This window comes from Urtica dioica, chromosome 12 (assembly GCF_054948205.1).
Source record: "Urtica dioica subsp. dioica isolate 48M chromosome 12, U.dioica_male_clone48M_v1_H2, whole genome shotgun sequence".
Taxonomy (NCBI): domain Eukaryota; kingdom Viridiplantae; phylum Streptophyta; class Magnoliopsida; order Rosales; family Urticaceae; genus Urtica; species Urtica dioica.
Window position 1 is genome coordinate 6,919,179 of NC_142767.1, and position 69,702 is coordinate 6,988,880.

At 37.8% G+C, this 69,702-nt stretch overlaps 4 protein-coding genes across 6 annotated transcripts; 1 reads left to right on the forward strand and 3 right to left on the reverse strand.

Annotated features, from left to right (window-relative positions):
* Positions 1-203: 203 nt before the first annotated feature.
* On the reverse strand, positions 204-3,526 carry LOC149378839 (vacuolar protein sorting-associated protein 60.1). Its single transcript, XM_089604368.1, has 7 exons — positions 3,304-3,526; positions 2,793-2,944; positions 2,595-2,688; positions 1,212-1,283; positions 1,015-1,126; positions 658-800; positions 204-503 (listed from the first exon to the last, which is right to left on the reverse strand). Exons 1-7 carry the CDS (start codon positions 3,370-3,372, stop codon positions 450-452), a joined length of 696 nt encoding a protein of 231 aa, XP_089460494.1. The 5' UTR covers positions 3,373-3,526; the 3' UTR covers positions 204-449.
* A 4,689-nt stretch (positions 3,527-8,215) lies between these two features.
* On the reverse strand, positions 8,216-8,602 carry LOC149378840 (protein FLX-like 3). Its single transcript, XM_089603884.1, has one exon. It carries the CDS (start codon positions 8,600-8,602, stop codon positions 8,216-8,218), a length of 387 nt encoding a protein of 128 aa, XP_089460010.1.
* Positions 8,603-10,419: 1,817 nt separating this feature from the next.
* LOC149378841 (uncharacterized) lies at positions 10,420-12,748 on the reverse strand. The gene is made up of 4 exons (XM_089602228.1): positions 12,402-12,748; positions 11,916-12,172; positions 11,188-11,633; positions 10,420-10,963 (listed from the first exon to the last, which is right to left on the reverse strand). The coding sequence occupies exons 1-4, from the start codon at positions 12,506-12,508 to the stop codon at positions 10,703-10,705; spliced, it is 1,071 nt and encodes a 356-aa protein (XP_089458354.1). The 5' UTR covers positions 12,509-12,748; the 3' UTR covers positions 10,420-10,702.
* A 15,982-nt stretch (positions 12,749-28,730) lies between these two features.
* NUA (nuclear pore anchor) lies at positions 28,731-53,960 on the forward strand. 3 transcript variants are annotated; one of them, XR_016294147.1, is made up of 49 exons: positions 28,731-29,091; positions 29,343-29,489; positions 29,584-29,682; positions 30,284-30,412; positions 30,539-30,631; positions 30,716-30,781; positions 31,225-31,314; positions 31,415-31,492; positions 32,315-32,421; positions 32,797-32,920; positions 33,890-33,982; positions 34,223-34,271; positions 34,701-34,804; positions 34,894-34,962; positions 35,263-35,403; positions 35,718-35,822; positions 35,931-36,044; positions 36,160-36,238; positions 37,241-37,284; positions 37,369-37,442; positions 37,681-37,783; positions 37,883-38,017; positions 38,085-38,183; positions 38,259-38,300; positions 38,392-38,445; positions 38,584-38,763; positions 38,939-38,986; positions 39,396-39,443; positions 43,650-43,727; positions 43,805-43,879; positions 43,967-44,151; positions 44,227-44,329; positions 44,569-44,685; positions 45,149-45,241; positions 45,510-45,668; positions 45,739-45,792; positions 45,991-46,104; positions 46,350-46,427; positions 46,515-46,664; positions 49,382-49,453; positions 49,601-49,756; positions 49,847-49,900; positions 50,044-50,131; positions 50,460-50,524; positions 50,608-50,715; positions 50,899-51,003; positions 51,184-51,349; positions 51,441-52,889; positions 53,663-53,960. XR_016294147.1 is itself a non-coding variant. In XM_089602831.1 (48 exons), the coding sequence occupies exons 1-48, from the start codon at positions 28,786-28,788 to the stop codon at positions 52,622-52,624; spliced, it is 6,024 nt and encodes a 2,007-aa protein (XP_089458957.1). In that variant the 5' UTR covers positions 28,731-28,785; the 3' UTR covers positions 52,625-52,978. The 3 variants fall into 3 exon arrangements, 2 of the variants coding, with proteins under 2 accessions (XP_089458957.1, XP_089458958.1); XM_089602831.1 differs by lacking the exon at positions 53,663-53,960 and having other exon boundaries at positions 51,441-52,978; XM_089602832.1 differs by lacking the exon at positions 53,663-53,960 and having other exon boundaries at positions 37,244-37,284; positions 51,441-52,978.
* The last annotated feature ends 15,742 nt before the right edge of the window (positions 53,961-69,702 follow it).

The window sequence follows — 69,702 nt, forward strand, 5'->3', positions numbered from 1 at the left end:
TATTTTTCAAACCTTAATTACATTGGTAACTTTACATTCGAAAGGCACAACTTATTAAACTCTTTCTTGACGAACCTATTCTCTATAAGAAATTATACATTAATCATGTCATAGTAGTTATAAGTATTTGATTAGATAATGAATTGATCAATAATTCTAGTGTAAACTGGACTTACGTTTATTCATACATGACAAATGAGAAATAAAACGTCGCAAAGGGAACTTTATCAGATTCGTGCATGAATATAGGCGGAAAGAGTCGTAACAATAAGAATGTAAAGCTACAAATCAACTGGTACGGTTTTATTCATAAAAATCACAAGCAACTATGATAACAATCACCTAAAGATCAATTCAAAATTAAAATAAGTGTTGCTGCACAACATGTTTACAAGGCCTAACCAACAATCACCGTATCTCTGCAGCGAAAGAGAATTGATGTTTATGCTTTAATCACGAAGCGACGCACGAGGGACGGCCGGTAAACCAAAATCCTCCTCGGCCTGTCATAAACATCGATGTTTGAAGAGATTATTTATACAAGAATATCAGACTTCCAAGAATAATAATAATAAACAAGTAGTCATCAAACCAAATAGCTAGAGTTTCACTTCTTTAGCTATTGAACAAAACAAAGAAAAATGAAAGAAAACATACATGGGCATTTGATCGGCCTGCATGCCCAATCGGAGCTGTAGGCAAGTTAAGTTCTGAATCGTAATCCGATTCCTTGTCAGGTTGAAGATACGAAGGAACTCCATCGGGTTCAGACTCCATGTCTGCTTCTAAAGCGTCAAGCTCTACAGAAAGGAAAATAAATAGGTTGGGATGGTAGGCATTGCCTTAAGTGGCCTCGAAATAAAAGTGGGGCTATTCGAGCAGTCAGTATTTTACATGTCCTATATCACTCTATACATAATGTTCTTCATATTTTACCTAAGGAAACAAAAAAGGGCTCGAGAGCAATATAACGGATTGACTTTTTACTGATTTTTTATTTTTATTTTAACTTACCACCCATAAGGTCATCCTCATCAATATCATCAGGCACGTTATAGCTCCGACCAAGTGTTTCTTGAATTTCTGAGCTCACATCCATCAGGTCCATCATCTCGTCTTGTAAGTTCTATAATTGTCATATTTGTAATGTCACATTCCAGACACTATGACGCTGTTCGGTAATAAAATATAAATAGAAGGGAAGTACTTACATCTATGTCTTGAATCTTTACAGTTTTCATCATCCCCTTCAACTCTTTATTGGCAGATTTTAGGGCCGTCATCTGAACATATGTAAGAAAGCAAATCTTAACAAGTTCCAGCACTTAAAAATCTTTCAAATGGCTCCAATGAACATCCACCACATTGGACCTAAATTATCACAAAATGAGCACAAGACAGCTGATAGAATCCTGCACCGATTTGTAAAAAACTCGGACGATAGTGTTTTAGATGAAAGACAAATGGAGTCTGGTATTGATCATTTCAGAGTAATACAATGGGAAACCCCTGGCCTTTCAAGAGGACCAGTGCTCTCCTATGAGTACAAAGCACTGACTAATTTTCCAGAATGCCCCACCTCTATTTTATTCTAATAACTACTACCTAATAACCTGGGTCTTATCAACAGCTCAGCAGGACCTATATATATATATATATATGTATATATATATATATATATGTATATATATATATATATGTATATATATATATATATGTATTATCAGATTCTTATGGTTAAGAATCTCTCCTAATAACAAATGGTTCATCTCCTAAGTCTCATGAGACACGCAGCCGATTCCAATCATGTTAGAGAAAAAGCTCCACTTGGCCGGCCCTGAATTCTGCCCCTTGAGGCGCTACGAAGAAAACAAATATTCCAACATGAATAAACCACTTGCCCCAATACACACAAAGTTGATAGGCTAGAATCGCCCCAACTATCGCAGTTTTCACATTCTTTTTCGATGAAGTCTCCATAAAGACTTCCCATTTAACACAATAATAAAAAATAATAAAAAAAAAAAATAAAAAAAAAACTAGTAAGATTCTGTATTCGACTGCGAAAAACAGAAAAAATTCTTTGCAAAAAAGGAAAAGCATTACTTGCTAGTTGCAATATTAAGGAGAAACTTCATTGATTACATACCAATTACCTTTTTTCTTTTCTGTCCAAAACCTAGCATATTGCTGAACTAAAAACACTAGCAATTCCTATGCGGGTGCCTTTAGAGAGACAAGAACCCAGGACCTCTTGGAAATAAACCAAAGACTGACCATTAGACCAAAAAAGAATGTGATGTTCTAAACTCTCCAATATACTTTTTCTTTGTTAAATATTTCAGTGGCACCCCCAAATTGTGATTAAATAACTAAATTCACAGCTACCTAAATCAATACACTATCACCAGGATTACTACCGGAAACGAATTTCAGAAGGTGGAAAATCAAAAGTAAAAAATCATCAATACCACAAGTCAGACAATCATCTGCGAGTCCTTCCCATGTTCTAAGCTCTATAAATTCCAAACGATCCTCAAAAGTTAATACTCCAAACGCATAACTATATGTTTCAAAACAGTTCAGAAGCTTACAGTTTGCTGAGCATCTTTAATGCCCTCGGAAGCGAACGCCACTTGATCGAGGTTAAACGTCTGATTGTACAACATGTCACGTTGACCTTCATACCTGTCAAACAGGTTTTCCACTTAATCAGATCAACAAACCAAGAATGAAAAAAATAATAATTAAATAGCACTTCAACTTTGTTCAATGACCAACGAGGGACTTACATTCTCTTCTGCTTGAGAACCCTCATAGCTCGAGCTTTGACGGCTTCTTGTGCGGGCCCAGGTCTTGTCCTCTTAATTTGCTCTTTGTATTTACTGAGTTCTGCATCAAGCTTTTTTATTTTTTCCTCCACGGAATCGCCTCTTTTGCCAATCTGAATGAAATATAACACACATTTGATCTCTTGTATATTTCCCTTTTCGTGGAAAAAAAAAAGCCAATTGTTGCATTGGTGAAATTCATAGAAGAAATATTGTGATACAATGTTATACATAGATTTTGAGGTTGAAGCAAAATCTTCATTTCATAATCATCTTAATCCAGGACTTATTTATTCAGGCCAGTGAACAACATATAACTAGGATAACTCCAACCGATTAAATGGATCATTGGTCCAATTAAATGTTAAGGCAACATCGATTACAAAACCCTAGCAATTAATCGACTCCGATCACAGAAAAAACAAATAAAAAAAATTGAAAAAAGAAAGAAGAAGAAGAGTGATCGACGAACCCGATCGGAGGCGTCTTGAATGGAAGGAGGTGGTTCTTTGTCTTTCTTAACGCCGAAGACTCTCTTCATCTTTGTTTAGAGAGAGAATTTGGGATTCGAGAGGTTTTTCAGTTGTTGTGGACTTTTGGTTGGTCTGAATGTTAGATTTTACTCGAAACTCTCAGCTTCTTCTATTTCTAGTTTTCCTGACATCGCAGGGAACGTATATTTTCCAAGTATTTACGGATTATAAAATAAATGGGTAATTTCAGTTTCGTGCGAAAAAAAGGCACAAACTTAATAAAGAAAAGGTTAGCGCAGCAAATAGCAAATAGCAAAAATGAGACTATGAAATTTGTTTTTAACCCACGTTTCATAACTTTTAGAGAAATAGTCAACAGACTTATGTGGCAATAACTAAGATCTGATTTGCCCGCATTTATTAACACATTCGTCATTTTCTCTCTCCGACTTTTTTCATACATTTTTTTTATATAAAAACTTCAAAAAATTATATCTATCTCATATGAACTCGAAATTGAGTGATTACAAATCCTACGGATTCGTGACGTCGAGATCTTCAAAAATAGATCCATTGTGTTTGATGAAAAATCATGTTTAATACCATAGATGTAGAAAAATCACGTTACTACCTTAAATATGGAAATAACTAAAATATTTTGAAATTATAAAAAAAAAATTGGAAACGTAAATATGATACATTAAATAATGAGACAATTTCATGTAAAATTATTAAAACACAATTTTTTAATATTTTTAAGGGTAATCTAGCATGTTAAATATTAATTTTTTCATCATTTGAACGTACTACTTATAAGAGTATGAGATTCTTTATCTTCAATTGTGTTGTTCACAGCAATTGCCTCATTGTGTGTCTCATTAATTTTACAATCACTCATTGCATATTTTCTAATATAATTAGGTTTTTCGGTGATAAAAGAACCTCTATTTCTAAAATTAATGAGACACACAATGAGGCAATTGCTGTGAACAACACAATTGAAGATAAAGAATCTCATACTCTTATAAGTAGTACGTTCAAATGATGAAAAAATTAATATATGATTTTGCCACTCGCAATTTAGTAGGAATGATAAATTAAGACTATGTATTTCATAAATTTTATTAGTTGACATTTTTCTATAATTTCATTTTTTTGTTTAGAATATACATGTGATTTCTTTAATAGAGAAAATTATATAAAATATAATAATATATACATGCGAAAAAGAACAACTAATTTGCCCTTTTTAAATGCCGTTTTTTCATGGAAAATCGACATACCGACGAAAAATCGAACAAAAATAATGTTGCAAATTATGTAATATAATATATATATATATATATATCTTTTATTTTTAAATGAATAAAATATATGGTCTTTTAGCTATAATAATAGATATAAAATAACAAAATTATTGAATAATCAATATTTTTATTTTCAATTTAATAAAATAAATATTTATCGAAACCAAATGGTTTATGCATTTTGTCAACACTTATTTTCTAATAAATATTTTTGAACATTACTTTTATCGATATATATATATATATATATATATATGTGTATGTATATATATATATGTATATATATACTTTCAATTAGATAATAGGTAATGTACCCTGTTGTCTAGTATAATATAATAGCTTAACATTATTAATTGAAAAATATTATAACAAGAGCTTTTATATTAGCTAAACATTATTTATAAATGCGTAATGATAAAAGACTTTATTTGTAAAAATGGGCTTCAGCAGGAAAAAGGGCCCAACACAACCAGACTACAACAACATAAGTCTTTCTTCTTCTCCTCTTCTCTTCCTCTACAACCACTGAAAACCCTCGAAACTCGATGAAAGAATAAAGATTGTATGCTTTATGGAAAAGAGAATAACGGCGGTCGTTTATGGAGGAAATGACACGCCGTTTCTCCGATTTTCGAACGAAAAATAACGACAAAAAAAAAATATACGTGTTCGTTGAACGCTAGGCCACCGAAAATGGCGGCGTTCGACTTTCGCCGGCATTTAAAACAATATTTTGTTGGGTGCTGAGTTGGGCCAAGCCTGAAGAGTAATACCTCAGGCCCAACCAGTGATCAGCCCATGACCCTCCGAGCTTGGGATTGGGCATGGTTAGGACCCTAGCCTATAGGGTATTTCAACTTTTTTTTTTCTATGACAAAATCAATAAAAGATTAATTACATTATTCTTTTTCAACTTTGACGCTTATAATGGTTTGCCCCTTAAAATTCAAAATATAGTATTTGCGCCCTTAAAATCTTGCATTGATGAAATTATGCTCCTTCTGTTAACTTTTGTTGACAGTCATCCAATGTTTAGGCACGTGTTTGGTCATGTGACCCGCTTAATTTTTTTATTTTACCTAAATAACCTTATAAAAATAAATAAAAAATAATTAAACAACTAAAAGAAATAAAATTAAAACCCATTAGCAAAACCTTTAGTTCATCTACTTCAGCTAGTCTAATGGTCATGGTTTAATGACATTTCCTCATTTATTATTCATTTTAAAGTTGGTCTTGAAATTACTGAATTTGCGCAACTGTGGCAAAAAGTGTTGTAACAAAAAGTACGAAAGTTGCTGAAATTTAGAGAACCAAAATATAAACGATATGAGTGCGGAAATAATAAATAGATACAAGAGTTGGTAACTCAGTTCGGCAAGTCGTACCTACGTCTAGAGGGTCTTTACCCGGTGGAAAGCAATTTACTATAATAACATGGTACAATAAGGATATACACTCAACGACTCCCTCGCTAGCTACCCAACCTATGTCTATCCTCTTCAACAGCAACTTAGGCTCCCCCTAAGCTCGAGATCCCATCGATTCCTACAGAATATCTCCCAAGATTTCTAAACATGTTTCCCGAAAATATGAGTGGAAAAACCCAACCTTGTGCTTCTAATACAATCACCCGAATATAGGCAACAAATAAGAGGTAAAAGACACCTTAAAAGCATGAACACAAGTCATTCTAAGTTCAGCTAATCACTCGAATAAATCTCTCAAAAGGCGTGAGTGAAGACGATGTTGTTATGACCTATTTATAGAGAAAATTAGGTCAAAACGATTCTTGAAATCGAATTAGGAGAGCCAGCCCATTATATCATCAATCCAAACTGGAATCCTACTTCAAATCGGAATTGAAAAGCCCAAAAGTGAATGAGCCGTAACTGTTGCGCAAACTGTTACAACAGAAGTTGTGACGCTTACAGAATATAATTGTAACGTGGCCCAATTCTATCCGAAATTGTATTCAATGATTCTTTAATTATTTTTTCAACATTAAATCGTCAATTAATGTAACAACAATCTCCCCCTTTGGCGTTTAAAGACAAAACAGAATCATACCTGTGACGAGGTGACGATGACGACGAAGCATCGCAAATCTCAACTCCAGAATAGCCCAATAAGGTAGAGAGTCGTCATTATAGCAAGAGTCACCAAGAGTCACACAATCTCCCCCCCCCCCCCCCCCCCCCCCCCCCCCCCCCCCCTAAACACTCCTCCAAAAAGTTACCACACAACAATCTCCCCCTTTGGCGTTTAAAGGAAAAATAGAATCATACATGTGAAAACAACAGTTTGCTCCCCCTGAAACCGATGCGTCATCGTAGAACTCGTTTCTTGTCGAAATAGGGCTGTACAAAACCGAACCGAAAATCGGATAAAACCGATATCCAAACCGAACCGAAACCGAAATTCGGAGCCACGTCAGCTAACCGAAATTCGGATTCGGATAACCGATCCGGTTTACAAAACTGGACCGGATATCGGATTTGATTTTGGGAAAATCTGGATATCGGATATTTAACCGATTTTTTTAATTAAAAATAAATACATATTAAAACAAATTTATGTCACTATTATTAACACATGATGATCAAGTTGTCATAGAAGAACAAACTTCTCATATATCAACTCATACTGCTACTATAACTTGATTATGTGATCTATAAAGGTAACACACAAATTCAATTGTTGTATGGTTTATTATGATCATTAGGGTAGTAATTTTAATTTTATATTATGATATTTATATGTGCAGGTAGTTGGAGACGAGTGTCCTTTTGAATTTTATTTTTTTACTCAGTTTTAGATTATGTATTGTCATTTTGGAGCTTTATAAGAGTAGTTTGTACTCGTTTTTTGAATTTTTACAAACCGGATTTGGATTTTAGAAACTGGATATCCATTTTATAAAACTGGATATTAAACTGGATCTGAAATTTTACAAACTGGATAACCGAATTTTAAAAATTGGATACTGGATTGGATACTGGATTTAAGAAACCGGATAACCGAATTTCGGTTTTAGACTAAATTGGACCGGATACTGGACCGAGTTTTTAAAAACCGAAAATTCGGATTCGGATACTAAAATTGTCAAAAACCGAACCGAACCGATCCAGTTTCACCCCTATGTCGAAAAGAAAATATTACGGTGTCGGAGAAACCACGACCCAAGCCCAATACAAAGGCTTATAGGTTAATGAGTGTAGGAAAGAGGCGTTCTTGGTGGTGCAAATCTGCCCGGAACTTGACTCGCGGAGGTGGAGAAGAACGTTGGTACATCGGAGAAGAAAACAAAAAATTTGAAATAAATCGCAGTAACTCCAACTAGCCTTGGCAAACATGAGTTTCTGATTTTATCAACCGTTGGATCGTCACGAAAGTTGAACAGCGTATTTGTGACACATAAAGGTACATTCTGAACAGTGGAGATTGAATGTTAAGCTTTTGAAGTCTGTTTGTCGAGTGAAAAACCAGAACTATAGTTTCTGAAAATCTAAATAGCTGCCCTTTTGATTTTTTTTTTTTTTTTTCCGAATTCCTACTTCCTACTTAAATCCGAAATCCGATTGTTTTATTTTTGAATTCCTACTTAAATCCGAAGATTGGACTTGCTCTTGGTGCACTCGGCGGCACGAGGATTGGACTCGATCTTCAAGCACTTCTTGTAGAGCTCCCTAGACGGCAGCTCCTCCTCACCGCGGATCTCTCTGACAGTGACATTCATCATGCGGTGGAGCTCCTCCTTGGCGGTGGCCAGGTCGCGCTGGAGTCCCATGCGGTCGTCGATGACCCTTCGATTGTCTCCGACCAGCCTCCAAATCTCGGCATGTTGGATCTCCAGCTCTTCCTCGAGCAGAACCAAGTGGGGAATCGGCCTGGGATGAGGTGGCGGTAGGCCTCGGGCGTAAGGCTTGTCGAGCGAGTACCCTCGCCGATGATTCATCGGTTCGCGGTGGTTACGGCTTCCCGCTGCCATTTTTTTTCTTCTCTAATTATCCTGAAAATCCATAAAGACGCACATCAACAAAGATGATTTGCTTAGACTCATAAGAAATTTGATAGGGCTCGTCGTCAAATTCCAACTTTTGCTCGAATGATTCCTGATGAGATCAAATTTAATTGATGAACTTAGAGCATCTTTAATGGTAAGCTACTACCATATTAGCTTCAATTGCCACATAAGCAATTTAAGCTACAACAATATTCTTCTCCATTGCTAAGCCAATTACTCTCCTAGCTAAGCCATCCGAATGGGTAACTTCTTTTAAAAATAAATAAATAAATAAAATAAATGCTAAAAATAACAAATCATGGTTGTTGCTCAAACTCACTTCCAAAACCAGAGAGTGACATACACTCACATGAAGAAATTGGAGTGTGAGACACACTTGCTACATTTCACATTTGTTTAAAAAAGAGTGGGACCCATTTGTTTTGCTAAAGCTATTGGCTCCATAGAGCAACTTTGCTTTACTAAGCAAATGAAAAAAAAATGCAATAATGGTAAGCAACTAGCTTTAATTTTTCTAAAATTGCTAGCAAGTCCTTTATTTGCACCGCTAAAGTTGCTCTAAGACCAGTTATATTCCCTAATCCATGATTCTGTATGACCAATTGGAATAAGATTTTTCACTATTTTTTAGGGCGAAAGTCACCGAAAATTAATTGCAAGGATTAATTACTGTTGAATTTTCACATTTAATTTTTAATTTATACTTTTAAACAATAATAAAAAAATAAAACAAAAGAATGAATAGGAAGAGTACCATTTTATCCTTTCTTGTTTAATACCATCATGTAGATTTGACGGAAGGAGTACAGTTTCATTAATGCATGATTATAAGGGTGCGGATGCTATTTTTCAAAACTTGAAGGACAAGCCGTTACAAGTTTCAAAGTTGGGGGAACATAATGTAATTTATCCTTAAATAAACTTTACATATTAAAATTTATTTTTTACATGTAAAATCAATATTTTATTTATTTATTTTTATAGAGGATCATGTTGGGCATGAATTAGTCCGCACCTTCTAAAAAAATATGTCATGCGTTGCATGGGCAATCCGATTATTTTCTTTTATTTTCACGAGAAACTTATTTCTCGTAGTTTTGTTATAAATTTAAGGGACAATTAAATCAGTAGCCCATTAGCTCATTCTCCTATTAAAAAATAGCTCAAGTTTCATATTATTAAGAAAATAACCAACTATGCCAAAGTAAGTTAATTATATTAGCTATTCAGTGAATTTAATTAATTTAATTAACTTCGGCGTGATTGAGTATTTATGTGATAAAATGAAACTTGAGTTAGATCTTTAAAATGAGGTAGATGATTGACTAGTTACAACAAATACTTGTAAATTTAATCTCTCGATACTTACTTAAATATTTGTATTCCATAGATACTTATTTTTACAGTTTTTAGTTGTTTAGAGTTTTATTTATTTATTTATTTATTTTTTTAAATGTTAATCGTTTCATTTAGCTTTGTTTTTCTGTCTATGATTTCATTGATAGGAAAAATTATCTATTTTTTTTAAGAAATGTATTTATGGAAATTTAAAAAATATTAAACAGTCTTAAACTTCCACTTTGAAACGAGATAATTGTCGTAACTCTCTCTTTATCCATTCATTTTTGTTTCCTAGATCCCAATTACTAACCTCAATAAATAAACCTAAAAAATATAAAGGGATTTCATGTCTAAATGTGAATTTGAGCCTCAAATATACGAGAAAACAAAAATGATAAATAATCGGTTCAACTTTTAACTAATGATGTCAGAATTAAAAATTATGAACTCCGAAATGAATACATTCTTATAAACACAAACCAATATTGTAAATCCCAAAGTTACATACATCCTTGCTTTCTACAACAAGCTTTACATCATTTTTAACAGATACAAAATGAAAATTGAAAAAACAAAAAACAAATGTACATAACAATGCATAAACCTGCTTAAAAAATAATGCATGAATGCCAAACACAGAACGTAGAGACTCTCATTGCAACTGAAAGTGATAAAAAACAAAAACCAAATTTGTAAAATCAGAAGAATCGACCTTTTAGAACACTAATGAGGATTTAGGCCGAGATCTTTCCTGGTCTTTCCCACGAACAAGTCCCCGGACTTGATCTTCCCGGGAACGCAACCACTGATCGTCAGATACGGAAACTGTGCCACGCCCTCTTTCCTCCCAAGAGAAACAATCGCGATCTCGAAACTGGTCTTGTATTTAGTCAACTTGTTCTCCTCTCCTCCGCTCACTAAGAGCTTCAAGTTCTTCCCCACCACTTGCGCGTGCTTCTGTGCCAAATACCCTTGTTTCATCTCCTAATGAATTCATCGCAATTGGTCAGACAAAAAACCAGTGTCTCAAATAAACATAGTAAGAAGAGATTATCTAGTAAGAAGAAACGGACTATTTGGTATATTACTCGACAGAAACAAAAAATATAAATCAGCAAACTTTGAAGTGGAAAACTAATTAGCCGAATGTTTTAAAGCACAAAACGACTTTAGTGTGATAATAAAAAAAGGATATAGAACGGACTAACCTTAACATCAGTAATATCTCCAACGGCAAAGACATTTTTCCAGCCCTTGACCCTCAGATAATCGTCGACCATTAACCTTTGACGCTCATCCAAGCCATCCTTCAGAAAAGTCTCCTGAAGCCAAGACGACCCCAACGGCTTGCCAATGCACAAGAAGTGGCAATCTGCTTTTACGGTTTCGCCTTTGGAAGTCTTGTAAACCCCGTCGGACACCCCGTCCAAATCGACTGACTGCTCCAAAACCACTTCGACCCTTTTCGACACCAACCAATCCAACGCCTTCTTCGAAGCCTTGGGCCCCACAAAGTCCAGGAGCCTCGAGCCGCGGTGCACCAGTGTCACCTTCTTCTCGGGAAAGTCGACCGCTATCTCCCCGGCTAGCTCGACCCCCGTGGGACCTCCTCCCACGATCAGAATTGAACCAGCGGACTTGATCTTCTCACACTCTGTCCAACGAAAAAAAAAACTGTCGAAATGTTACTTTTGCTCAAACCCGACTCAACAAAAGTGGATACAATACTATTTTGTGTCTCGGGTTCCATCTCAAAACCAATTGAAAATGAGGGAGTTACACACGACCTTGTAAAACTTTAAAAGTCCCTTATTTTTGGGCTCCCTCATTTAAGCTAGGTGGGCTCACGAGGTTCCGCTCAAAACCAGTTGACAATAACACGTACGACTCGTGACTTTTATAAACTTTGGCAAGTAATATCGAGTGAGTAACTGACCAGCCTGGTATTGGGCGAGCCTCTCGGCTCTGGTCTCGGGAAACAAGTCCTTGTGGCCGGTGGCGATGACGAGGTAATCGTACACGAAGGAACGGCCGTCGGCGGTGAAGACTTCTCCGGCTGTGAGATTTGTGGCGGTGGAAGCGACGATCTCCACGTTGGTGAGGTAGTCCGAGTGCTTGATCACCATTCTCTCCGCAAATGCCGGCTCAACCATCGCCCTCAGGCTCCCCCACGTTATCTCGAAATACTCCTTCCTGATAATATCCATTTTTGTTCATTTCCGAGGTCAAAATTTGATGATGATTGGGATTGCACAAAAGCATTATGAATATTGTTACTCCTATGTGCACTATGCAATTATTTCATATACAGCATGAAGAAGGCTCACTATTTAATGGCGGATAACCCTAAATTGTTCCTAAAAACAAAAAGGCATCGAAAAAAAACCAAAACATCGAAAAGCGATTAAAGAATAGAACTCACTGATCAATGAGTACGACATGGGCGGAGAACTGAATGGAACGAGCAAGGAACGAACCAGCCACGCCTCCTCCGACAATCACAACTCTCTTCTTATCTTCGCTTGTCATGTTCACCTAAAATCCCCAAATTAAAGCGAACCGTTTCTGTATTGGAATCAAATAATGCAAAGTGCTATGGATCGAGGACACAATAAATAAACACGATGGAAGAAGGTTCTGGATGATAAGGATTTTCAGTTTTCCTTGGAGGGAAAGTAAATTAGTATTCTTTGATACTGAAAGTTTCGATTTTTGACTTTGATAAGGATTTTGGTATCGCGATATTGGCGCTTTGTATATGTAACTTTGTCTTCTTCTTGTTAGCGTCAAATTAACATTTGAGTTGTTATTTACTTATTTTGACCGTTTTTTTAACTTTTTAGTCATATAGTAAAGATTTTTTTTTTCTTTCATTTTTTTTCTTTGTCGTTAAGTGATGTAGTTGTTTTTGTTCTTTTTACTTATTTATTTAATTATTTTTTAACTTGGCTGATCGTGTTTCGCACTCTTTCGCTTTCGTTTGTTTGTTTGAATGACGACAGCGATTACGATTTGCTTATGTTCCTGACAGTTTCCTCTCTTTTTGAACCATAACAGTAGCAAACTTCATTAATAAGACTTGGTGGAGGTGGAACCAACCCCGCTCATGACACCGGAGAGTCAAAGTTGAGCGCCATCTTTGCCAAACCATGGGCCGGAATATTATAATCACAAGTGCGCGTAATGAAAGAGAAGAAATACATGTAACACAAATAAAATCTCTGAAATAAGTGTTAGCAATCTTAATAAAATATTGATAGGAAAATTACAAGACACATGCAAGGAAATTAAAAAGAAAATAAACCGGAATAGCAACAGAAAACAAGGAAAGGTCGAGGCCCGTTTGACGGTTTCCTTGAAGCTTTTATCGCCCTCCCACGGGTGCTGGATTTCGTGAGCGAAAGCCTCCCAGGATACAACGACTTCAAGACGAGCAATGCACCACAAAACTCGGCTTCGGCGAACTAGAACCAGAGTGTCAGAAGCTAACACCAGACTACAAAACAAAACAATTTCAAAGAGAGGGAGAGAGCAGTGTTCTCGGATCTGTTCGAATGAGAACCCAAGCCTTGCTTTTATAGCCATAATCCTGAGCGAATTTGAACAAGAAAACGCCCAGAGTAATAGCACTTGAAGGCAGGCACTTAATGCTCCAGAATTAAACCACACATGAATGCACGTCAGTTAAGAACGTGAGCAGCCTTGGAAGCTCGCTCAAAAACGTCTCCATTAAGTCTCCTTTATTCTCCAGAATAAATCCACGTAATGCATTTATCCCATGCAGAATAAATTAATTCCCAACATAACACAAAAGTTATGTTATGGAATTAAAAGAAATCATAAGTGAACTTTGCAATAAAAAGTTAAGGGTAAGCCCAAAGAGCCCAAGGCCCAAGCCCGAGACCGAGACCGAGACATTCCCGAAACCCGGGCCCGGGTCCGGGCCGGGCCGGGCCCGGCCCGGCCTGGCCCGGCTCGGCTCGGCGGCGGCGCGCGTGTGTGTGTGTGTGCGCGTGAGGGGTTAAGAGATAACCCACACACACTCTCCTCTCTTGCACTTGCTTGACCACTAAAGAGAGAGGATGGTATATAAACACTACCACAACACACTTACCCAACCCATGTGGGACTTTTGCAATTCACTTTATTTCCACATGACTAATGTGTTCTTTAAGCATACTTTGAGCATCAATTTCTCATTCATTATAGTAATGATTTTGGCAAATAAATAATCAATCTTATACCCAACGTAACGAGGAATAAGAATACGCAAGAATTAACAAATTCCGATGAGTGGACCCCACTCAAATATTAGCCACAAATCATCCATTTACTTGTAAATAAAGCTTATTATTTACAATTCTTCCAACAATCCCCCACATGAATGAAATTGTGAGACGACAATTATAAAGACACGACACGACTCAAAGTGGTGATAGATTCTACGGTTAATACCAGTATAGGATAGGTAGGTAGAGCCTTTGAACCTTCCCTCGGAAAGATATGTCATCTTTACTAACTACTCAGTAGACACGATGTCCTTGAACTGTTAGTCGTTTTGTATAAACGATAAACGTATCCCCCACTGATATTTTCCTGACACAGGTTCAGTTCTCATGGTTATGTTCATTTTGGCCCTGAACATTCGCCTGGTTCTGCAAGAGTTTCTAAAGAACTAAGCCCAATTAATTCTCCTTTGAAGCGGCCCCACTTCTCTCTCACATAGGTGATTCAGTTATTAAGAGTAATCCCGCATTACTCATTCGGAATCTCAACAATCCAATTTCACAGAATCATTAAAAGCTCCAAGCTTAGCCTCGTACGGGAGTCACTATTTTAATAGGAATAGGATCAGGGGTTACCCCCACAGTGACCTCACTTAGCCTTTGACAATTAGGTTGTCCCTTTGAACCAAGATCTTGGGATCTCCAGTCATCATGGTTGGGTTTCCTTTGCCTTGGCTTTATTTGCCATGGGCTTCAGTCCCATTCCTTTAGATGTCTTCTCTACTTGGTCCCTATTTAACCCTTTGGTTAGCGGATCCGCAATGTTCTCTTTGGACCTAACATAGTCAATACTTATGACTCCAGATGAGAGAAGTTGTCTAACGGTATTATGTCGTCGACGGATATGTCTAGACTTACCATTATACATCACACTATGTGCTCTACCAATAGCAGATTGGTTATCACAATATACACATATTGCAGGCACGGGTCTAGTCCAATCAGGAATGTCTTCTACGAAATTCCTAAGCCATTCAGCTTCTTCGCCACATTTATCCAACGCAACAAACTCAGATTCCATTGTGGATCTAGTGATCACAGTTTGTTTGGAGGATTTCCAAGATATAGCCGCACCTCCCAGAGTGAATACATATCCACTAGTGGCTTTAGAATCTTGAATATCAGATATCCAACTCGCATCAGTGTAACCTTCAATGACCTCAGGATATCTTGTATAGTGTAGACCGTAATCACGAGTGAATCGTAAATACCTCAGCACTCTCACGATTGCTTTCCAGTGTTCAGCACTTGGATTACTCGTATATCGAGCTAGTCTACTAACAGTGTAGGCCAAATCAGGTCTCGTACAACTCATCAAGTACATGAGACTGCCTATCACTCTCGCATATTCAATTTGGGAGATGCATTCACCTTTATTCTTAGACAAGTGTTGACTAATGTCTATAGGAGTTCTAGAGACTCCAGAATCGCTCTTTCCAAACTTGTCTAGAATTTTATCAACATAGTGTGATTGATCTAGGACAATTCCATTGGTCGTACGCGTAATCTTGATACCTAAAATTACATCAGCATGTCCTAAATCTTTCATATCGAATCTTGAGTTCAAGATATCTTTCGTGGACTGAACCATGCGATTATTGCTACCCACAATTAGCATGTCATCAACATATAAACATAAAATCACATAACCATTATCAGTGACTTTAATATACACACATTTATCACACTCGTTGATTTTGAATCCATTTGACATCATCACAGTGTCAAATTTCTCATGCCATTGCTTTGGGGCTTGTTTAAGGCCATAAAGCGACTTGACCAATTTACACACTTTCCTTTCTTGGTTGAGTCATATAAATCTCTTCTTCGAGATCTCCATTAAGGAAAGCAGTTTTTACATCCATTTGATGAATTTCTAAATTTCGTAATGCAGCAAATGCAATTATCAATCTTATGGATGTTATTCTCGTCACGGGAGAATATGTATCAAAGTAGTCCAACCCTTCTTGTTGTCTATACCCTTTGATTACAAGTCTTGCTTTGTACTTATCAATAGTACCATCGACTTTCATCTTCCTCGTGAAGATCCACTTAGAACCAAGTGTTTTACTTCCAGGAGGAAGGTCAACCAACTCCCAAGTATGGTTTTGCAAGATAGAGTCTATCTCACTTCTTATGGCATCTTTCCATAAATGACCCTCAACAGAGTTTACAGCCTCCTTGTAGGTTTGAGGTGGAGCCTCTAGCATATACGTCAGAAAATCAGAACCAAATGATTTTTCCACCCTTGCTCGTTTGCTTCGTCTAGGTCCTTCGGACTCTATCTCGTCCCCAGACTCGTCATTATTTTCTTGAGTTATTTCCTCAATATCGTCAAGAAATTGGTTTGATGAACTGGGTACATCTTCCTTAGACTTATAAGGAAACACGTGTTCAAAGAACGAAGCAGTTTTAGATTCCATAATTGAATCTTTGTGTATATCGGGGTTTTTCGAGTCATACACAATGAATCTATATGCGTTACTATGTTGTGCATATCCAATGAAGACACAATCTACAGTTTTTGGTCCTATCTTCATTTTCTTTGGAGGAGGCGCCATCACTTTGGCTAAGCACCCCCACATTCGCAAATATTTATAGGAAGGTCTTTTTCCTTTAAATAACTCAGACGGAGACTTATCCTCCTTCTTTCGGGGTATCCTGTTCAAAAGGAAATTTGCAGACAAAATTGCTTCCCCCCACATTTCTTGGGGTAACCCAGAACTCAACAACATCGCGTTCATCATCTCTTTGAGTGTGCGATTCTTTCGTTCGGCAACTCCGTTTGATTGAGGAGAATAAGGCGGAGTGACTTCGTGAATAATACCATGTTGTGCACAAAACGCCCCAAAAGGCTCAATATATTCTCCTCCTCGGTCACTTCGGACCTTTTTAATTTTCTTATTAAGTTGATTCTCAACTTCTAATTTGAACATGGTAAATTTCTCAATTGCCTCATCTTTGCTCTTAAGCAAGTAAACGTAACAATATTTTGTACAATCGTCAATAAAAGTCACAAAATATTTATTACCCCCTCTTGTTGGCATGAACTTTAAATCACACAAATCGGTATGGATTAAGTCAAGAGGTTCGCTATTTCTTTCAACATTATGGAAAGATGTTCTCGTTAATTTTGCTTCAACACAAATTTCACATTTATGTTTTGAGTCAATATTAAACTTTGGAATGCAATCCAAGTTAATTAATTTTCTTAACGTGTCATAATTCACATGACCTAGTCTACCATGCCATAAATTAAATGACTCAATCATATAAGCGGAAGAATTCTTCTTATTATTCTCATTGGCCTTGATGGCAATTACATTCATCTTGAACATCCCATTCTTAATATAGCCTTTGCCCACATACATCCCATTCTTAGATAGTACAACTTTTTGAGACTCTAAAACCATTCTAAACCCATGGTTACACAGCACAGTTCCAGAGATGAGATTCTTCCTTATATCGGGCACATAGAGCACGTTCGTGAGCTTTAACTCCTTCCCAGATGTCATCTTCAGAAGGACGTCGCCTTTTCCCTTGACGTCAGAGGTGGCAGAGTTGCCCATGAACAACTTCTCTCCATCTTCCATCGGCTCGAAGGTGGAGAAGGAGTTTCTATCAGAGCATATGTGGCGGGTTGCTCCAGAATCCAGCCACCATTCCTTGGGGTTCGAGTCCACCATGTTCACCTCGGAGACCACAGCGACGAGGAGTTCATCATCGCCCTCCACGACATTGGCCTCCTTCTTCTTCTTTGGCTTCCTACAATCGGTAGCACGGTGACCTTCTTTGTTACAGTTGAAGCATTTCCCAACGAATTTTTGTTGATGCTTCTTCTTCTTGAACGTCCCTCCTTTTGGCCCAAGCTTGTGGGCGGGTTTCTTTCCCCTCGAGCTCTCGCCATGTTCAATGACGTTGGCCTTCTTGGAGTGGATCTTGAACCTCTTGTCGGAGCCACGGTTGTCTTCTTCAATTCGGAGTCGGACAACCAAGTCTTCAAAACTCATCTCCTTTCGCTTGTGCTTGAGATAGTTTTTGAAGTCCTTCCACCCCGCGGGTAGTTTCTCGATGGCAGAGGCAACTTGGAATGACTCGCTAATGGTCATTCCCTCAGCATGAATCTCGTGGATGATAAGTTGCAGCTCTTGGACTTGACTCACCACGGTCTTTGAATCCACCATTTGAAAATCGAGGAAGCGGCCCACGATATACTTCTTAGAGCCCGCGTCTTCGGTTTTGTATTTCCGATCCAGTGATTCCCAAAGCTCTTTGGACGAGCGTTTGGAGCTATACACATTGTACAGCGAGTCGTTGAGACTATTCATCACGGAATTCCGACACAAGTAGTCGGAATCCTTCCATGCGCTAAACGCCATTAGCACATCACGATCGGTTTCGTCCTCGCGAGGAGTCGGTGGATCTTCGGTCAGGAACCGTGCAAGACCGAGCGTTGTCAAGTAGAACAACATCTTTTGTTGCCAAAGTTTGAAGTTCAACCCCGAGAACTTCTCGGGCTTCTCGGCCGGAATGACGGCGGGCACGCGTGCCACAGAACCGCTTGGACCGTTCATGGCCATCGAAGCCATTGGTTGGACAAGACCCGCAGGTCCGTTCCCGGCCGTAGCCGCCATCGAGTCTTGACCCAAGGTCACAGGAATTTGACCAAACATCATGGTCGTCGGGGTGTTCACCACGGAGGGATTCTCGGCGAGGCTCCCGTCACCAGTCACATTCGTCGTGTCGTTAACGTTAGTCATCTTTTCTACAAGAGAAACCAACGGAAATTAGTAACAAATAAACCAAAACCGGGAAAAACAAATATTCTGGAAAACTTTTCTTCCTCGCAGGCTGTCTTAAAAAAAAATAAAAGCTTCAAGATTGTTAGCAATCTTAATAAAATATTGATAGGAAAATTACAAGACACATGCAAGGAAATTAAAAAGAAAATAAACCGGAATAGCAACAGAAAACAAGGAAAGGTCGAGGCCCGTTTGACGGTTTCCTTGAAGCTTTTATCGCCCTCCCACGGGTGCTGGATTTCGTGAGCGAAAGCCTCCCAGGATACAACGACTTCAAGACGAGCAATGCACCACAAAACTCGGCTTCGGCGAACTAGAACCAGAGTGTCAGAAGCTAACACCAGACTACAAAACAAAACAATTTCAAAGAGAGGGAGAGAGCAGTGTTCTCGGATCTGTTCGAATGAGAACCCAAGCCTTGCTTTTATAGCCATAATCCTGAGCGAATTTGAACAAGAAAACGCCCAGAGTAATAGCACTTGAAGGCAGGCACTTAATGCTCCAGAATTAAACCACACATGAATGCACGTCAGTTAAGAACGTGAGCAGCCTTGGAAGCTCGCTCAAAAACGTCTCCATTAAGTCTCCTTTATTCTCCAGAATAAATCCACGTAATGCATTTATCCCATGCAGAATAAATTAATTCCCAACATAACACAAAAGTTATGTTATGGAATTAAAAGAAATCATAAGTGAACTTTGCAATAAAAAGTTAAGGGTAAGCCCAAAGAGCCCAAGGCCCAAGCCCGAGACCGAGACCGAGACATTCCCGAAACCCGGGCCCGGGTCCGGGCCGGGCCGGGCCCGGCCCGGCCTGGCCCGGCTCGGCTCGGCGGCGGCGCGCGTGTGTGTGTGTGTGCGCGTGAGGGGTTAAGAGATAACCCACACACACTCTCCTCTCTTGCACTTGCTTGACCACTAAAGAGAGAGGATGGTATATAAACACTACCACAACACACTTACCCAACCCATGTGGGACTTTTGCAATTCACTTTATTTCCACATGACTAATGTGTTCTTTAAGCATACTTTGAGCATCAATTTCTCATTCATTATAGTAATGATTTTGGCAAATAAATAATCAATCTTATACCCAACGTAACGAGGAATAAGAATACGCAAGAATTAACAAATTCCGATGAGTGGACCCCACTCAAATATTAGCCACAAATCATCCATTTACTTGTAAATAAAGCTTATTATTTACAATTCTTCCAACAATAAGTGTATCAATGTCTGCCAACGGGACTTTCCGATTGTTGAGAAGAGAGATTACCTAGAGACAATCAGATTGAATGTCCCGCCTCCATCGCGTGTCCCAGTCCCACCAATATGGCTCTGGCCTCGGCAATGAACGCGCTGAACTTCCTCTTTGACGGGTCGATCATAGATAAGAGTACCCGTCGCAGTTGCGAACTAGAGCCTCCGCACCGATCTGTTAAAAGTGTGGAGCCTAATCGGCGCCAAGGTCACGAAACTGACGACTAAAGACCTTACGACGATGATTTGCGGATCGATCTGTCTGTTAGTTGGGGGTATTTTGGGAATTTTAGGCATGTTTGTTAGCTCTAGTATCTTCCATATAAATACTCTATGCGCCGATGTTCTGTGTGTGTGCTTTATTTTGTTTTTCGCGAATTTCGTTTTTTTATTTTAGGTGTTTTGAATCCTACCACGGTCTTCCCACGTCGAACCCTAAAAGTATGAATGAATGCGTCAATACTACTTAGGGCAGAGTCTTTGACTTTTATAGTAGTCAGCACCTCTGAAAGTCAAATTAGGGTTTCTTACCCATTTAGTGGATAAAATATATGTAAAAGGTCTTCTGCGAATCATTCTGGCGAAACATGAAACTTGCCAGAAATGCATTTTTGCACATAGTGGACAAGATGTCTCCACATATCCTAGATAATGTTGCAAGACATCTTGCCAAACAAACATGCACTAAAAAATAAGTCAATAATACACGTAACAACAAACTCTCCATTTGGCTATTTTTAGGCAAGCTCCTCCAAAGTAGTACTCATTAGATAAAGTCTCACTAAAAAAAATAAATTGACATTACAAACAAGAGACTAGTAATTAAAAAGTCAAAATAAATGTAAAATTAACTCATCTCCCCCTGATTGCCTTAAAAACATACCAAATGCAAAGATAGATCAAAACAGAGGGAGGCAAAAACTGATAAACACATAAGAGTACTGAAGCAAGCAGTGTTGTCAATGGTGTCCACAAGAAGAGTAGTAGTGTCTATTTATGTACATTTGATGTAATATAGTCTCACGAAGACTCTTGCTTGTAAATGCTAAATCATTAATAAAAGTTGAAACGTCCATTCATTATTCCTTGTCTGTTTGAAGCTTTATGATAATCTACAGTCTATAGTCCTTAAACAAACCTAACAACACATGAAGAGACAAATGTAGATTTACATGAACAAACTCTTCATGGTTTGCTTAAAACAATATATTCGCAATCTAAGGATCAAATGACTATTGATCTCAGTACGATTGTTAGGAGAATCTATGATGTCTAGTTATGGGACATTGAGAGTTAGAGACTCTATAGTTCTACTAGGTATCTTCCGAATGTACTGAATTGACCAGTGCACTTCTAGAGACAAGATAAAAACAAATCATTTAACATCTTATGTCTCGAAGTCACTACGTATGAATTGCACCATGCTTACCTCAATCCTAAAATGAGACATGTCATTTCATAGCTTACGTATTCTCATTTGAGAAAGTCAGAGTTCGGATTCACTATGTGATTCTGAACAGGACCTATTGGTGAAGTACTAATTTATGAAGATGTCATGAGTAACTTTGTGAAGATCTCATAGATATGGAATTCATGTACAAGATTGCTGAAATGCAATGTATATCACCTCATGCTTTGTTCCTTGGAATGTGAATAAATGAACTGGCCAGTGTCCAAATTGAGTCATGACTCTTTTGGATGAATCAATGTGACTTGTTAGCTCCTCGTCAATACATTGTTTCTAACTTATTCACAAGCGACAAATGAGTTAAGGAAATAACATCTAGAATGGTAAAATGGTAATTTTGTAAATCCCGACTAGTTGATGATATTCATGATGGGTAAACATAGATAATATTCAGTGGATCCACTCATCACAATTTAGTTGAATTCTTGAGTAGAAAATAAATTCATTTGAACCGAGAGATTCTCAGTGTCAACTCTTTAGTGGAGTCAGTTGGCATTAAGCTAAACTTGGAAAAGGTTTGTGAACTTTTGAGTCCAAGTATGTTAGCTCAAGCTTTGTTCATTTGGATCCATGAGGCCACTATCACAAATCATATCGAGTAGGAATAGTTAAACTATAAGCTAGACAAGTTTTACGAAAATTGTCTAAAAGGTAATTTTGTCTTTTTGGACAACGGATGAAATGAATGTCAATAAATTTTTTGACATTGTCATATGATGACAAATATCACTCGGCCAAACTTAAAGAATTTGGGCGTTGAGGATTAATTTCATTTTTATAGAATTTTAATTGAAAATTCTTAATGGGTCTTTCTTATGTTGTCATGAACAAATGAAGAAACATCTAGAAGCTCCTTCTAGATGCATTTGGCCGTCCAACCCAAAGGAGAAAAAGAGAGATGATTTTGTGCATTAATGTATCAAGATACTTGCCAAAAGAAAAAAGATGAAACAAATTTCCTCTGAGAGGAAATGAATATGGGCGGCATACATAAGTCAAGGAGAAACAAAAATAAAAGAGGAAACAAATCCAATGAGTCATGAAGACTCTCTTGGCCGTGTGACTCTAAGGGAAAATGGCAATATTTGCTCATGAATACGTGATATTCTATAGAAGAGGAAACTACCTTGTTGAAGGTAATTACTCTCCTATAAATAGAGCCCTCATTCCTATCATTGTATTCATTCCAAAGTTTTAGAGATTGAGAGCCTCTCTCTCTGAACTTGGCCGCCCCCTTCCCTAACTCTCTCTAATTTTCTTTCGTTTTGTTTTGGCACCTAGGTCCACATTTGACCTAAAGTTTTAGCTCTTCGACTCTTAGACTTGTTCTTGAGTCGTCGTGTTTAAAAGTGCCCACACACTAATTCCTTTCTTTCTCGAGTGATTCTTGTGATAGAAACTTTTGTGGTTGCTCGAGTTCCCGAGGAAAGAAGAAAGACGAGCTGCGTGGGGAGACGAACGTTTCAACCTTTCTAAGGCTTCTCAACGTTCAAGCTTCACAAATGTTAGTAAACAAATAATGCTCTTAATAGTTTTAATTCAAATGTACGTGCTCTTTGTCTAGGTTAGTAAAAACGTTTTACTTGTTTAAAATAAAATTTTTAAATTCCGCCGCTTGCTCGAAGCGTTAAATCTTTTCTTAACCCTAGATCAATTCCAACAAGCAGCAAAAGCACAATAAATCCGTAATAAATGAGTCTGAACACACATACCATAAACAGAAGATACATCCTTATAACAGTCTCAAACAAAGCATACCTATAGCAAATATCCGAAAGAAAAAACCCACACGACATCAAACATACTATCAAAATAGATTATAGACTAGGAGCAAATCAAATCTTCAAATAGAGAGATCCTAAAGTGCCAACATCATCATCATCTTCTTCATCTTCATTATCTTCTTCTTCTTGAGCTTCCTCTATGTGAGCATGAGGGGCATGTTGAGAAGTTGAGGCACCATCATTACGCCTAGAAGGAGTCATGACGTTGATCAACCTTTCGTAAACAGCTTTTGGACGAGTAGAGGTGTCGATAATCTCTTGAAGTGTAGAGACCTCATGGATTAGAGCTCTCAAAATGTCGCTTTGCACAGACTCAGACAGAGGAGCCACAACATAAGTATCAGTACCTAAGCCGAAAGATGTCGCAGTAGATGGCCTGACAATGTCATGTACACATTTCCCTTCAAGCAGCTTGTGACTGAATGTCAGCTTTCAAGGAACTACTCCCACAACGTCATAATCATGCAAAATATCCTTCTTTTGAGAAAGAAGAATCCCTATAGTCAATGAGGGAGACCCATCAGGAAGCTCAACAACATATGACTCAGCATGCTTCACCATATGATCAAAGATAAATTCTCCAAAGTCAAAAGAGGAGCGAGTACCTATCGGATACAAAAGATCGGCGAGAGCGGGAGTGACACCAGAGCCATGGGAAGAAAAGGCCCAATTAGCAATCCTATTCCTGTAGTGGGCTGAGTACTTGGCACTCAAAAAAGCAGAGAGAAGTAATGTCCTATGTATTGCATATGGCATAAGAAGAAATGTACATTTCTTGCTTTAGTCTGCTCTGAAGTTACTTTGGCTTCAGTACATAGAAACACTTAGTGGTTAGATTTTGGTGCTACTTTTAACATAAGTGTTTCGATGCATGGTTTTCTGAACTACCGAAGGCCAAGTGATGCTGAGAGGCGCATCTATGTTGGTGATGGCAAGTCGGAGATGTGAAAGCAATTGAACATTTTAGATTGTTATTAAGTACTTGTTATTATTTGGATTTAATAGATACTTTTGTTGTACCGTCATTTAGACGGAATTTGGTTTGTGTTTCATGTTTGGACAAATTAGGATATTGTTGTTCGTTCCAAGACAGTGTATTCAATTTATCTATTAATTCCAAAGTTATTGGAACCGGTTCACTTGTTATATATGACAATCGTTATATGATTGACACTGTTGCTTCTTACAATGAAACCTTGAATGTGGAATCACGTGGTACTAAACGCAAATTAAGCAATGAAAGTCCAAGTTCCTTATGGCACAAACGATTATGTCACATTTCTAGAAATAGAACTGAAAGGCTTGTTTATGAAGGAATCTTGGATCAAATTGATTTTTCTGACTTTGATGTATGTGTTGCATGTATAACAAAGGAAAAAAACAATAAAAGAAAATGAGTGTAATAAGGGCAACAGACGTCTTAGAGTTGATACATACAGACATTTGTATACCATTTCATACACTTTCAAAAGGTAACCAAGGCGAAGAAGCGAAAAAGCGTTCCTGAGGTTAAGCCGATTGAAGATATTCAAGAAGAAGAAGAGCATGAAGAAGATGTGGCAGACCATGTCACTAACACCTTTGAAGAAGAAGTTGAAGAAGAGAGAGTCCCTATTAAGAAGACGAAGAAGAAGATCCCCCGGTAAGAAGTTCCGGATGTTCCCATCACAGGTATCTCCTTCCACACCTTGAAGAACGCAGGGAGATGGAAGTACGTCATCCTCCGTAGCATTGCCCCGGAGCATGTGCTGTCGGATGAGGCCCTAGGGTGGACTGACATTCTCAATCTTCTCAAGGATGTTGGTCTTCTATCTTCTATCACTGCTGTGGCTCCCTATCATGCTCAGTTGGTGCGAGAGTTCATAGTGAACCTGCCAGACCAGGTCGATGATGCGACCTCCCCAAACTTTTAGAAGGTTGTGGTGAGGAACAAGTGCATGAGTTCTCTCCCAAGGTGATCCACGAGTACCTGGGGTCGGTTGCTCCTGCGTCTGAAGATCATATGCCTTCCATTGTAAAGGAACTGTCGGGTGGAAAAGATGAGAAAGGTTGGCCTGAGATTGGTTTATACCGAGCCTCTTTGCTTAGCTCCAAGTACTCGGTCTTGCACAAGATCGGAGAAAAAAACTGGCTTCCCTCTGCTCACTCCACAGGTGTCTCTCTTGCCCTTTCTCAATTCTTGTACATGATAGGAACTGGGAGGGTGCTGGATTTTGGGAAGTTCTTCTACTCCCAAGTCATCAAGCATGCAGGATTGGACGCCATCAAGCTTCCTATAGCCTATCCGGCTATGATTACTGGGATCATTCTTCGCCAACACCCCAACATTCTTTCTCCTGAAGAACTGAAGGCATGCAGCTTGAATCTGGGCAAAATTATATTCAGCTACAAGTTGTTCCAGAAGCACCATGTAGCTGACATTCAGAAGCCGCCTCAGTCCAGTCTTCCTCATGCGAAGTTCTTCTCTCCTGATGCACCAGTTGTGCCGTCCATGTCAGCAGACATCGGGAAGCTTGTTTCCCTCTCCATTCAGCATGAGATTCAACACTTAGAGTCCTTCATTGCCACGTCCTCGGAGCGCAAAAGGACCCTTGAGGAAGCTTTGGCAAAAATGTTCTCTACCGATCCTGCCTCGTCCTCTCACTGATCACCCTGGTTGCTAAAATGTGTTTCTTTTGCTTCCTTCTTCTCTCTTTTAAAACTATCTGGCATGTAATATCTATTCTCTCACTCTTAGTCTCCTTCCTCTTTGTCTTTGCTTGGCAAAAAATGGGAGTCATTTGCTACTCTGGTTTTCTGCTGTCTAACTGATACAATGCTCTATATATCTTAGCATGTTTGCGTTCTTTTGCCTTCATCTGTCAGTCACTGTGGCATGAGTGAATCTTGTAGCTCCGTTGTTGCATAATAGAGTTTTGCCTTCTCAAAGCCGAATGGGGAGATTGTAGTTACACTGAGTTGGCCGTTTTGGTTCAGGCAACTTTATTGTCCTTGATGTTGTTTCTAGCATTGCTCATAACATTTTTGTTGCTGTACGGCCAGGTTTTGACGTGGCCTTCCTGACAGCTTTTGTGTCTCTCCTCGACCTGCTTTGTGCCATCTGTCCTGGTGTCCGATTACAGGACATTCTCTTTTGTTGTCTCTTATAAAAGAGAATGTTTTACCCTAGGTAGGGAATCACACTTTACAGTCGAAAACCAATATTTGAGGTGTGTGTCTTTTTGGTTTATAGGGTTTTTGACTCTCGTCCGGCAAAGTCTTACCTAGTGTATTTTACAGTTGTTACTGATGTATTTGTCATGATAATGAAGTGAAACACTGGGAGAGTGTATGAGTGAAAAATGATGGGAGCTCAAACCTAGGGGGAGCTTAGGTTAACAACACCATAGAAATAGCTTGGAGTTAGGAGTAGTGGAATGTGACCATCCATTGTATTCCGACGTGTACTCAGCATATTGTCTAGTGAAGTTGTTCTTTTCACCGGGACTTATATCCCCCCAGAGTAGGCATTTGAAGCCGAACTAGGTTACCATTTCTTGGCGTTCTTTACTTGCTTTCATTATTTGTTGTTTGTTGTTTGTCTTGTTGTTCTTAACATCATCTAACAAGCAGGCTACACAGCAGATCTGGACTTTCAATTTATTATCTAATTTTTGCGTACTTTTTATTTTAAAAAAATGTAATGTTTTGTGATTTATTTTATCTCGGTTAGTGTTTAGGGTTTCATTTACAAAAAAAATAACTGTAGAATATAAAAAAATTATACTTCTTATAAAATTAAAACATATAATATTTTAAAACACTTTGCTTTTTTTTTTTTTTTTTTTTTTTTTTTTTTTTTTGCATTTTGAATGGTGGGAATTACGTTCAGCAACGCATTGCTCTCACTTTTCGCATAAAAAATATTCGAAACCAAAATATATCAAAATCAATGGGTTTGAATTGCATATTGGCGATTTTGCCCTTATTTTAATTAGCTGATATCCCAAGTCATTTTCCTACCGGCGTAGTCGAGGAATTTGTTGCAACGTCGGCGATACAATCCACGAAAAAATGACCTCTACAGCGGAGCTCCAGACCAAGAACGACCTTTGCGACAACGACGATGGGGACGAGCGAGGCGAGAGCATGCTCGGATTCGTGAGCGGGCTTTGGATCGATCGTCAGAGATGGTTACAGTGAAGAAAAAACTCACCGTCAATCTCAGATTTGTTAGAAGGCTTTGGATCGGTCGTTGGAGACGGTTTCACATCGGCTAACAAACTAGCAGCCAATCTCATATTAGTGTGTGGATTTTGGATTGGTCGTCGGCGACGGTCACAACGGCAAACAAACTCATAGTTGATCTCAGATTTTGAGTGGACATTGGATTGATCGTCGTGATGGTCACGACGACGAGCAAAGTCACCATCGCTCTCGAATTTGTGACCAAGCTTTGGATCGGTCATCGACGACAGTCACATCAATGAACAAACTAGTCGTCGATCCAGTCAAAACAACGCAGAAGACGTTGAGGAGCGATAGGAGGACCATGAGAGCCACGAAGCTTGAGACCGATAATGGCCTTTGCGATGTCGATGATGAGGATGAGCGAGATGAGAGCGAGCTCAGATTCATGAGTGGGCTTTGGATCGGTCTCTTTGTAAGAGTGATGACATTATTGTGGACACTAAGGATATAATATACAATATACAATATATATCAATACATAATATACGGATATAATATACAATATACAATATACATCAATACATAATATGAAAATATAGGAGATTGTCTATCAATATACATATATAATATACAAATATAACAATATACTATGCAAATTGTTTATCAATATACATATATAATATACATATATCAATGTATACACATATACAAATATAGGTTATTGTCTATACTGTTTATAAAGGTATTTTTGTCCTAAATATAGCGAATTCGCTAGTTTCGTGGTTTAAAAAAATCCGCTATTTTCGTAAGTTTCCATCTAAAAACCGTTAATCCTGTAATTTCCCCTTTTCAGGCAACATTGTGTGGTAAGAAAATGCAAAGCCCAACGTAATATTTGACGGTAAGCCCAATTTTCAAAGAGAAAAGCCCGTACTATCTCTAGAGTTCTCTTCAAATTCCCTCTCGTTTCGCACTCTTACTTTCCGTTTCGTTTCCCATTCCCTCACGCACTGATCGCGACACTCGCCGAAATCCGATGCCACTCTTCGTCTCCGACGAGGAGTTCTCGTTCCTCCGCAACGACGCGGCGGCTCTGGCGGAGCGGGCCGACGCCTTCGTTCTCAACCTCCAACGAGAGCTCGACGCCGTCGCGGCGCGCGCAGACGCCGCTTCCATCACCGCCGAGCAAACCTGCTGTCTTCTCGAGCAGAAGTATATCTCTCTCTCCTCTGAGTTCTCTCTTCTCCAGTCCCGTGACGATGAGCTTCGGGCCTCGCTCGACCAGAGCTCCTCCGAGCTCGCTCAAGTCCAGACCCAGAAGCAGCAGCTCAATGTCAAAATTGTACGGAATTAGGGTTTTATGTTTGTGTTTTGTTTTTCAATGTTATTGACGTTTGATTAGTATTTTCGGCTCGCATTTACTATATTTTACTATTAAGTTTTATGCTTTCTTTAAATTCGCTGTTGTAGCATTGTCGATTGCGGCGATTATGTCTTCGTTTTTTTATTGGGTTTTATGGTTCACAGGCTTTTAGCCTTAGTTTTTATTGTTTTATTTTACTGGGATTTATGTATTCCTTTGGGTATGTGTAGATTGAAAAAGACGGGGAGATTGGGAGGTTGGCAACCGAGGTTTCAGAGCTTCATAAGTCCAAAAGGCAGCTAATAGAATTGGTGGAGCGGAAGGATTCAGAGATCAATGAGAAGAATGTTACCATTAAAAGTTATCTGAATAAAATTGTATGGCATTTTGTTGCATTGTGTTGCTTTCCTTCGTGTTGCAGTGGTTTTTGCTTGAATTGTGTTTGCTTTTCCTGGTTTGCTGATGGTGAAGGTCAACTTGACCGATAATGCTGCGGAACGGGAGGCTCGGCTGAATGAAGGCCGAGCAGAATTGGCACGGTCCAAGGCGGCATGTGCTCGCCTTTCTCAGGTTAGTTTTGTTTTAAAAGTTCTGTTCTTATCTTATAGAATAGGCTTTGGGGTAGCGTACCTAGCTCATGAGACTCTGGAATGGTACTTGTCATTACTTTCGGTAGGAAGTCTCATTTTTGAACTTTGAGGTGGTATTTTTATTTGGTGTTTTGGGTTTTGGCCTTGCTCATTTGGGTTTGCGGTACTGTTTTGTGTTGGATCCGTAGACGAGCATTACTCCGTGTCATCCTTTTTTTTTTGTATACCTGGCTCTTTCCTTTGTTTATAAAGTTGTTAATGTTTCAAAAAAAAAAAAAAAAGAAGAAGAAGAAACTATTGTAGTATACTATCTAGTTGAGTGTGGAGCATACCTATAGGGCACGCTTCTAAATTTTGAGTGTTTAGAGCCGAATGCGCTGATAACCCCTATAGAACATGCCTTGATCGAATCATGAGGCTATGAAGTAGTGAATTTTGATTGTAGTTTTGCCTTAAGGGTCTTACTGCTAAGGACTTACCCTGAGTTTGCTAGTTGTTCTCTTCATCTGTTTGTAGTTTTTAGCCTTTTAAATTATATTTGGAGCACTGAAGATCACCGTGTCGTGTTTGTTTGTAAGCAGGAGAAAGAGCTTATTGAGAGGCACAATACATTTCTTAATGATGAATTAAAAGCAAAAGTGGATAGTTATAATGAATTGCGAAGAAAGTATTCTGATACTGAGGCAGAAATGTCATCAAAAGTTACAGATGTAAGTTTTGATTTGAGTTTTAGTTTGTGAAGCTCTGCTTTTTTAATATTGGTAACATTAATATATACATTCATGTTTTGGAAAAACTAATGCCGTTTACATTCTTACTCATTATAACATACTTAGGTTGAGAGACAATTCAATGAATGCTCGAGCTCTTTAAAATGGAACAAGGATAGAGTGCGTGAACTTGAAACAAAGCTAACGTTACTGCAAGAGGTGGTGATATTTATAGTTTATTGACAGTTCTGTAATGTTTAGTGTGATTTATCTGGCTGATTTACCTCTCTTTCACATGATCAGGAATTATTTTCAGCAAAAGATTCGGCTTCACAAAGTGAGGAGCGACTTTCTGCCGAACTCTCAACAGTAAGTTATATAAGAGTTCTGTATTATGATTTGTCATGCTCAGTGCTTGTAAAAATCTTTTGTGGGAATCATGCATTTGACTGACAGTTATAAAAATTAATTTGAGAAAATTAACAATGGTAGAGAAGAAGAGGAGATAAGTAACAGGAGAAAAAGAGTAAACCCAGCAATGGTTACATCAGTATAGCTGCCTGATAAGCTTCAATAACACTGAACAATGTGATTTTCTTTCTTTTGCTTTTAAGTTATATACTCGTGCGTCATGTCTAAAAGGTAAAGCTAGACATCTGAAGAATGTGTTACATTTTTTTGGTGTTTCATGCAGCTACTACCTTTTTTATTCTATTTTTTATTTTTTTATTTTTAGGATGCCATATCCTCTCTGTTACTTTTTATAGTCTAATAAAATGAGTGGTATTTTTTAATCGATTGCAACTTTGCAGGTTAACAGGCTCATGGAACTATATAAGTTGAATTCCGAGGAATGGTCCAAAAAGGCGGGAGACCTTGAGGGTGTGATCAAAGCTTTAGAGGTGCATTTTATGCCCTTATTGTTTTCTCTTTAAATATTTAAACATTTGACTCTTCACTGTAAGTCGTTTTGTTGTGTTTTTAACTTGTTACTCTGAGCAGACGCACCTTACTCAAGTTCAAAATGAAAACAAAGAAAAACTTGAACGGGAAGTATCTGCGAGACAGCAGTTTGAAAAGGTTAGCTAGCATTATCTATTCGTTCACTAAGAAGGTCAACACTTACAGTATAAACGGCATTGGCTATCTTGTAGCATCTCATTTAATTTCTCTTCGTCAGATTAAACCCTTGGTTTGATGGGAGATTATTTTGCTTAGTGATGAAATCAGTAACACACTAAAAATTGGTTGTCAACCTATATATAAAGTTATCTCGTCTTCCCTGTTATTTTCTTATCTCATTGATTGGTTAATAAAACTTCAATGATATGAATGTGTAGAATGATTTCAGAATATGCCTATAGGTTTGCAATTGATTTTTTGGTTTTGGAGCCTATAAAAACTTGCATTTTTAAGCATTATGCTATATTCTCCTTTTGATCCTACTTATTTAATGTTGCTTTATTTATTTAGTTACATACTATATAGTTACTATTTAGTATTCTCTCTTTTCAAATAATTTTTTTTCCTGTTAATCTTTTTCTCTCTCTGTTTTTTTTTTTTGGATTTCTCATTCTTGTTGTGTTTTCAGTTTCTCTTTCGCGCATTAGGACCTTTTTTATTTTGATTTTAAATCTAATATATGATATCCCTTAAAAAGGTTTACAATGCATAAACATCTGTGTAGTTCATCGTATATTTAGAGAGTATTCTCACTTCAACCTTTTTTTTTAAGAATATTTAGAGAGGAAAGACATTATTATTATTATTATTTAAAATTTGCCTCGTTTGTGTTAAAAAAGAAGGACATGATGGTGCTTTTATATTTGACATATATTGAGAGTTATGAGCACAGTTACCTCAACCTCGTATATCTGTGTTGTGTGGATTTGTTGTTTGCAGGAAGCTGCAGATCTGAAAAGTAAGCTCGAAAAGTGTGAAGCTGAGATTGAAGCGAGCCGAAGAGCAAATGAGTCGAATCTATTTCCTCCTAATTTTTCTTCTCAAACGTAAGTGTCCCTTGTTTGAAAGAGAAAATTTTATGATTTCTGTTTATTTTATTTCTTTCTTGTGATTCCTCTTTCCAAAACACGGGGTCTGCACCCTCTCAGGTTTGTTCAAAGTTATATGTTTCCCAACAAGTTTGATTTTTCATTTATAGCCAGAGATTGCTAGGGGCGCTGTTGCTTTCAACTTAAGTTTCAGTGTCTCATGCACATTTGTATGCAATGGGGGAAAATGTAACACACTTTTACTGTTGATTGTATCTTATCACTTCCTTTCTCTTCTATCCCCATCAATAGGGTGGTCGGGGCTAGAGTTCACTAACACATTGTGAATTTCCACAGTACCAGTAAGCCTCTATCTTTTTTTTTATGCTGCAGATGGATGATAACATCTGCCGCCGACGACAATGCAGTTGAGAATGATGGCATGCTTGTTCCGAGGGTCGCGGCTAGTGTTTCTGAAACTGCATTAGCTGCTTCACTCCTGCGCAACGGATGGAGTGTGAGTCGCTATATATAAATTTTTTTTTGAAACGAGAACAACTTGCATCGATCACGGCAAAAGCCACTTTACAAGAGAAAAATCTGCGGAGTTACTGAGATCAGCCCGCAAATAAACAACAAAAACCTTCTTAAAAAACAGAATTCCAAAAAGAAAAAGAAAAAAAGAAAAGAAAAAGAAACATTCCCCAAGAGTTATACTGCACGGGCCCAATGTCTTTGAAGGTCCACAAGGGGAAAAGAAACTATATCGAAACTGCATAGGTGTCCCAAGTGTTTTCTGTTTTTCACATATATCTTCCGGGTTTCTATGAGAGGCCGCGGTCATCATATGTCCTTGTTTTCATATTAAATTGATTTTGTTGATTTTTCTATGTTAAAATTTATTTAAAGACTAAAATACCTTCGTAAAATGTACTATAAACATAGCTGAGAGAGACAAAGGGGAGATAGAGTTCCTTTTAATGAAGATGTATGTTTATGTATTCATTATTTTTTACCAATCGTATTTTAGTTTCTAAAAATATATTAGAAAGAACCCCAAGGGGTTGTGGTAAGGGCGATTATGGGGACCTTGTACGTCCCCGGTTCGATTTCCCCTGGACCCAACAATTTGGGCCATTGGGGTAGTCTCCCGGATGATAACGTCAGGGCCTCGTGGATATTAATCGGGTCTACCTGGACACCATGGTTACACAAAAAAAAAAAAAAAAAATTAGAAGTCGAATAAATGACAGGCCAAGGAGTTAATTAAAAAACAAATTATCAACAAAACTCTAAAATTATTGCTAACAAATGGATGATTGTGATATTTTGTTAGAACTCAGAAGATGTTTGTGAGGTGGGACATTTTGGTAAAACATATTCAGGATATTTTCTTTATTATCCATTATCTCTAGTGTGAGAAAATGTTATTTTTCAGATTTGTTTACGTTGCTTATGTAGTTTACCCTCAATTTCTTGTACAAAGCTTGCTAAGATGTATTCCAAGTACCAAGAGGCTGTTGATGCCTTGCGACATGAGCAGCTGGGTAGGCAGGAATCAGAGGCCGTACTTCAACGGGTATGTCTGCATCTTCATTCTTTTCATCTGTGTTCTACGAGTAAATTTGATAGTAATGATTATATGAAGTTTTTATTTTTCCTTTCTTTTAATAATTATATGAAGGTTTGGTCTTTTCCTACGGTTTCACTGGGATTGTATAAAGCATTTGTAACACGGCATATTGCCTTTTTTTTATCATATATATATATACGAAGTTTCTGTTAAAAAAAAAAAGGTTTGGTGTTCTCATTTTTACAGGTCCTTTTGGAGCTAGAGCAGAAAGCTGAATTTGTTCAGGATGAAAGAGGTAAATTTTTATCTTCAGTTACTGATAGCCAAGCCTCCAGTAAATTATTCAGAACAACCAGAAGCGATATCCATGCCCAATTGCACATAATTTTGTAAAGAGGACACAACATAAGAGGGAGGATAATATTATTTAATATACAAAAGCAGGACAAAGGTACATGAGGTCTCTAGAAAAGTGTGGATATCAGCCTTTAAATTTCAATGAAACATTTGTTGTGTTCGTGGATTAAATTCCTACTCCCTCCCTATTTTTTCATTGGCATCTGATTTCAGCCATTTTATTTCTTTTTTACTTGGGACTTTCCATCTTGTTAGCCAGAGTGATATATTCATCCTACTATCAAGGTGCTAGGATTTGGTATATAGTCCAACCTGAGTTGTGCAAGCATATTTTTGTGTGTACTAAAGCTGTTCGTTACTAATGTAGTGGAACATGAGAGAATGGCCGAGGCATACGCTTCAATCAACGATAAACTGCAAATCTCAGCTTCCATTCAGCAATCACTCGAAAAAACGATACAGGAGTTGAAGGTTAAGATGTGTTTTTTTTATTCCTTTTAATTTTTTTTTTCTGTTATCATTATTTTCTTTTCTTTTGCTTTAACCGGTTTTTCTTGTAGGCGGACCTAAGGAAACATGAACGCGATTACAACCTTGCTCAGAAGGATATTGTTGACCTTCAGAAAGAGGTAGAAGAAGAAGCTATATAGGATGTTATGATATTCTTGGTCTATTTGGACATTTCATGACATTTTGGATCTACTAAATATGCTTTACGTCTATTGTCAATAAGCGTATTGTGTTTGTCATAATTGTTGATAGTTAATAAAATAAAATAGCCTAGATGAACGTGTATAATGTGTTGGGTAATTTCCTATCACAGCGGTGCTGAAGCTATTTCCTGCTTGAAGCACACATGCTATGATGTATGTCTCTAGCACTGTTACCAGTTCGATATTTCTTAGTTTTGTTGGTTTTTCATGGTGAAGGTGACAGTTCTGCTAAAGGAATGCCGGGATGTGCAGATTCGATGCGGCTCTTCTGGGCCAGATGATATCAACAACACCGCTATTGTTCCTTTCGGGATGTCTCCAGATTCTGATACTGAAAAAATCATATCTGAACGCTTCGTAAGCTTGTTTATATTTTATCACAATTTTCCTGAGCTAAGTTTCTATTAAATAACCTAACAGCCTGTACAATCAGAAAGTAAAAAATGGTATTAATTGCCCCTACTTTTAGAATAATATGACCCTTTCATGTTTTCTCGTAATAATGCCTCACATTTACATAATATTTTACACTAAAATGGGGCACTAATTTGGAAACAAACTTGAAATGGGGCATAGATGCCTATCGCCCAAAAAAATGGGGCATTCGTGTCCAAATGCCTATATGTCATATGACTTGACTTTATATTCGATTTGTTAATGTATAATCGTAGTTAACATTCAAAGACATCAACGGACTGGTAGAGCAAAATGTGAAGCTCAGGAATCTTGTTCGCAATCTAGCTGATCAGATTGAAAATGAGGAACACAAATTTGAGGTGGGTCATGATGTTTATGTTTGTTGACTAAAGTTTACTTGTATAAATGTATCTCATGGATGTATATGGAAGACTTTCGTGTTCTCATTTTCATGCCTTGAGCTTCAGGAAAAGCTTGAAATCGAGCTCAAGAAACACATGGATGAAGCCGCATCAAGAGTTGCGGCGGTTTTAAAGAGAGCCGAAGAACAAGGACAAATGATAGAGTCTCTTCACACATCAGTGAGAACTCAACCTTGATGTTTATGTTTTCTTAGATCTTAGCGTGTGTTACTTTTTCTTTGACTGGTGTGGTCAATCAAGGTGTTCTGTTTTGCAATGTTCCCATAAAATGCAGGTTGCAATGTACAGAAGGTTATATGAAGAGGAACACAGTCTCCGTACAACTCCTACCCTCTCTATTGAAGCTGCTCCAGGTTTCCGACCATGTCTTTTTCACTCCTTTTTATTATTATGTTGGACTTCGGCTGAGAATTTCTGTTCTAATAAAATCCAATTGGTCATCAAGAGGCCAAGGAAAACTGAACAATGCACTTTAAGCATAAATCTTTTGCCGTTGACATCTTGTAATTACCACAGAACAAGAAATCCTGTAAGTGAAAGAGAGAACAAAGGAAAATAAAAATATAAAACATAACAGTCTAAAATGGATGGGATGGGAGATTTGGATTATACAACAAATTGAACGCGTAGAGTAAAAGTATAAACTTTGAAATTGAACTGTTGGATTGTTAAACTGCAATTGGTAATGGAAGCAGTTTAACTTGTCCTTAGATTTTATAAGTAATGCTACAGCACTGACTTTTAATTATTCAAACTTAACTGCGATAGAAAAAGATTCAGGTTAATGTTATTCTGTATTGATTTATAGAATAATAATATATTAGGATCATTTAAGTTACATATTGTTTCCCAATTTAATGTGATTATTATATACTCTATGCAAATTTAAATTCATGCAAAACCAGTTATATATATCTATACACATATAAATAGTCTAATGATTTAGTTACAAATATAATATTGTTCATACATTTGTATCTTTTAAAAAGAGAACACTTATGAATTTAAGAAAAAATAATCGAAGACTACAACTGGTCAGTCTTGGATCGTTACAGAAAAAGAACGAAAAATACTTCTATCTACAGGTTTAACTGTGGTTACCAGTTTCTACTTTAGAAATGAATTTAAATAATGTGTGCTCTATTCACCATACCAATCTGTAGAAATCTATTTAGAACGGTTCAAAGCTTACAAATTTTCGGCAGCTGAAATTTTGAATGAGTGAATACAGTACAAAATCTACACAATCTACTTTTAGTAAACAACACCTTTGTTTCCCTTACAAAACATAGGTGCTCATATTTCTAGTTCTTACTGACATCATTCATAAGTCTAATTTCTTTTTGTTATTCAAGAAGAGGGAAGAGCCAACCTCAAGTTGCTTTTAGAAAGTTCTCAGGTATTAGATCTGTTTAAAAATGATTAAAATTGTTCTTGTTCATTGTGACAATTTTTTTACAACTTTCTCCTTATATCAAATCAGGAGACTGCAAAAATGGCCCAGCAACAGGCTTCGGAACGACTGAGAAATATTGAAGAAAAGTTGGAAACGTCGAGGTTATTATTGCATTCTATCATATTATTGTTTTGACTGAATGGTTCTAAATTATCATATTGGCATATACAATGGAAATTGTGTAATTTTTGGGATCCAATTTGAATTGTCATTAGTGTTATTGTATAGCTTATTTATGTAATATATTTTTGTGTTCATAAAGTTTTCTTCTTCATTTCTACTTGTATGATTTTCAACTTCCTCTTAATGGCTAATTAAACTTTTACCATTTGTTGTTAGGATTGAGATTGCATCATTACGGTCAGAGCGCGACAAGTTGGCCTTGGAAGCAAATTTCTCCAGAGAGAGACTTGACAGTTTCATGAAAGAATTTGAACAACAGGTGTGGAGGGCTCTCTTTCTCTGAATACAAACATTCTTCAGTCAATGAGCATGAGGCTGATCTGTGTCTAAACTGTTCACCATGTTTGTAAAATTACAGAAAAAAGAAACCAATGGTGTTTTGGCTAGGAATATCGAATTCTCTCAGATAATAGTTGACTACCAACGTAAACTTCGGGAAAATTCTGAATCCGTACGTGCCTGTGAGGAGCTCTCTAGGAAGTTCGAGATGGAGGTGAGCTAATTAACTACTTTAAGTTAACTAATTGAAGATTACTCACGTTCTGTTTTTCTTCCAACAGGCATCTATTCTAAAGCATGAAAAAGACATGCTGGTAAATGCGGAGAAGAGGGCATTAGATGAAGTCCGAAGTTTGTCAGAGAGGGTGTATCGTTTGCAGGTGTTATTTCCCCCAATGTCCGTGATACACTTTCTGAGGTTTACGCTTGTTCTCACATCTAGTTATTCCATGCAGGCGAGCCTGGACACTATTCAAAGTACAGATGAAGTTCGTGAGGTAGTTTGAGTGTGACGAATCTCTATTTATTTTTGTGTTTTGAAGCTTGCAAATGTATCTGACACATGAAGAACTTCTTTTTCAACCACAGGAGGCGAGATCTGCAGAGAGGAGAAAACAAGAAGAGTACACAAAACAAATTCAGGTATGTATACATATGTTCAGGTTTCTTCAATAATTTTTATGACCCTTTGGCGGTTATAGTGTGATGTTGTGTTTGCGGCTACTAGTCCAGGTCAATGGTTTAATTTATACCCTTTATGATGCTGATTGTTTTCTGTAGAGGGAGTGGGCTGAGGCTAGGCAGGAGCTCGAAGAAGAGCGAAATACTGTCCGAGCACTAACACTTGGTCGTGAGCAAGCTGTTAAAGATTTGATGAGACAAGTTGAAGAACTAAGGAAGGATCTAGACAATAAGTCACTCGCTCTTTTGGCTGCGGAGGCAAGAGCTACTTCAGCAGAGGTTTTTCTCTTTCCTTTCTTATATGTTATTATTTACCTCCACTTATCAAGAAGGGATGATTAAGTAATGTGTGCTTTTATGCACGTACGTAATTGTCTGTTTATTTACCATGACGATACATATATCGAATTGAGCATAAAAGAACTATTTTCTAAATTATTAACCACTTGCGCAGGCCAAGTTATCTGATATGGAGAATAAAATCAGGTCTTCCAATGACAAGGTATTTTCTTGCTTTTCTTTTAACGCGAATTCAGCGCATGTCTACTGTTACTGAGGGATTTTTTAGTATTCTTTTACCATCCATTCCTGTTGTCTAGTTAATTATTTTTTTATTTTTATTTTTATTCTATGTAGGTAATGGAGAAAGTAATAGGTTTCTTTGGTTAGGATTGATATTTTGATGTTCCCTGGTTCTTAAAATGAAATCCTAATATATTCCCAAGAAAAAGCAAATAAGGCATGAATATAATTTAAAAATTGATAGTAGATTGAGCTTGTGCAATCAGTAATTGACAATTAGAACTGTGACTTCTGTGATGTTGATAATGTTAAATATTTCTTAACTCGTTTGGACTTCCATGGCTCAATCTCTCTAACATTTCCACACTCCTTCTGTCCTGTTACTGCAGGAAATTGAGATGATTTGTGCAAATGGTTCGCCATTTACAGTCAGCGAGGTCAGTCTGGTTATAGTTTTTCATTCTTTTATCATTGCGAAAAAAATAGCTGCTTTCTAGAAACCTAAAGAAATTGTCATGAACGTTGACCAAATTAAATGGTAGCCAGAGTTATTGTTGTGCTGCAAGACTGAATGGTTGAAGGATAATTTCCTTCTGAAATTGAAATCAAATCCCAAGGGGTTGGTCTAGTGGTACGGGCGATTTTGGGACCTTATCATTCCTCTGTACGATTCCCCCCCGGACGCAATTGGGGCCACTAGGGTAGTCTCCCTGTTGATAATGCCATGGCCTCGTGGATTATAGTCGGGCTTAACCTGAACACCCCGGTTATAAAATAAAGAATTGAAACCTGAAATACTTTACATTCAAAGGTTATAATAAACTAAGACTCGGATGATGAAAAGGTATCAACAGCAGTAAACTGATGTGAATCGATAGTGTCCGGGTAATTATATAGACCCGGTGTTCTCCAATTTCCTTTCCCAGGAAAACTCAATACAATTCATTCGATACCCCCCTTTTCCCCCGATGCCCTTCTATATATACTATTACAAAATGTCATTAATACCCATACTAACCCTGACTGTTCATTATTACCCAAGTACAATATTGATATCATAACACTACAGGCCCCTAAAAAACCACCTTGTCCTCAAGGTGGTGGTCACTTGTCGTTGATGTAGACACTGTCAGCCACACCAATCTCAGAAAAAATTTTAGGCTACTAATAAAAAAAATCGACTCTGCCTAGCCCATAGGTAATAATAAAACACACTAATAATATCCTTTTTGGGCCCAATAAGCCCAGATTTGAAATGAATTTCGATTTTAGGGCATTTTTTTTATTCAGCGTCCACACCCTCTCCTTGTGCACCTACACCGCCACATTCTTGAAGTGATCACCGCCGTCGTCTTGGTCCCGCCGTCCACTGTTGGGAGTCTGCGATGTTGCCGGAGTTCCGCCGCCGTCGACTTGTTCTCCCCTCGCACTTTGCCGAACTGATTTCGGATTTCGGCACGGGGCTCGATTCCTCGCCGATCTATTCTTGGTTAGAGAGTCGTCAAACAGAATTCTACCTCGAACTCGTGACGTCGAAGATCCTCTCTCCATCTCACAGATCCTGGCTTCGAGCTCTTGACCTCGATTCGGTTCCTGAGGTGGTGTCGTACCCTCCTGGCTTGGTGATACTCCCTTCTCGATATGAGGACGTTTCCAGGACGTTTCCGATCTGAACAGTTTGTATTGATTTTTGTGCTGTGTGGCGTGAATTCTTTCCTCATTCCTCGATGATTTCTTCTTCTTCTTCTTCTTCTTCTTCTTCTTCTTCTTCTTCTTCTTCTTCTTCTCGGTGTCTATCGGAAGAGATGGCGGAACCGTTCGTCTTTTGGAGGATAAAAGAAATCTCTCTTTCAGCGTGCTTCTGAGTAGGGTTGTTGCTCGTTGGTTGGTCGGGATTGTGAAAGAATGTTTGGCACTCGTTTCGGAGGTCAGATTTTGGAGGAGGTACGTCGGAAACAGATTCTCTATAATTGTGGATGTTATGGTCAACAAGGAGGTTCTTGTTTGAGGCTCTTGAAGGTGGCCCAAGGAGAAGGCAGGATGGTTCTAATCCCAAAGGGCTCTCAGAGAAACGGATGGAGAGGTTTTGCGAGGATTCTGAGTTTGACTCATAGAAGATGGTCAGCAAATCTGTCTTACAAAAACATGGTTCAACGTTGTGAGGTCAACAAGGAAGTCAAAAGGAAGTTAGTTTTGTATAGGCAGTGCATGGCCAAAAAGGAAGTCAATAAGGAAGTTAGTTTTGTAGAGGCAGTACATGGCCAGAAAAGAATCGGGAAGGAAGTTCAGCCTGAGCAGTCTTTTGTTCCCCACTCTTCTTCGAAGGGAGTGTTTGCTGGAGGTGTTCTCAAAAGATCTGGGGTTTGAAAGGAAAGAAGCTTCTAGGAGAAGAAGGAAGTATTCGCAGTTCTCCAGTTGTTCCTGTCACTCCGCTCGGCTCGATGATCTCTGATGACTCCAGAGCTGGCAAAGCAGAGGAGGTTTTGGGCATTAATGAGCCTGACCACTCTTTTATCCTAAAGGGCTACGATTTGGGTTTGAAGAGAGGCTTTTTTTTCAAGGACGGGTGACCATATCGCTCTTATTCACTTCAGCGAATGTGCTCAGTTCTCAGCTCCGCCAGATCTTGGGCAAGGCTGATTTTGGAGACGGCTTCAGCTCGTGTTGATACGCTCGAGGCTTTGGATGGCATGGCGGCTCTCTTCGATTATGATGCGTTCTCCTGCAGCGAGGAAGACGGTATCCCGGATTCCAGAATCCTTCTTCTTCCTTCCGCTCTTTCTCGGGATGCTGAGTCTCCAAAGTCTAATGTTATAGAGCAAAGTGGCATAGAACATGTGTTGTCTACTTCCGATCGGCGAAAAGGAAAGGCTGAGAAGATCGAAATGGATAAAAGAGATCTTTGGAAAATGGCCTATCTACTTAGCTTACGGAAACCGAAGTTCATGAGGATTCGTTCCGGATTTTTATGAAGACTTTCGCTTGGATTGAGAGGAGGTTCGGAGGATGCTTTTGGGTTTCGAGGATTTTAGTATGGTGTTTTGTTTTTCCTTCGGAACAGCGAGCAGGAAGCAGCGGGCGGGTTTTTTGTTTTGCAAACTCTAGGAAGTTTTTTTTTTTTTTTTTTTTTTTTTTTTGCTTCTCCCAAATAGGCTCGTAGGATGTTTGCTGTTGGGGTGTCCCTTTTTTACTTTATTTCCTTTTTTGGGGCTTGTTTCGGGTTTTTCCTGAAGCATCACTCATGTAATCGGATTTTGCATGTTTTCAATATAATGGTGTTCTTGTTAAAAAAAAAAAAAAGGTTCGGCTGTCGGCAACATCGGCTCCGACGCGATTGCTCACCACATCGTCTTCTTCCCTGCGTTGTTCATTTTCTTCTTCTCCTTCTTCCGCGCCTTCGAGAAACGTCTCCGTCACCTTGTGCTTCGAAGATGTTCTCCGGTTCCACCATTAGGATCGTGAACGCTCGCTGAGTTCTTGCTCGAACGATGGTTCCTTGATCTGCGGACTCTGCCAATTCTTCGACTCAGCGTTGGTACGAACCTCGAAACATCTGGTAATCGCACACGGCCTTCCTGCTTGCACAGATCTGATTGCGGCCGAGGATGGTTGATATTCGATTCAACCTGGATCAGCACTGAATTTCATCGTTCGCGTTCTCTGATGAGGAGGTTGAACAATTGTTTGATCCCATCCTCAATTATTTTTTTCAAATCACCTTGAAGTCTGTCGAACGACTCGTCAATTCTGTTCATCGTCTCGTCAAGTCTGATCTTCGACTCGTCTAACTCTCCATGGTCATGATCGCTCGCTCTGATACCATTTGATGTGAATCGATAGTGTTTCCGTGTAATTACAGAGACCCGGTGCTCTCCAATTTCCTTTCTAATGAAAACTCGATACAATTTATTCGATACCCCTCTTTTTTCCCATTCCCATCTATGTATACTATTACAAAATATCATTAATACCTATACTAGCCCTTAATGCTTATTATTACCTAAGTACTCAATATATTGATGTCATTAATACCTATACTAACCCTTACTGCTTATTATTACCTAAGTACTCATATATTGATATCATAACATAAACAAAAAAAAAACATTACAGAACCAAAGTTTTATTTTTATTTATTTTTAAAAAAAAAAGAAACAACGGGGCTTTATTTATTAAACACGGCTCAGCTGAACGTCAAAACAAAAGAGTTTACAAAAAACCAAAACGAAAAACATGTCCCCGAAAACAGACAATTACAAAGCACTAGGCCAAAGTACATCACTATGTTACTTCTAAATCAATCCTAACCAGTAGAATATGTTACAGTACCAATATACTAGTTGCTGAGCACAATTGATGCCAGCGCAATCAGTGTATTTTTGATAACAAATTCTTTTTCAATCTAGGATCTCTTGGGCTCTATTAATAGCTCGATTGCTCTCTGTTTTCCTCTTTAAATCACGGAGTTGTTTTTCCTTTTTCTCGAACAGGTCTCGTTTGAGACTAGGCTTGTGAACTGTAGTTTGTAATCTTCTTTGGGCTCTCCAAGGCTTTCCTCTTTTTGCCTTTATTTTTTTGTGTTTCTCATAGTAAAATTTTTTAGGACACAAAGCGTTATTGAAATTTGGTTGAACTTGGTCTAGGTTGTGGGTCTGCAAGAATCGAAGGAGATTGAAAATTTGAGAAATGAAGCACAGGCTTACAAGAATCACATGCTAGAGGTTCTTATTCTGACTATTACAATTGCGTGTTTTCTTAAAGAGGACTAACACCGATAATTCCTCATCCGAATCGACAGTATAAGAAAATAGCTCAAGCTAGTGAAGAAGCGCTAAAGCAGATTGAGTGTGCCCATGAGAACTACAAAGTTGAGGTAACTGTTTCGTTTCTTGTCTCTTGATTCTTCATTTTTTATGGTGGCAGTGCTTCACACAAGTTTTCATATATTGTATTTCACCAGGCTGAGAAACTAAAGAGATCATTAGAAACTGAAGTTATTTCTCTTAGAGAAAGAGTTTCTGAACTTGAGAAGGAATCTGGTTTAAAGTCTGAAGAGGTGGCTTCTGCAGTAGCGGGTAGGGAAGAAGCGCTCTCGTCTTATGTAGCGGGGATCACTAATCTAAAAGAAGAAATTTCGGTTAAAGCGTGAGTTTCTGCTACTTTATATTGTTTTTTAAATATGCAAACCTATCTTGTGTCATGTTTAATCTTCAACTTCAGGTCTCAAATTGTGACAATGGAGATCCAAATTTCTTGTCTGAGGGAAGACTTGGAGAAGGAACATCAGAAATGGCGTGCTTCTCAGTCTAATTACGAAAGACATGTAAGTTTCATTCTATTCAATATTCATCATCAAAAGCTGATTCTTGCATGCACCGGAATCCTCCGAGCCTGTTGTATTTTCAGTCAGGCATGGAAAATGCCAATTTTACTTTCAAATTAGAGAAAATGACGCTGTTGAGCTTTAGTTTAGAACGTAACTAGTATATACTGCACGTTTAGGTTTATTTCTACTCTTGCTTAATATCTTTCATTAGATAACTAATTTTCTATATTTTTCAGGTAATGCTCCTGTCAGAGGCAATACAAGATTTGAACAAAACCTCAGAGGAATTAGGTTCACTCCGGGAGGAGGCTTCTGGTTTACGTAAATTGGTCGATGAACAGAAAAATGAAATCGTATGTACCTTCTCTTTTAATTTTTTGTTACCTTGGTCCGCGAGTTGCAAAACGGTTTCTCGTTTTATTAATTTTTTCTAATCATTGCAGTCTAAGACTTGTGGTTTGCCTCCTTCATAATATATGTGTGGTTAACATATATATATATATATATATATATATATTTTTAAAAGAAACAAGAGGTCTTTATATAAAAAACGGCGAAACCGTAACATGATTACAAAGCATGTCAACGAGAAAGGCTACAGAAAAACTGTAGTTAACATATATGTAGATATACTCATATATGGGCATATGAGTATAGCGATGCATGTACTCGGACTTGGACAATAACTCCTATACATCTTTTACTTTTTCTGCTCATCATTAAACTAGTTCTTTTTTTTTTTTTTTTTTTTTTTTTCCTGAAAGTAACTCGTAATTAAAGTTATTTTGTGTTATCCCTCCTGTACTTCAACTTCAGAATGAAATTAAGATGAAATGGGAAACTGAGAAGGCAGGATTGGAGGAATCAAAGAACGACGCTGAGAAGAAATACAATGATCTCAATGAACAGGTATATTGTTTTTTCGTTTCTATTTTGGTGATACTTTATTTGGTATTATCTACTTTGAGATGCTACAGAACTAATGTCATAATGTGCACACCACATTTTACTTTTTCTTTTTCTATTTTAGCCAACAAAAAATGTGCTCCTCATTTCAATGCTTTGAACTCATAATCCAATTCCTTTTCGATTGTATGTGTTCATGTGATCTGGTTGTATATCCTAATCTTGTTTGTGGAATCTTGGTCTGGTTCTCTCTCTCTCTATCTTTTCTCAGAATAAAATACTTCACAGAAGACTTGAGGCTTTGCACATTCAATTGGCAGAGAAAGATCGTCTTTCGTCTGGACTCTCCAGCGGGACTGCTGGTTCAGATTCTTCCGGAGATGCTGGTTTACAAAAGGTCATAAATTATCAGCGACGATCAAGAGAGATTGTGAGTTTCCTTGGCATTTCCCTCAGCATTCTTTGGTTTCTGGCATCTAACTTCATTGATGTGTTTACAGGCAGAGACAGAAGTTGCTCTGTTGAAACAAGAAAAATTACGATTACAATCACAGGTAACATAAAAATCTCCCAGCTTCAACCTTTGAAATTCAGATTTTCTCTTCGACTGTCCAACTGTTATTGTTTAAGTAAGATATATGTTTCGTACTATCATGGAATACTTTCATCTGCTAAAATATGGCCCTTCAGATTCTCATTATCTGCGGTATCTCAGATTACCAAAAACTTTCATTTCATTGATTGCTTTACAGCTAGAGAGTGCACTGAAGTCTGCTGAAACAGCCGAGTCTTCACTACGTGCTGAGCGATCAAGTGCAAGATCAATATTGTACTCTCAGGATGAAATGAATTCATTACTGCTACAGGTTATTCTCATTTCTTCATTAAGCATTAAACTGTGGCACTATCTGTTGGTTTAGAAATTTCTTCATTTGGTCCAGCCTTAGGAGCTTCTACTTGCGCGCCGTACACTTTTACCTTCTAACTTCAATTATGTTTAGTTGCTTTCTACATCTTTGGTCACGCAAACTTGCATTTAGCAAATGAGTTTTCTATATTTTATTTTCCATGCGGATTGTTATCCCTTATTTCCATGAAAAAAAATGCACAGGTTAACGAAATCAACTTGCTTCGTGAAAGCAACGCTCAACTCAGAGAAGAAAACAAGCATAATTTTGAGGAGTGCCAGGTAGAAAGGATATTAATTGTATGTTTATCTTGTACCCATATGGTTCAGTTTACTCACAAATTTGTCTTTGTTGGAAACCAATCTTAGAAACTGCGTGAAGTGACTCAAAAAGCTAATGCCGACGCTGAAAACTTGGATAAACTATTAAAGGAGAGTCAGATTCAGGTGGTAGGCTGTAAGAAAGAGATTGAGGTCCAGAAAATTGAAAGGGAAAACTTGGAAAAGAGGGCGTCCGAGGTATTGTAATTGTTCTATCTTTTTCTGCATGGGTGGTGCTCTTACGTACCTGTTTTTTTTTTGAAACAAGAATGGTTATATTAACAGGCTGAAAGCCACTTTACAAAAAGGGAGTGCAAAACGCACTCCAGACCAAATCTTAACCTCCCACAACAAACCGGGAGGTCGGTCAGTAAAGGAACCAAAATTACAAAGGAAATCCTAAATATTTATATCCAAAAGAGATTTATATAACCGGGAGGTCTATAAAGCACTACTCCAGTCTCTCTGGAGGTCCGCCGAGGAGAAATTTTTAAACTCCTTGCCAGCATTGTGAAGCCAAAGAGCAATGTTCCGATTGAGAGACTCCAGAACGCCTTCTTGACACCACTCCTCGTTCTCGAAAACGCATTTGTTCATGCTTAGCCACAGAGCCCAAAAGCCTGCCAGTACCCCCGTTTTAATGCCGCCTTCCAACGGTGGTTCTTCCCCGGAGTCGCGTGAAGCACTCTTACGTACCTGTTGTATTCTATTTGCTTTTCTTTGTTTTTTTTTTAAACAATAACTTTTCTATTAATAATGGCAAGAGCTGGATTTACATATGGACAAAGTTAGGGAACAAATGGGGTTAAAAAAATAGGACCGAAATATCCTCCCACAAGTCGGGAGGATGGTCAAGAGAACAGAAAACAAAACACAAAAAGGGGGGCACCCCAGGCCCTCTACACACATATCTAAATGGCACTAGCCCAGTCTCGTTGTAGATCTGCAAAGGAATATAGATTGAACTCTTTACAAGAGCTGTATAGCCAAAGTGCGATGTTGCGATTGAGTGCATCTTGTATAGCCTCCAAGCACCAAACTTCTTCTAAAATACTTTTGTTCCTTCGGATCTAGAAAACTGCTAAAATTCCGGTCTTGACCGCCGATTGCCATCTACTATTTGTCCCTGACGTCAAGGACGCATTGATACCAAATTTATCGAAAAACCATCACAGCTCAGTTGCAACCAGAAATCCACGAAAAGATGCTGAATATCTTCTTCAGTTCTTCGACAGAGAGTGCAGCAGCTCGGGGATAGAGCCCAGTGTGGGTTCTGCCTTTGAAGAAACGCTGCGGTGTTGACTCTTTTGAGGGCCACTCCATCCGAAAATATGAACCTTTTTAGGGGCTGCTGATTTCCAGACGGTTTCGAAAAACAAAACCGTCGGTGACGAGGCTGTAGTAGCAAGAGAGGCATTCATGGCTTTAACTGAGAATTCGTCTGTGTCATCCATCTACGCCCTTCGGTCGGGCAATCCTTCCCAAAGAGCGACCTGATCTAATAAGAGCATCATCTGCGCCAACTCCGTCGACGCGTTCTGATAGGTTCCTTGGAAAATTGAAATTCTATTCCGTCACTTCAGTGCTTGATGTGGGTAATAACAAATGGGCAATGGGGACCTGTTTTAAGAGGACATAAACGGCATAGAACAGGCAACCGCGCTTCCAAACAATCTTCCCCACACCAAACATCCTCCCAAAACCGTATCTTTGAGCCGTCTCGAACCACCCATTTGCACCGCTTATAGAGAATTCTTGTACCGAGTAGATAGATTTCCATGTACTTCGGAGAGTCCGGCCTGGGGCTGCCCCGGGATCCCAACCATTAGCTTGAAAGCCGTAGATGGCGACGATGATCTTTTGCCAAAGCTCGTCGCCTCAAGTGGGAACCGCCAAAGCCATTTAGCTAGTAGGGCCTTATTTTTCTCGTCTAGGCCCCCTATGCCCAAACCACCCTTCTCTTTTGGTCTGACACACATCCCACGCGACCGTTACTCGACCTTTCTTCTTTTCAATACCTTCTCAGAAGAAATTCCTCATGATCTTCTCCAAGTTCCCAGCCATGCCTATTGACATTTTGAAAACCGACATATAATATGTAGGTAGGGTAGATAGCATAGATTGAATCAACGTCAACTTTCCGCCTTTTGAAGGAAAGCGCCTCGCTTCCACCCGGCTAATCTCTACACCACTTTTGAGAGGATTGGATCCCAAAACGATTTAGATCTCGGGTTGTCTCTGAGAGACATACCGAGATAGTAAATCGGCCACTCCACTTTCTTGCATCCAAGAGACGCGGCTAGTCTCTCATAGTCTGCCGGCTCGCAATTGATTCCAGCCAAACTATTCTCAATGTTAATTTTTATTCCCGACGCCTCACAAAAATGCTTGATAATCTTGAGTATATTTACTCAATTTTGATCCTCAAAATCTCCAAAGATGAGAGTGTCATCCGTAAATTGGAGATGAGACGTGGGCAACCGTGAAAGTCCCACCAATAGCGGGCGGAAAGACTCTTCCTCCAAACCCCGCTGGATTCGCCGGGACGTTGCGTCCGCCACCAATATAAACGGGAAAGGTGTGAGGGGATCGCCTTGACGAATGCCTCTCGAGCTCGTAAAATGTCGCCGGTCTTTTCCATTGACGGAAAAAGAGACCGAGGAGAGGCAGCCCAATACCCATTTCCTCCACCTAGCGTCGAAACCTTTCCTTTCCATCACGAAATCTAGGAAGTTCCAATTTGCTTTTTTGTGTTTGTCGACATGTTATTTATTGCTTTGACCTCCACAGAAATTCACAAGAAATGATTGTGTGATAAATTAATGTTTCGTGATGAATTGTTCACGTACTGCCAAATATGAGGGTGGTATTCACAGTTATGGTTCGGTATTTCTTACAAATATTTCTTTTGGAAGTTGCTTGATAGGTGTAAAAATATTGACGTGGACGAATATAATCGCTTGAAAGACAAAGTTCAGAAGATGCAGGTTAGTGCATACAGTCTTGTTTATTGCCTAAGCAATTGAATAAGCTTTTTGAATCTATTGTCATCTACTAAGCAGCATGCTATAAAAACCTGTTAAATTTCATTTGGATGCATGTGTTACACATAACAGTTAATTTTTCGACTACAGGAATACATAAAAGATAAAGATTCTCAATTGGAGGAGAAACAAAGGATTCTTTCTGAAAAGCAAGAAAGTATTTCACGATTGGAGCAAAGTCTTTCCAAGGGCAGTTTAGAATTGGCTGAGAGGGAGAAGAAGATGAATGATACTTTGGAAGCTGAGGTACACTTTGCGCATTGTTTTCCTCTTAATTCCTATTATAAGAAGGATATGGCTGTCAGATCTAACCAATTGTATCATGTTTCATGGCAGGCTAGTCTCAAGTTGGAATTGGAAAGGCAAAAGAAAATTACTGCTCATCATAAGGTTACTATTGATTTCATGAAAAAAGGATTCAGAGATAGCTTGTAGTTATAAACGATCTGTGAGATTGTATTAAGATTTTAGTATTTATATGTATGGGTGTTTTGAAGACCCTTCCCTGATTTATCTGTTTTGGTTTTTGCCAGAGGAAGCATGAAGCTTCATCGAAGGAAAAAGATGAGCTGGACAGGGAGAAGCGAGCTCTTACCAAGCAAGTAGAGGAACTCAAACAAGGTTTTTGACCGGATTCTAATCTACTTAACTAGCACTGCCATTGTATTTTTTTTTAAACAATAACCTCTTTAGATTAACAAAGGGAAAAGCCAGATTTAAAAAAAAAAAAAATGAGTAGGACAAAAGCTCGCCTACGGATCCTACGCAAATACAACACGCGAACCCGAGGATTGCCAAAACCCGAAACATCAAACAAAAAAAAACCCACCTCAAAAACTAAAAAATGGGACATTCCCCTAAAACAAAGGGACAGACCCCGGAAATCAAATTGCACTATTGGATAATCTGGGTTTACTATTTATCTTACTTTCTGTAAATTTTTATACAGCAAAAAGGGGAGGGGAAACTTCTGGGAACCAGGCCATGAAGGAAGAGAAAGACACTAGAATTCAGGTTCATCCAGCGTTCTATTCACTCTTGAATTCTTTTCTTTGAATTATAATATTTTAGACGTCTAATCGATCGTATATTTCTAGATTCTTGAAAAACACCTTGAGAGGCTGAGAGATGAATTGAAGGTAGAAAAAGCAAAACGTCTTAAGAACGAGAAGTCAGTTAAGGATTCGTATCATAATGTCGAGCAGGTTTTCCCCGTCTTTGAACTCCTACTATAATTTCATATTATGTCATCTTGTGGGTATGTTAAATGCATAATTTGATCTTACGCTTTCAAAGAATCTCACATCTACGAAATGCCAATGTAGCTCCTGAACATGGCACGATAGCTCTTGCTTATCCGTTTCTAATATCTTTTATTGTTACAATAGGAGAAGTCAAAATTTGTAAATGAACTGGAGAAGCATAAGCAGGCTTCGGCACGTTTGTGTGATGAATTGGAAAAGCTCAGAACTTCCAAAGAAAGTCTACCAGAGGTGAGAATTGTAATGTCAATTCATCGTTTTTCAACAATTTTTTACCAACTGAATTACAATGAACATCAACTATCGGTTTCCGTTTTTTATTTACTCGACCCAGCTTTTAAAAGAAGATTCTTTATTGTTTGAGACTTTTTCTTTGGTCATTGAATTTTAACTCCGTTTAATTAAACACAGAGTACACCATTGGTTCAGCAGCTCACAGGAACCAATTTGGATGACCTCACTAATTCGTATGCCTCGGCTGTTGAAAATTATGAAAAGGCTGCTCATGGAGTTTCCACTGATGTTGGAACAGCTGACTCTCAAGTTACTGATTCTGCCGTAGCCACTACTACAACTGGTAATTTTCACTATTAAGACCCTAACCATTTAACGATTTTTTGTATTTGTGTTTGGTTATTCACATGTTTTACTCTATACACTTTTGCCAGGTCTCTCAACACCCGTTCCCCCCCCTAGTGCAACATCTACTCCCGGCCCTGCTTCCACTCTTCCCGCCAAAGCAGCTGAAGAAACTGAAAGAGGACCAATTGTATCAAAACCTGTTATCGAATCTCGTAAAGTTACAAGAAAGGTGATTCGTCGTCCTCGTCTTGAAAGACCTGAAGAACCCCAAGGTGATATAGAGATGTCTGAGCCTGTGCCTTCCAGCGATGCAGATCCGCCTAGGCAAGCACTGCTTCGAAAGCGACAAGCTTTCTCGGCTTCCATTGTTGGTTCTCGTGAAGAATCAACCCCACAAGCCGTAACTGGCTCCGATGTCGCACCTTTACCAAAGAAATCGAAAGGTTCAGATACCGCTCAAGAGGGTGGTACCGAAGTGCAAGCTTTAGCGATCATGGAGAAGTCCGAAACTCTTCCGATCGTCATAGACTCTCCCGATCTCAGTGAGGTGCCTGAAAAAGCTTCGAACAAGGACGCCACACTAGACACCATAAAGGAAGAGGCTGAAACCGAGGAGAAGGCTGAAACTGAAGCAGGTCAAATCGATTCACAGAACGATGAGAGCGCATTGGAAGAGACTTTGGGATCCGAAGACATAGCACCTGAACAGGCTGAGATAGAGAACCAACCTTCCACTATGGACACAGGGAGCGATAAAGAAGAGGGAGAAATGGAGGGCACCGATGAACCCGAGCTAGCGGAAGCACTATCTGAGCCCTTAGCGACTCCGACGGCTTCACCATCTAGGGCCGAGGAGGAAGAGGAGATTGTGGAAGACATTGATGCTGCGGCTGAAGAAACTGCCGAAGCTTCGGAGAAGTCGAGCGATGGTGCCGACCAGGCGTTGGCGGAGACCGAACCTGCTGTACCCGAGACCGTAGCTTCCCCTGAAGTGGCGGCGCCCATGACCGAGAAACAGAGCAGTCCAAGTGCGATGGTCGAAGCGGAAGTTGGAGAGACAACGGCAGCGGCTAGGCACGCCTCTCCTGTGAGCGGCGCATCGACAACGGCAGCAGCTAGACACGCCTCTCCTGTGAGTGGCCCATCGACAACGATCAATCTGAGTCAGAGAGCCCGGGAGAGGGCTAGGGTCAGGCAGCGCGGAAGAGAGTCCACCCGAGCTCGGGGCAGGCGTGGGTGGCGCGGATCCGCTCCGTCTGAGCAACCCTGATGGATTTTTATTTTACTTCCGATGGTGACTGTCATTTTGATGATGTTTTAATATAAGCTTAGCTAAATAGTTCGGATGTGTTATTTAAATATTAGGGGGTTATGGAGAAGGGTTTAGACAATCAGATGGATGAGACTGAGATGAGTCATACTGAAGAGGTTGAGTCTGAGACTTGAGTTTGTTGCTGCCTCTTCTTTCTCTTAGCTCTCTTAACTGTCTCCGGGTTTGGATTGGCCTTCAATGGTCTACCCCTCTTCTTGACTTGGTGAGTCTGCAATGTTGAGACACATTCTATATTTAACACAATCTAACAACATGAAACAAGAATTTAGCAAAATATTTACCTCTTGTATAGCTGATTAGCCTTGAATGGCCTGGCTGCTTGCATTTGCTGCAGCGGTTTACTTGTCTTTTCCTTGAGTGTTTTGTTGCATGTTCGGGGAATGGTCCATAGCCGGGTGCTGGTTCATCATTCTATATGTTCCCTTTTTTTTTTCTTTTTTTTTTTCTTTTTTTTTGCCTTCCAGGCATTGACTGGTCTGGTGGTGGAAGGATGAAGTTTACGCCAACTTCTAGCCACTTATCCGGATTGGTCATCGGCTCGATAATCCCCGAGTATGCAACAATATAGGCTTCCTTTTTGTACTAGTCTTCAATGATGTCCCACACTTTAAGACATGATGACTAGATACAAGCCAAGGTATGCGGACAAGGTAGCCCACCTAATTCAAATGGCCTTGCACTTGGCCATTAACTGAGCACTTGGCCATTAACTGATTTGTGTCGTTCACGACATACTTGAACTCCTTATCATTCTTAATGAACTCTTCTCTCGACATGTGCCTTAGATGACCAATAGTTGGTAATTACATACCTAATTTGAACTTGAAACCATCTAGGCTTGAGCGTGGGTTGAGCTCTCTCGTACTCTTCTTTGTCATCTGTTCACCATCATTATCGTTACTAACCAAACTGTCGAGGTCGCTCTTTGATCTCACACCATTAGAAACCTCATCATTAGCCTTTCTAATTTTGCAGATATCAGTCACGACGGCTCTATACCTTCCGTGTTCTGAGCCTCCTCGCCTTCTCTGTCATCGTTGTACTCTGATTCCTCAAGCCGACGTTGTTCGTCATCACCATCTCCTTCGCCTTGTTCAGACATCTTCGACGAGGATTATGATTTTGATGTAGGTTTTGGGAATTTAGGTTTATGTGATTTAGAGTTTGAGAGTGAGTTTTGGGGATTTTGTTGATTGTCGAGAGTTTTAATATTGGGAATTTAACATGTATTTGTTCTCTATTATATTGTTAAGTCTTATTTACATGTTAATTATTTAATTTACAAATAACTGAACAAAATACAAAGCCAGCAAACATATTGGTACTTCAATCTTGGCCGTTCATTTTGAACTTAACAGTGCACACCGTTACAAAATAGTAACATGTGTTATTTTTGCCGAAGAAAAAAAAAGAGATTGAGTATATAAGTAGTGTTTTGACTAAACATTGAGTATTTATGTCATCATTTCTCTTTGAGTAAAAATTATTTTTGTTCTTGAGATATTAGGGCATAAAACTGCACGAGAGAGAGAGAGAGAGAGAGAGAGAGAGAGAGAGAGAGAGAGAGAGAGAGAGAGAGAGAGAGAGAGAGAGAGAGAGAGAGAGAGAGAGAGAGAGAGAGAGAGAGAGAGAGAGAGAGAGAGAGAGAGAGAGAGAGTATGTAATGTAATGGAATTATATATATATATATATATAATCATATAGAAAGAATTAAGTAAAATTGAATGGATTACGTAGAGAGAGAAAAAACATTATATTCGTCGGCATTTCCGTGTTTTATCGAAATTTTCGTCGGCACCGTAATTTCCGTCGGCATTTTTAAATTTTCGCATTTTTCCGTCGTAATTTCCATAGGATACCGCAATTTCTGTTTTTTGAGGTCATAGGCACGAAATCGGCCGTCGGTATTTCAATCATTGGTCCGTACAATCAGAAACCAGAAACCCGATGAAAGGAAAATGAGCAAAAAAAAAAAATAAAAAAAAAAGAACCAAAACAAATACGAGCAAAAGAAAAAAAAAATCAAATATTACATTTCAACTCTTTGATGGCACCATGCAAGATTATAATATTAAAAGAAAATATTCTCAGTTTCTAATACACACCTGTAATAGTGGACGCATATTGTTAAGAACTGTATCAGTCATTGTATCGAAGAAAAAAATACCCTGAAATTGTTTTTGTGTCACCTCGTCAGTACACACTATTTAATGTATTTGATATGTGTCCTATTTGCTCATTATATATTTGGTGTATTCTTTCTCCACATTTAAAGTGTTTTTGAAGCTTTTATGCCAGTTGAATGAAAGTCTATTCCTTCTCAAAATAAAATACATAAATACAGTCTTGGTCAGAGCCGGTCAAGACCCCCTCCCAAAAGTAGGCCCCACTCTGAAGACTTTTTTATTATAGCATATTACATAAGTTAAATATTAGTCTAACAAGTAAACTTAATTCGTAATATACATAGCAGGGAATTTTAATATACAACTCTTATTAATACGTAGTTCTGACACAGTAACAAAAGTTGTTGTGGTTTTTTTTTTTTTTTTTTTTTTTTTTTTTTGAAGCCCACATAACAATAGGTTTTACTAATGATAATATATTGTAGAATATGGTAAAAAAAACAACATCTCTATGTATTGGCAAAAAGAAATAAAAAAAATTTAACCAAAATTGAGGTGGTGTTGAATATATTCCAACTACATCTAAGCTCAAAGGCCACTATTAGATACTAATATCGGCCGTAATACAATAAAATGTTTAAAAATAATAAGAGAGAAAAAAAGTAAAATCCTGCAGCGTTATTTGTAGATTAAAATAGTAAATAGACGTAAAATCAACGTTATTTGTAGATTAAAATAGTAAATAGACGTAAAATTAAATATAGAAGTACTTTGAAAATATGTAAATTAGGTAGAGGAAATATAAATCTCATCAGATGATAACTTAAAATTTCCATTTTAATTTAGTATAGAAAGTTGGGGAAAAAAATAAAAAAAATTAAAAAAATAGCAAACTCAAACGTTTGATATTGCTAAATAGCCAAAGTTTGGTAAATATTAGGTAAATAACCATAAATGATGACGTGACTTAATATGACAGTAGCTATTTACTTGATATTTACGTTTGTAAATATATAAAAAATTGCTATTTACCTAATATTTACCAAACCTTGGCTATTTAGCAATTCTCAACGTTTAAGTTAACTATTTTGCTAAATTACCCAAAAACAAATTATGGTCAAAATCTTTAGAAAGAGGGTTATATTTAGACATTTGTAACTAATTAGATCACTTTAAACATGTGATTTTGGATCTAACCTACGTTAGATAATTTTTTGGGATATAACCAAATGGCTTATGTGGTAATAATTAAGGTATGATATACCCTTATTTTTTTTTTGCTCTGACTGATTTGCCCTTATTTATTAACAAATTCGTCATTTTCTCTCTCATATTTTTTTCAAATAATATTTTTTGCATCAAAACTTCAAAAATTCGTATATTTCTCATACAAACTCGAAATTGAGTGATTTCAGATCCTACAAATTCGTGGCGTCGAGATCCTCAAAAATAGACCCATTGTGTTTGATGAAAAATTATGCATCATATTTACGTTTCCATTTTTTTTTTATAATTTCAAAAAATTTCAGTTATTTCCATATTTAAGGTAGTAACGTGATTTTTCTACATCTATGGTATTAAACATGATTTTTCATCAAACACAATAGATCTATTTTTGAAGATCTCGGCGTCACGAATCCGTGGGATTTGGAATCACTCAATTTCGAGTTCATATGAGATAAATATGGTTTTTTGAAGTTTTTATGTAAAAAAAAATATAGGAAAAAAGTAAGAGAGAGAAAATGATGAATTTGTTAATAAATAAGGGCAAATCAGACCTACATTATTGCCACATAAAACTGTTGACTATTTCCCTAAAAGTTGTGAAATGTAGGCTAAAAAAAAATTCCATAGTTTTATTTTGGTTATTTTGCTACACCGCTCTTATATTCACTTTCAATATTTATGTCAGCCTATATAATTTTTTTAAAATTTTATGTTAGTTTCAACAATATCCTATAATATAAAAGGTCAATTTTTTTTAATTTTTGCCCAGGCTCCCGAACCGATCGAGCCGCCCCTGGTCCGATCCCTATCTTATTCTTCATTTTCTCGTTTTGAGCTCCTCCGAACATTGATTAAAAAAATCACACATACACGCATATTAGTTTTAGATTTCAAAATCGACACAATCTCAGATTCGTTCAAGTTCAAACCATCAACACAATGTCAACAATATTCTAGAGAAATAAAAAAAAAATAGTGAAAGAAATTCAAGAATCCCTATTAAGCTATTTGGACCTTATTAATTCGTGACTATTTTGTTAATGGGCGAATTAGCTTACTAACACAATCAAGCCATTTTTGTTAATGGAATAACCCAAGCTTGAATTAATTAAGAGAATAACCCAAATGAAATTTCATTCCAAAATTATCCTCATAACCCAAAACACTCAGAGGATCAAGAACGTCACGACGGCGACAAGGACGACGAACACGGCGACGTTGAGGAGAGAGCCTTCGAGCTTCTCGTCGATAGTGTCGGATGGGTTCTCGGAGTAGACGAGGTTCGCGGTGGTGCGGATCGGGGTCTCCAGCGATGGATTGGAAGCGGAGTAGACGAGCACGACGGTGCTGTGGAATAAGCGTGCTTCAAGGGATTTGTGGTGTTGGACACATTCGCGTTCTTCTTCTCTCTCTTTGCAGTTTCGATCAACTTATATATACCTATGCTCGTTTGTGTTTTTGATTCGTTCTACAATTTCTTTTTGTTTGTTGATTCGGTGGATTTTTCATTTGTTTGTTGATTCAGCGCTAATTCGCAAATCAGTTAATTAATTAACTGATTAAAATTTATTAGGTTAATTAATTAACTGACTGGTTGAATTAAGAATTAGTTTAGGTTTTGAATTTTTTTGTGAGTAAAATTAATTTACTAACTTACTGAATTAGAAATTATGTTAATTAATTGAATGCTTTGAATATGAATTGACTTAAGTTCTTATTTTTGTGAATTAATTCAAACATTCAGTTAATTAATTAATCTAACTCAATTCAGTCTGTAATTGAGTAACTGATTCGTGAATGGTATAATTGTCTACTAAGAAAAAATGGGATATTTCCTTAATTAAATGAAACTTGGGCTATTCCCCTAATAACAGTGTAAGATGGGCTAGTGACAACAAATTTCACTTTGTTAATTTTAAATAAATTATTGCTATGTTTAAGTCTTACTTTCTAGTGACTATTAAGCTAAAACGTTGTATTATATAAACATAAATGGCATAAATAAAATGTTTAATTTAATGAAACAAACCAGAAAAAAAAATACAGGTTAATATCAGAGCGAAAAAAATGTATGTATAATTATCATTGTTTGGTATTATCATTATTATTTATTGGTACATATTCATACACGTTATACATGCAACTTAGACGTCCGTGTTCTTTTATGAAATAATATATAATAAAAACCGCCATAACTTTTTTTAATATCAACTTTAATCGTCAAGTATGTCATAACTGTATTACTTAGTTTGACTTGTAGATATATGAGTGCTTGTCACAGCATGAAAAACTAATCTTTTAGAGGATGTACATATTTTTTTAGATACAAAATATATATTAAATAGGTTAAAAGTGTAATATACAAATTAAAAAAAATATATTGATTAACACTGTTCCTTCTACCGGATTATGGGGTTTTATTTAAGTTATATATAAGAAATGTAATTGGTCTCTCTTGGGCTGGCGCTGAATGTAAAAAAAAATTATTCCTAAACTTTGATTTCAACACTAATTTAAGACTATCAGTATGTCTAATTTAATCTAAAAATATGACTATCTTATATTTTTGGGTACAAAAATACTCTCAATAAAAAATATATTTTTTTTCTTCCGCTCACTCATATTATTCTCTCTTTCTATATCTCTTGTATCTCTCCCTCCTATTTAACTAAGAAGGATTTTACGTTTGCAGTGGCTTCATGCTCAATAACGATTCTTAAAATTTTGAAAAGTGTAAATTTTTTTGAAAAATCTTTGAAAATTTATTGACATCGTTGTCTTTTTATTGATATCGATGTCAATAAATCTTCAGACGATTATGGGAAAATACTTTGAAGATTTATTGATATCGATGTCAATAAAAGGCAAATATGTCAATAAATTTTTAAACGAATTCTCATATTTTTCTTTTTCCCAGTTTTTTCGGATTTTCCAAAAAAATAAAAAAATAGAAATGTCGAAAATGTCAATAAACTAAACCATATCAATAAATTAAACAATTTATTGACAACAATATCAATATAGATTATTGACGACCATTTAAATAAACTAAACAATTTATTGACAATAATATCAATAGACTAAACAGATTAATGCCCAAAAATTGAAAAAAAAGTTCTCAATTTAATTATTCAAACGATCATTTCATTTCTAATTTTTATATTTAATATTGAAAAAAAAATAACAAAACAAATAATAAAATAAAAAAGAATTTAGTATTATTCATTTCAAAGTCTTTCTCATCTACTTAATTATCATATTTTATTCAGGAAGTCTATATAGTATTTGCAAGGGCAGATGCATATGCCGGGCCTCTTGCATTTTCTCTCTCTCACACACACACACACGCGCGCGTGTGTGTGTTTGTGTGTTTTGAGGTAGAAGCCCGCGCGTTGCTGTGGATTATCGTCGGTGATTATGTTTACATTTTGTAGTTGAAATTTGCGGTGCATTTTAAACTTTAGCTATTTTAATTTGAGGAGAAAAATATGTTATTATGTAACATTAATTATTTAATCGAACGCTTATAACTTGAGGTATAAAATATGGACATAACTCAGTAGTTTAAGGGATGGCTGTTCTTTGCTTTGCTCACTACAACTTTTCCCACACACAAAATTAATCAATGACATTTACAACGTTATGTCGATTTTTCATGTGTATAATGATATTTTGGTTTAAAATATAGGCACATGTTATTACAATGGAAGGTTTAGCGACATTAAAAGATAAAATGTTGCAATTTTGAAAGTTTAAAGACAATAATCTAATGTTATTAAATCTTACAGACAACGACTTTGTAAAAATGTCATCACAAATTTATACCGACACTTTTAGGGGAGGCTAAAGTGAAAAAAATAATTTTAGGAGGGGCTAATATTTATAAATTTTAAAGGTAAAAATAAGAGAAACAAATTAAATTTGGATAAAAAAAAGTGTAATTTTTGGAGGGGCTTATTAAATTTGGATAAGAGAAAACATCCCTAAAGACATTATAAAACAGAGTGAATATTATAATAATTCAATTTATTGACAGGAAAGTCTATTAGTTTTTTGTTTTTTGTTTTTGTTTTTGGGTGTGGCCCATTAGTAAAATTAGTTAAGGAAGACAATGAGTTTTTGTTTTATTTAAAAGAGAATTTGACACATCTATCAGTGTTTCATAACATTTTTCCAATTTTCAACCAAAACACTAATTTGGACAAATTTATTAATGGTCTCAATGTGCCATTACTCTTTTACCCTCTCTTCATTTTTTTTTCTTTCTTTCTTTTTCTTTTTTTTTTCCCTCTTTTCTTTCTAAATGTTCAGACCAATAACCCACTCACCAAACCTAAACGGTTCAGAAAGAGAAAGAAGACGACCAGGTTCAGAGGATGCTGTGAGATTCTGTGGCCAGCGAGATCGAGACGTGGATCTGCGCCATCAAGGCTTGCTCCGACGAGATTTTCTCGGCAGAGAGTAGGCTCGGGGAGGAGATCCAAATCCAGATCTATAAGATCAAGGCCTTGTCGAAGACTCCTCCTCATGGGCGACGCCTGGTGCCTCCAAAGATCGCTGGAGCTCTGGCAGAACCACAAGAGCTACTAGTGCGAGACTTTGGAAAAAGTCCTACACTACCTCTCCCACGAGCCATCTGATTCCATCGCGGCTTCGGCACGGCCGATGGAGACCTCGACGGCTAGTTGCTACAACAACACTCATCCTTCCAAAGTTATATCTTCTTCTTTATTCCGAATATCACCAAACCTTTAATTTTTTTTTATTGAAGAGAATCGAGGATTCATAATCGGTGAGACTAAGATTTTTCCGAGTGTGTGATGTTGTGCAGCGATTCTGGAGCTATGGAGGAAGGCTAGTGGGGTGTGCTTTGACGTGGACAATGCTGTGTGCATAGACGAAGGAATCAACGAATATGTTATGGTTTCCACAATTTGGTTTGGGTTTATGTTTTGGTGTTTTTTTTTTCATTTTTGGTGGAGAAGAACATACAATAAACAAGAAGAAGAAGAAGTAAAACAATCGACGTGGAGGAGGAGAGAGAGAGAGATTTATGTCCATATAAATGTATTTCACGATTTTACTCCTTGCAAAACCTCGTATATATCTAAAATTTTAGGAAATTTGAAGAAAAAAAATTTGGTTTTAAAAAAATCTGGAAATTAAATTGAGGATTTATTGACATTTTTACTTTTTATTGACATGAATGTCAATAGCTCTTCAAACGGTTCTAGAAATTCTTTGAAGATTTATTGACATGCTTGTCAATAAATCATTTGGATGCCAATAAATCATCACCATAACAAATACTTTGAAGATATATTGACATTCAGAAAATTTATCGACAACGATGACAACAAATCTTCAAAGAATTTCCCAGAATCGTTTGAAGATTTACTGACATTCATATCAATAAAAAGGAAAAAAATATAAATAAATCTTCAAACGAATTTCCAAATTCTTAAAACCCATTTTTTTTCAAGATTTCTCAAATTTTCCAAAAAAAAATGTTTTCTTTTATTTTTTTTTATTATTATTTTTTTATAACTTCACAGACCAAATGAAAAATGATCTCTAACTTTGTTTCTGTGACCATTAAGTAAATAACAAAAGTAAATACAAAAGAAAATAAAAAGATATTCCATTAAGGATATTTTTGTACCAACACATATAATGAAGTCATACTTTTACATTAATTTTGACTTATTGGATTTTGGACCTAACATATCGTATTTCGGACCGTCTTACTCTACTTTTCGGACCATCTTACTCTACTCTACTTACTTAAGATCAATTAGGGCCTCGGCCCGAGAAATTTTCCCATTTGGACCCGTAAGTTGGCTCGAGAAATTCTCCTTAAGACCTTCGTAGCTCGATGCGTTATGACTCCCTTGCTTATCTTTATCTTTTCACTTTTTTTTTCGTTACATGCATGAATGACGTATGACATAAAATATACATGATAACATGACTAGAAATGAGAACATGATATAAATATTCTAATCTATAACATATCATCACATAACATACCATACCATATCATATCATCACATAACATACCATACCATATCATATCATAAACTCAGATATCATAACATATCATTCATGATTTATCATACCATACCATAACACACATATGTCAAACAATCACACAATAACAATTTCAAAAAATATTATTAACTCATTAAGATCATATACTTATCGTATTTTATTTTTGCAAACTAATCTGTGTTGCAGTGAAGATTATTCTCACCTCGACAAAACAGGAATAAAGCTTTTTGGGTCGAAGACGGATTGGAAGTTCTACTTGACTCGAAACCTAATCAGGGTAAAAGACTGTCGGGGATCAACTAAGAAAATGATTCAAGACATAATTTAGATTCTGAAAAGTTTTAGAAACGACATTCAACATGAAATTACTAAAATATCTTAGGCTATTAAGGTTTTGGGGAAAAACAAAAACTCTGTAAAAACTTCTGTAAAAATTCCAGCGACTGTAAAACAAAATTTTGAGAACTTTTTATAAAGGAATCAGGGTAAAAAATATTCTTTAGCTATTTATTAAAAATAAAAAAAATATAAAATCTGACTTTAAAAACTTGTTTCAAAACTGGTCTGCATACTGATCGTAATATAATCACAAAATATTATGTATATTACAAGAATATTTTTCGATTAAATTTTTAAATAGAAGTCATGTAATACTAGCTATTGATGTCGATTTCGGGATAGTCAAACATCACAAATAAATATACGATATATTTGTTTTATTTAATAATAGGTCTCAGAAGACTTCGTATAAGAAAGAAAAATGAAATCCCGATTTAATTAAAGAGGAATATTGATACAAAATATGGAAGAATCAGCTTTATTAATAATAAACTTTTACAAAGGGACGAAGTGACGAGATCAAGAGGGCGAACTCAACAAAGAGCGAGAGAACTTGAATTAAAAATGAAAGACATAGTTTTTTTTGCTTATGCGTAGCGAAAATGAATACAACGGTGATTATTTATAGGCGAAGAAAGGATCATATCTTGGATACGTGTTGATCAGTTCGTCCTGGCGACGTCGGAGGCTGGTCAATTCTCAAATTCGGTCTTCTCGGTGAGGTTTCAGCTTGACCACGACTTCGTTACTTGACTGGACCAACACGAGCGATCTGTTCTCCTCAGCGAGCTGGGCTTGGGCTTGGGCTTCTTGGTTAGAGCCGGGCTGAATCAGTTATTGGGCTATGGCCGAACCGAAGCCCATTAAATAATAAAAATATTTAAAATTTTTTTATACCCCCACACTAGCTTTTTAAAAAATAATCAACGCAAAATAATAATTTTTGAATCCACAATAAACGTTATAAAATCTGAAAATCGGAATTAGGCCAGAACAGCGAATCAGGTCCGCGCACTGATTAGAAAATAATCGGAAAATATTTTGTATTTGATAAAAAACTTATTCGATATAATATTTAAACAGAAAACCTCTAAATCTAACTTTCCAAAAAGAATCGACGAAAAAGAATTATTTTTAAAGCCACGGTAAGCGTATTAAAATTGATTTTAATTGAATCCAAACTAAAAACCTTCTTTTGATCTACAAGGTCTTAAAATAAAACCACAAGCAAAATAGAATTTAATTTGAGAAGGAATACGAATTACATACCTAATTTCTCATATGGTTGTAAAAGAATTAGTGTTTAACGCACGTTAAACTCGAGGACAAATAGGCAAAATATTTATCTATTTGGTGGCATGGGTTTTTGAGATAGGAGATAAGGAAAAAGATGAAGAGGGAGAGGGGCCGAGAGGGTAGACCTTTTTTTTTTTTTTTTCCCTAACCCTAATATGTTAACGCTACTTATAAGAATAAAATTTGAAAGTGATTTTTTTTCTATTATTCCAACGCCGAACGAAACTCAAAGAATTTATACAATATATTCTCTTGAGAATCGGCAATATATCAAGCCAAACAAAAGTAACCGAATATATATACATAAACACACACGTATGTATATGTGTGCACGCTTAATTTGATATATATGTATATCATTAATGTATATAAATATATTGTTATGCCGTCATTTTCACAAGATAAAAATGATACCCCGAGAACAAAAATGACAAGAATTGGCGAAGTTCAAGACCTAACTATCGACGTGTTAAAATCATCGTCATGCAAACCATCGGCAAAGTTCAAGATCAAACTATCGGCGAAGACAAGAATCTTTAAACCATCGGCGAACTTCATGATTGAGACTATCGGCACAAAACCATCGGCGTTAGACCATCAGCGAGCTTCATGGCCGAGACTATCGGCATAAAACTATCGACGAGCTTCATGGCCTAGACTATCGGCGTGAAACTATCGCCGAGACTATCGGCGTGAAACTATCGGCATGAGACTATCGGCGTGGAACTATCGGCGAGCCTCTAAATCCAAGGCACAAAGAAATAACTATCGGCCATCCTTTGTCTCTGCCAAACCATCGGCCAAACCAAGTCTCAAGGCAAAACTTGCCTCCAAGGCCCATGCGCCTCAAGCTCAAAAGCTATAAATACCACCCCTCTACTCACTCACAAGGGAAGTTTTCTCAAACTTAAAAAACCTCTACTTCACTCCCGATCCACTATATTTTCCTCTCTCGACACTCGAGACGAGATAAGCCCCCCACCTCGACTAATGTTGAGCGTCGGAGCACGCGCCAGGGGAAACCCTTTCGCGTCCCTCTAGTTCACGTTTCTTGTCTTTTCAGGCTAAGAACACGAAGAACACGAAGAGTCCAAAGATTGCGAAGAACACGACGAACTCGAAGGACTCGACGAACACGAAGAACGTGAAGAACTCGGCGAATCTAAAAATCGCGAAGAACCCGAAGAACAGGAGGAACTCGACGGACTCGAAGGACTCGTTGAACCCGAAGAACGCGAAGGTGAACTAATCACGGAGTGACGGAAAACCGGAAACCTCTTTCCGGCGCGGCAAAGACTACGAGACGAGAAGATTTAACCACACCCAACCTACGTACGGTCATAGGGTCCGGCCCTAGACCGAACCACAGACGGTTCTAAGTGTTGACCAAAAAACGGCGTTAACATTTTTTAATGTTATGGCGTCATTTTCACAAGATAAAAATGATACCCCGAGAACAAAAATGATAAGAATTGGTGAAGTTCAAGACCTAACTATCGACGTGTTAAAATCATCGTCATGCAAACCATCGGCAAAGTTCAAGATCAAACTATCGGCGAAGACAAGAATCTTTAAACCATCGGCGAATTTCATGATTGAGACTATCGGCACAAAATCATCGGCGTTAGACCATCGGCGAGCTTCATGGCCGAGACTATCGGCATAAAACTATCGACGAGCTTCATGGCCTAGACTATCGGCGAGCTTTATGGCCGAGACTATCGGCGTGAAACTATCGGCATGAGACTATCGGCGTGGAACTATCGGCGAGCCTCTAAATCCAAGGCACAAAAAAATAACTATCGGCCATCCTTTGTCTCAGCCAAACCATCGGCCAAACCAAGTCTCAAGGTAAAAATTGCCTCCAAGGCCCATGTGCCTCAAGCTCAAAAGCTATAAATACCACCCCTCTACTCACTCACAAGGGAAGTTTTCTCAAACTTAAAAAACCTCTACTTCACTCCCGATCCACTATATTTTCCTCTCTCGACACTCGAGACGAGATAAGCCCCCCACCTCGACTAATGTTGAGCGTCGGAGCGCGCGCCAGGGGAAACCCCTTCGCGTCCCTCTAGTTCACGTTTCTTGTCTTTTCAGGCTAAGAACACGAAGAACACGAAGATTGCGAAGAACACGACGAACTCGAATGACTCGATGAACACGAAGAACGTGAAGAACTCGGCGAATCTAAAAATCGCGAAGAACCCGAAGAACACGAGGAACTCGACGGACTCGTTGAACCCGAAGAACGCGAAGGTGAACTAATCACGGAGTGACGGAAAACCGAAAACCTCTTTCCGGCGAGGCAAAGACTACGAGACGAGAAGATTTAACCACACCCAACCTACGTGAGGTCATAGGGTCTGGCCCTAGACCGAACCACGGACGGTTCTAAGTGTTGACCCAAAAACGGCGTTAACATTTTGGCGCTAGAAGGAGGGGACCCGAAAACAACCACGAGTTCCCACCGGTAAATCCAATTCCTTCGCGGAAGATCATTAATCCGACGAAGATTGTGCCCGAATCTCACTTCACAAGGGTTTCCAACCATGACATTAGCCTTCACCTCGACATCTCTCGCCTCGGTGATCAGAGACTTTTTCCTTAATGGGATACTTAACACGCTTTGATGGTCTAGCCTCAAAGATGGCCATAAATACTCCAAGTCGGAGGCGATCAAGAAGCCACGACAAGAGATGAAAACAATATCCCGGCGAGGGTACGACCAGGCCATCCAATCGGTCACAGGGTCAAAAACTCAAAACGGAGAGACACTCCGACCCCAAGTAGCTAAAATGGAATCTTCTCGGAGTGGCATAATGACTCCGAACCAATATGACCTGAGTTAGTCCCAAGAAGGGCAAATACCTGACCCCCAATGGGTACGAGCGAGCCTAGTCCAAGAGGCACTAGCCTTGTCCATAACTGGTTTGAGTCGTCACGCTACTCAGGGTTCATTTTGCTTACTTCCGACGATTCGGGAAATAGTCGGTCCTAAGACAGAGATCCTTGCAAAATCTATATTGAGGAGTGCAACGCACCATGCCACTAGTGGCTCGAGTTAGTCCCAAGCAAAACATGCCTTACGAGGCAAGGTCTCCCGAGACCCTGATCTTCCGAGATCTGGCACAGCCACAAAAGGGACTTACTCAGCCACAAGAAGTTTGAGACGTTGCATCACTCAAAATAGATTTTGTTTGGGTCTCTCGATCTTCCGAGATCGAAGTCTTACGAGACTCAGGCTTTCTGAGGCACGATCTTCCGAGATCGAAGTCTTCCGAGACTCATGCCTTCCGAGGCACGATCTTCCGAGATCGAAGTCTTCCGTGACTCACGCCTTCCGAGGCACGATCTTCCGAGATTGAAGTCTTCCGAGACTCACGCCTTCCGAGGCACGATCTTCCGAGATCGAAGTCTTCCGAGACTCACGCCTTCCGAGGCACTATCTTCCGAGATCGAAGTCTTCCGAGACTCACGCCTTCCGAGGCACGATCTTCCGAGACCGAAGTCTTCCGAGACTCACGCCTTCCGATACACGATCTTCCGAGACCGAAGTCTTCCGATACTCACGTCTTACGAGATGCAGCCCCACGGGGTTAACTTTACGAGGCCAAGTCCCACGACACTCAATCCCGCGGGATCAGCCCTACGAGACCGCGTCTTATGAGAAGCAATCCAACAAAGTCAACCTTACGAGGTCACGTCTTACGAGACAGAGCTCCACGGGGTTACATTTTACATATTCGTAGCCTACGAAGCGCGCCGGTACGAGATACGTCTCCAAGTCACAAGATCAAAAGACGTCGACAACAAAGCTCTCGAGGAACATAAGACAAGTTTCTCGCACGATAAATCGCACAAGAAACTGGGGGGTTAATGTTATGCCGTCATTTTCACAAGATAAAAGTGATACCCCGATAACAAAAATGACAAGAATTGGCGAAGTTCAAGACCTAACTATCGACGTGTTAAAATCATCGTCATGCAAACCATTGGCAAAGTTCAAGATCAAACTATCGGCGAAGACAAGAATCTTTAAACCATCGGCGAACTTCATGATTGAGACTATCGGCACAAAACCATCGGCGTTAGACCATCGGCAAGCTTCATGGCCGAGACTATCGGCATAAAACTATCGACGAGCTTCATGGCCTAGACTATCGGCGAGCTTTATGGCCGAGACTATCGGCGTGAAACTATCGGCATGAGACTATCGGCGTGGAACTATCGGCGAGCCTCTAAATCCAAGGCACAAAAAAATAACTATCGGCCATCCTTTGTCTCTGCCAAACCATCGGCCAAACCAAGTCTCAAGGTAAAAATTGCCTCCAAGGCCCATGTGCCTCAAGCTCAAAAGCTATAAATACCACCCCTCTACTCACTCACAAGGGAAGTTTTCTCAAACTTAAAAAACCTCTACTTCACTCCCGATCCACTATATTTTCCTCTCTCGACACTCGAGACGAGATAAGCCCCCCACCTCGACTAATGTTGAGCGTCGGAGCGCGCGCCAGGGGAAACCCCTTCGCGTCCCTCTAGTTCACGTTTCTTGTCTTTTCAGGCTAAGAACACGAAGAACACGAAGATTGCGAAGAACACGACGAACTCGAATGACTCGATGAACATGAAGAACGTGAAGAACTCGGCGAATCTAAAAATCGCGAAGAACCCGAAGAACACGAGGAACTCGACGGACTCGTTGAACCCGAAGAACGCGAAGGTGAACTAATCACGGAGTGACGGAAAACCGGAAACCTCTTTCCGGCGAGGCAAAGACTACGAGACGAGAAGATTTAACCACACCCAACCTACGTGCGGTCATAGGGTCCGGCCCGAGACTGAACCACAGACGGTTCTAAGTGTTGACCCAAAAACGACGTTAACATATATCGAATATTAAAAATTCATAACTAGCTAACTTATAGTACGTACCATTATATATATATATATTTATGTGTATATATATATGTATATATATATGTATATATATATATATATATATATATGTGGTATTGTTAGTAGAATAAAAATCTCTTAGGTTATTTAATATTTATAATATATATATATATATATATATATATATATATATATATATATATAACTTTGGAACTTATGTGTATATTCAATTTTTTTTCTTCTTCTTAAACCGACTATATATATATATTTATATTTATACTCATATTTACACAAACATCACACACAAAAACGTAACATCTAATATGCTTACACAAATAAATCAATAAAGCACACAATTTGTACCATAAACTAATAATTAACCCAAACAAAAATTCACATATACTATACGAACAAAAATTTCATATATTATTATGAAATATCTAAATTTCTTTATAAGCTAGTTTAGGGGGTTTCACAAGGTCATAGTTTAAGAATAATCTAGTTTTGGTTGAGAATGTGAAATGAGTTATCAAAAAGTAGTAGATGCTTCAATTTTTCAATTTAATATAACCGGATCCCAAAGTTATAGTGATTTATCACTTTCCTTTACTTATACGTATAATGATCTATTTGCCCGCGCATTGATGCGGATTAATAAAAAAAAAAGATTAACTATAATATTTCAATAATGTTTAAAAGTTTATAATAATAATAATAATAATAATAGATTATTTGATGATTAAAATATGTAATGAAAATCTAATATAATTATTTCATATCAGTTAATAAATTTATATATATATATATATACAATTATAACGATATATTCAAATTTTAATTATATATGCAGACATGTCATTTCTCTTTTATATAGTGTAACTTATTAAATACATTAGATTTGAATTGGTAATGAATTTTTTCATTTTTATAATTTCAGTATGCTGTATATTTACATCAGTTTACAAATAATTGTACGATCATTCATAGGGGAAAAATGGTAGAAAGATTTGTATCTTATAATTAGTTAATTGTTTATAATGGTTTTTGGAACTAAGCAAATCAATTATTTATTGATAAGCG

What these genes read in the sequence shown, in the direction of transcription:
- NUA (XM_089602831.1), top strand. Translation starts at nt 28,786, where the DNA reads ATGCCACTCTTCGTCTCCGACGAGGAGTTCTCGTTCCTCCGCAACGAC. An exon ending in TTGTTGACCTTCAGAAAGAG is followed by an intron (nt 34,963 to 35,262) that starts GTAGAAGAAGAA and finishes TTCATGGTGAAG; the next exon opens with GTGACAGTTCTGCTAAAGGA. An exon ending in AGAGGGTGTATCGTTTGCAG is followed by an intron (nt 38,184 to 38,258) that starts GTGTTATTTCCC and finishes TATTCCATGCAG; the next exon opens with GCGAGCCTGGACACTATTCA.
- LOC149378839 (XM_089604368.1), bottom strand. Translation starts at nt 3,372, where the DNA reads ATGAAGAGAGTCTTCGGCGTTAAGAAAGACAAAGAACCACCTCCTTCC. An exon ending in TTCAAGACGCCTCCGATCGG is followed by an intron (nt 2,945 to 3,303) that starts GTTCGTCGATCA and finishes TATTTCATTCAG; the next exon opens with ATTGGCAAAAGAGGCGATTC. An exon ending in GTTCTCAAGCAGAAGAGAAT is followed by an intron (nt 2,689 to 2,792) that starts GTAAGTCCCTCG and finishes CCTGTTTGACAG; the next exon opens with GTATGAAGGTCAACGTGACA.
- LOC149378841 (XM_089602228.1), bottom strand. Translation starts at nt 12,508, where the DNA reads ATGACAAGCGAAGATAAGAAGAGAGTTGTGATTGTCGGAGGAGGCGTG. An exon ending in GCTCGCCCAATACCAGGCTG is followed by an intron (nt 11,634 to 11,915) that starts GTCAGTTACTCA and finishes TTCGTTGGACAG; the next exon opens with AGTGTGAGAAGATCAAGTCC. An exon ending in GAGATATTACTGATGTTAAG is followed by an intron (nt 10,964 to 11,187) that starts GTTAGTCCGTTC and finishes TGAATTCATTAG; the next exon opens with GAGATGAAACAAGGGTATTT.
- LOC149378840 (XM_089603884.1), bottom strand. Translation starts at nt 8,602, where the DNA reads ATGGCAGCGGGAAGCCGTAACCACCGCGAACCGATGAATCATCGGCGA.